The sequence below is a fragment of the Lepisma saccharinum genome, chromosome 18 (assembly GCF_977018435.1).
Source record: "Lepisma saccharinum chromosome 18, izLepSacc3.1, whole genome shotgun sequence".
Taxonomy (NCBI): Eukaryota; Metazoa; Arthropoda; class Insecta; order Zygentoma; family Lepismatidae; genus Lepisma; species Lepisma saccharinum.
The window spans coordinates 55,359,682-55,431,770 of record NC_139246.1 but is presented as its reverse complement, the minus strand read 5'-3'; the positions used below and the strand labels follow the sequence as shown (position 1 = coordinate 55,431,770).

General features: G+C 37.0%; 2 protein-coding genes across 2 annotated transcripts; one reads left to right on the top strand and one right to left on the bottom strand.

Annotated features, from left to right (window-relative positions):
• Window positions 1-20,664: 20,664 nt before the first annotated feature.
• On the top strand, window positions 20,665-43,514 carry LOC146002114 (cuticle protein 19-like). Its single transcript, XM_083139832.1, has 3 exons — window positions 20,665-20,724; window positions 34,311-34,382; window positions 43,108-43,514. The coding sequence occupies exons 1-3, from the start codon at window positions 20,710-20,712 to the stop codon at window positions 43,345-43,347; spliced, it is 327 nt and encodes a 108-aa protein (XP_082995958.1). The 5' UTR covers window positions 20,665-20,709; the 3' UTR covers window positions 43,348-43,514.
• Window positions 43,515-52,416: 8,902 nt separating this feature from the next.
• Window positions 52,417-53,298, bottom strand: LOC146002287 (thrombin-like enzyme bhalternin). Its single transcript, XM_083139996.1, has one exon. The coding sequence runs from the start codon at window positions 53,296-53,298 to the stop codon at window positions 52,417-52,419; it is 882 nt and encodes a 293-aa protein (XP_082996122.1).
• Window positions 53,299-72,089: the final 18,791 nt, after the last annotated feature.

The window sequence follows — 72,089 nt, the reverse complement described above, 5'->3', positions numbered from 1 at the left end:
AGCCATATAATTCTTTTCCGTAATCCATTGTAAATTACCAACGAGAGAAGAAAGACCAAGTATGTACTTCAGACTGTTACTGCTTAGCAGTTCGGTCTTAAATGAATGAACAATTGTTTAGATGGAAAGGAGCGCGCACATTTGAAGGATTTATATATTTTTTTATGTTGGTTTGTTATGAGAAGGATGAATTGATTTTACAATGCATTTAAATAATATGTTATATATGTGTATTAAAGAAACTTTGAATACGTACACAATTTAGTGTTAGCATGTTGCATATGTACATATTTTCTTATTTTTAACGTCGCTCCATGTTGCATATGTGTAAAACATATATTGTAGGTACATGAAAGTTATACATGTCATATGTACAAAAAAAAATATATTCGTCATGCAATGACGTGTTCAATAATTAATTAAAATCGTTTGTCCAACACAAATGCTTTAGCACCGACTTCTCTCCTTTTGGTATGATTTACGAGAATAATAACGTCGTTGATACTACTACAATTACTAATAAAAATATTATTATTACTATTATAATTATTATTTGCACGTTTATCCTAGTACTTGCCTCCCCACGCAAAAATTCGTGGTTGCGCCTGTGATTAAACATGCATGAATATTTCATGCTTATTTTTATTTTCAACATCGCATCCTCTAACTTTTATTCCGCACCCCCTCAGCACCCCCAAATGATTTGTCCTGGCGGCGCCACTGCTTCGGGATCTCCTCATTCATTCAACAAAACCCTAAAAAATCTTAGTGGCGAATATAAAACCACCTTTGAAAGTGACGTACATAATTAGAATAAAAGTTTATTCAAGTTGTCAGTGCAGTGTCTAGAGCAGGGTGGCTTAATTTTAATCAGGTTTGTTTTAAATCTTAATTTAAATCGCTATTTCAATTAGGTGATTTAAAAAAAACACTCGGTAAATTTCTCGTATCGGACAAACGGCTGAAATTTGCTAGTTCATTTAATTTGAATATTCGTACTTACGTATTCTGCATTGAGAAACATTGCTGAAAGTGGCATTTCGCTTATTTCACGGAAATAAGCTCTATTTGCGACATATCGAGTAAGTTTTCTTCGTTTCTTTTTGCCTTCAGTAATACGCAAAATGGCGGTCACAGTTTCACTACCGTACTCGGCATGCAGTGTTTCCACCCCCACTGCACCTACGTAGCCCCACAAACCATTTGCGGAAACGTACCTTCTTCAGTTACAAAAACACGTGTTTGGAAACACTGACCGGGATTACGTCATCAGACACAGGCTACATCCACCTGGAAGTAAATGGATGCAAGAGCTTTCGTGCATCGCTCACACATTTATATCGAAAAATAGATGATTTACCGGCAAAATTCAATGAACGATGCGAGAAAACACTTCCCCGAACTTCCACAAGTCTAAAGAAACTGCATTCGGTAAGTAATTTCTCCTGTACATTTGAAGAAATCCGTTTGTCCGATACGAGAAATTTACCAAAACGCTAATTTAAATCACTCTAAATTAATAATTTATAGAATAATGTACATATGGATTTTGTAGATATCAAAAACACTTTTGTTGAAAGTACATTAATCTCATTGTCATTTAATGGTGATTATTAGGTTCTAAGATAGGAAAATAAAATAAAGAAAATATATGTACTTCTGGTGTGAAGCTCATACGAAACGAAATGTAAACGCAGGATTTCTTTTGATATATAATTCAATAATTTTATGTGTAAAAATATTAAACATTTTGTGTAGAAAAATATACAAAATACTAATCATGTTAAACCATATATAGTGTCAATATCATTAAACTGTACATAATCATGGCAGCTGATATTCAAACTATTATTAACAAAATCTCCAAAATTCAGCTACAAAGACTATTAAAATATTTAAGTTGATATTTCAAGTTACAATTATAGAGTACATCCAGAAAGTTTTATTTTCACTGGAAGAAAAGGTACTGCAATTATTATTAGTTTCATTAATACACTCAACAAACATTTCCATAGTAGTTATAGTATCAGAAACAGAAAAATCTATGTTTACGTATATTTTTTATTTGCTTTAATCGAACTGTTCAAATATTTTACAGGGCCGTGTACTAGAAAAAAGCCTTTCTATAAAAAAACATATCTATGTGGATGGAGACAAAAACCATGCAAGCAATTTTAAGCATGTTTTTTTTTAAAAAGTAAAAAATCGATTTAAATATAAAAATACGATTTAAATAAAAAATTCAACAAAAATGATTTTTTATAAAAATTGTGATTTTTGCCCACCCTGGTCTGGAGCCTGGAGCAAATGAAATGGTTCAAGACCCGCTGGAAGCGAATATTAGTTCGAATCTCACTTTAAACTGAGGGAATGTGTCCAGTCACGATGAGACTCTCTGTGCATAAAGTTGATTTAAAAATCTAACTAAACAAATTCAGTTGGTATTCATGTATAAATATATCTTCATTCAAGGCGAAATATTCAAATTTAATTTAATTTTTTTCCTTGTAAACCTCTATGCTATACTGTAGGCCTATATACGCATATAACATGTTTGAATATGTGTTTAATATTTGACGGTCCTGGGAAAGGCATTCCATTCTATGAATTGCCCTGTTCTCACGAAAGATATAGTTGCGTTCCTGTTAGGTTGAGTGTTAAATTTTCGCGGTATAATATTGAAAGTTTTACTCTAAATTATAACTGTAGAGCTTGCTGGTATTATAGAGTAAGAACACTCCTATTCCCACTGTGCGAATTAAGCTTTTTTGCTTTAGGAGTTTGGTCTTTTTGGGTATGCAAATTTGTATCGCCAATCACTAAAGTAAACTATTAGCTTGCGGTTGTCAGTACCTCAGGACATTGGTTCTAACCTAGGCCATTACATCTTATGGTAACATTTACATGTAATTTGCAAACATTTACTAAATTCACATTCCAAGAAAACCCAAACTCATGCACAAAAGTAACATGACCAAATTTCTATTGCCAAGTGCAACTTAACGTCCACCTCACCTACCTACAAGTTTCTTGTGAACACTTTAATGCATGTAATGTATCAGCACTGTGCCATGAAAACATATGTGTAGAACAGACAATGCTGCCATTGCAGGTCGGTACAGTTGACAGTTGAGCAGTTGCAGAATGGTGTCCTTTAATCGACAAGGCTGCATACAATTCTGGAAGGAAATCTTGGTTGACTGGACCATTAATGGACAGAAATGATTTTTCAATTGTGTTAGATACATAGTTAAGAAAAGGTATACTCTGTATACTTTCAATTTCATTTTCTTCGAGCGGGATAAAAACATCCCTGGCGGGAAAAAAATTGTGGGGGATATTCCAACTGATTATTCCACAAGGTAAACAATTTGGCTTTCTACCACGACAAGTACAGTTAGGTTCTCACACAAAAGAGAAAAAAAATATAAACAATCTGGCAATCTGACAGTACTTTTGTTACACCAGCTGACATTCCTCAGTGGTATTGTTCGAGGAAATGCTGCAGGCCTTCTTTGGTCTTCTGCCTCCCAGCCAAGGATTACCTGAACATCGAAATGTCAGCTAGACCTTGAGCTTCCCGGGTCAGGATTATTCCCCCTCGTGTTCTTCCTTCCTCTTCTTCCTTTTATTGTGTCTTACCAGAGGCTGCAACATTCTGTGGACGAGGCCATGACACAGACTGACCTTAGCCTACACTCTTGAGGGACCAGGATGCGTTTGGATGCAAAATGACCTCTGGACGGAAGGTTTCACACATTTCGGGTGATCCTCTACATATTTTTCGACCTCTTGCTTTCTATTCTGTTTATAATTTGCACGTGTATGTCGTGATGTTACTTTGAAGTCTTCCGGTATAGTTACAGAGACCCACCCAAAGGGCGGTAGAACGCTACGTCACCCACGAAAACGTGAAACAATAGTGAAACTAAGTTGGTATTTTCCGCTTTTTCGAGACCTTGTTCCTTTAAACGTTTGCAATCAATAATTTCAATGTAATTGATAAGAAAGTTCCGTGGCCCTGATCGAAGTTATATCTAAAGTGAGCAGTTCATCATTTCACTTACCCTACTAAATATGTAAACAATTTAGGAAATTTATAATATGGAAATTAATCCTAGTTTACCTGAGGGGCGCTGTCAGGCACACAGTCTATAATTTTTTATATTCTGCAACTGTGAAAATTTTTATAAAATATTGAAAATAAATTATTACATTCTTCACTAGAGAGTTTCCAATATTTCTGTGTTGTAGTGTAATGTAATGTAATGTAAATAGAAGTCAAAAGGAATTTTGTGGATTTATCCGGCGGCTTCTTTGTTTGCGTGTAATTCGAGACACTCATACCAGTGACAGTGTGCAATTGGCTAGTAATGATGGTAAAGAAGAAGTAAAGTGTTCCCCTGTGCATAGCACCACGCCATGAAGGCGTATAGGGGGTGTGGGGGTAACGCCCCACACTTTCTTGATCCGGTCGTGAGTGGGGGTGATGTGATCAGCATCACGCCCCTGACCGCCTTTACCCCCCAGGGTTTCCCCCAGGTACCCATGTTATTCGACGCTGGGTAGGCGCCGGGGCCGCTTCCACCGTTAGAAAAGTTCCCGGATTTGAACCGTCCGGGGATCGAAGCCGGGACCTTGAGCATGGTAGTCAGACGCGTTACCGACTGAGCCACCGCGGCCACGTAATTATGATAATGATGGTAATTATTGCAATTATTAGAATTAATATTTCACTTATATAAACAAAAGAAGCACTAATGAAAAATTATCATGGTTTTTGTGAATACTGTGGAATAGTAATATATACGTATGTGTGACACTCTTTAATAATTGGTTCTTTAATGATGATAATTTTGTATTTATTATAATTAATAAATATCTGCACATACGTATATAATCAACGAAGGAAGCAGTGATTCAATAACAAATTGGGTCCTTCAATTTTAGTGATTATAGAAAATGTGAGCCAGCGGGCACCCCCTCCCCCTTTTCTCAGGTACGTATGATTCTCGGACGGCACAGATAATCTAGGCTTAATATATTAGAAATTAATAAGTATAATATTTTATCATAAAATATAGTGTACATAAATTAAGGTACTGTATGTAAAAGTATGGTACCATCTGAAACACCGGCAATGTGGGTTCAACTTTATTTTGTAGCATATAAGTAACTTGACACGGGCACTTACCCCCCCCCCCACCCCCTCTTGTTAAACTCCTGGAACCTCAGGAAGCAAGTAACGAGTATTCTTTTATGATTTTGAAAATGTAACAATTATTTATCAAAATCTTTTTATGTGCTTGAAAACCTTTTGATTATGCCCCTTCCCCAAAGTTAAGCTCCAGGTTCGATTATGCCCCCACAAAGTGAAACATGGCGATCTTAAATCCACTCCGCATTACTTATTACTGTCTCTCTCTAATGTCATCGTGAATGTCACCTATAGCTTAGTGACGCCGAAAAATATGGATTCGACACTAATGTAGGTCATTTTTGACATTTTATTTTTCACCCCCTCTCATCCGCCACGCTGATAGAGATGAACTTGGATTTGAACGGCATTCGTAGTGTCACTATTCATCTTAGCGACCCCGAAAACTATAGATTCCACACTAATATCGGTCGCTTTCTATTATATTCACATGTCACCCCCTTCCCACCCCATCCCTTGGGGTGTCATGGGTTTGAACGACATTCGTAGTGTCACTAATCATCTTAGCGACCCCTAAAAGTATGGATTCCACACTATTATCGGTTGTTTTCCATTATTTTTACATGTCATCCCTTCCCACTCCCACTACTAGGGTGCCAGGGGTTTGAGCGGCATTCGTAGTGTCAATATTCATCTTCTCGACACCGAAAACTATGGATTCCACACTAATATCGTACTTCTCGATTATTATTTACATGTCATCCCTTCCCAGCCCCAGCTGTAGGGGTGCCTTACCCCCACAGTATTTCTTTTCATATTGCAGGTGATACGTGTAGCAAGTTTTGTTGAAATTGCTCCAGGCGTGCGAGAGTTATGCCGGAACAAACATACACACATATATACACGCATACATCCATGTTTATATATATACGCGTAGATCCAACAAAAGCTAAACAAAAATATCATTATGTGCTTATTGTGCCTATCTATCCGTGTTAACTATCACGGACTCAGAAACTCCAAGAGCGATGTAAACAGGTAAACAAGTAAAAGGTCAGCCCTGAAGGAACTGTGAATTCTCTACATGATGCGATCTCCAACTTATTGTTTGACTATCAATTTGTGAGTTCTCGTCAACAAACTATCGATTTCTCAGAAACTACTAAACTACACATTTTGTAATATCAACCTAACTCGATATAAATTAGCTTGATCAGATTGTCTGCCTATGGCAGTCAAACAATAGAAAATTAACAATTGAAATATGTTTAACCTTCAATATCTCAGAACCAAATAAAGTTACAAACATATAATTTGATGTACTTAAAGATATATTACGTTACAGATTACTTGTGTAAACATTTCTCTATTCGGGCCATCCATTTATTCGTTCAAGACAACAATAAAAAGTATTATTTATTTATTTATTTCGACTTCTTTTACATGGCGAAGTTAAGGCTGTGGAGCCTTTTCTTCCACTTGACCATCTTTACAAAAAAAAATTGAATATGAAATAATTAAAATATTGAAAAAGAAAAGGAAGAAAAAATATATAAAAATTACAGAAATAAAAAATACAAAGAAAAATTACATATAAGAAAGGTAATCTAACCTATAGATACGGGCACACACACTCACACATACATATTTTTGCCCTTACACACGTACAAGCAAATACATAACACTACACTTACTTAAGCACAGTCCAATATTATACATACTTAAAACACAGTCCAAAACGGTATACGTTGACGATAATTCATCTTAACTATTACGCTAAATCATTTTTGTGCCTTACGTCCTTCTATCATTCTCTGCACCCACCACATTATTAGGGAAATCAAACATTTAATTTTCATTGTATAATATGTGTAACTTTAACAATTTTTTTAACGTCACAATTGAGGAAGAGACATGAATTTCATGTGGCAACTTGTTCCAAAGGCCTGCTGAGGTAACAGTAAAAGAATTTGCATAAAAGTTGGATTTGTGGAGTGGAATGGAGAGCAGAGACCTTTCGCGCAATCTGGTGTTGCGTCTGTGAAAGTCGGAAAGATGTTGAAATCGGTTAGAGAGATATTGCGGGTCTTTTATTTGGAGGATTTTGTACAGTAAAATTAACTTATGAAAATTACGTTCATCGCTTAATTTAAGCCACTCGACCTTCGCAAAGTACGATGTCAAATGCTCTGAATATTTTAGATCGATAACGAAACGAATGCAGGCATTTTGAATTCGCTGCAGTCGTTTAGCTTGTTCGTAATTGACATCCAAGAAAGCAATGTCGCAATAGTCAACAATGGGAAATACAAGAGACTTTACCAGTTTAATTTTTATGCGTTCAGGGAGGAAGTTTTTGAGCCGATAGAGTGAATGCAATGCACCGAAAGCTCTTCTAGATAGCGAGTTAACTTGCTCTGCCCAGGTGAGATGGTTGAGTATCACACCCAGATTCTTAACAGTAGTGAAGAAGGGCAGATGAATATCATTTACGTTGAGTCTAGGGAGGCTAGATTTATCTATTTTGCTCAAAATTCTAGGGGAACCTACAAGAATACACTGGGTTTTAGTCGGGTTTAGATGTAAGCCATGGTGTGCAGACCAAGTACTTATTTGTTTAAGGTCATTGTTCACAATTTCTATTGCATGCAGTATTTCTTGCGGGGGGAAAGAGAAATATAACTGAAAATCGTCGGCATTGATATGGTATTTACAGCAGTTAAGCACCGTCGGGAGGTCGTTTATATACAGAGCAAATAAGAGAGGGCCGAGTACAGTGCCTTGAGGGACACCACATGGAATGTTTTTCCACGACGATTTTTCATATAGGTCAACCACACATTGTCGACGTTCTTGTAGATATGAGCAGATCCAATTAACCGCGGAGTCGTAAAAATTGAAAATCGATGATAATTTAGCGAGTAGAATTTCATGATCAATTGTCTGAAAAGCTTTTGTAAAGTCTAGAAGTACCAGAATCGTAAGTTGTTTATTGTCCATGGCTAGCCTCATGTCATCGGTTACGTTGACAAGAGCCGTGCAAGTGCTGTGGTTACTTCGAAAACCAGACTGAAGAGGATCTATTAAATTAGTTAGAAAGTCCCGGGTTTGATCGCTAACGAGATGTTCTAGGGCTTTAGACAAGGCTGGGAGGATGCTGATTGGTCGGTAATCGTTGACGTTTATTATGTTGTTTGTTTTAGGTATAGGACGTACCAGGGCGAGTTTCCAAGACGAGGGAAATGCGCCGGTAATTAAAGAAAAATTAAAAATATGAGTGATAGGAAATATCTAATTAACATTAGATATCTGTTAATTGCTCAGAAAGTAATCTTACACAATACAAAGGTGTACGTTAGTGAACTGAAATAACGCTAGTTGCTGGTGTAGTGTTAAAATAGTACTTTGTCTACAAAATTGATACTGAATAAATACTGTTTATTTCTCTTCATGTAAAAATTTCACACACACAGTATCTCTTTTATAGTGCAGTCAATTCAGACGATTTTATTTCGAAATAAACGAACTAAATAAGGACTAAAAGTGGTAAACGTTGTAAGTGCCAAAAGCGAAAGTGGTGGGAAATCGCATCGTTCCGCACATCAGCCCATAAGAACGTGCACACTAGTGACCTCTTTACACGCCCTTTGAACTACTTAGAGGGCTACCAGCCACATTTCACGATTACCACATTATAAAGCATGGCACATTTCACAGTTTAACGTGGAAATTTTGTGTTTGAATTATTGTGGCACTTACATCGTTTACCAATTTTAGTCTTCAATTCAAAACAAGCTGACATTTGGTATATAACAACTTTGTAACATTAATAACAACATACAAAAGTCTCCAGCGACCACAAATGGCGGACAATGAAGGTTTCCACGAAATAAGGAAACTATCTGAAATTTGATATATAGCTTGTAATGATGCAATCAATACTTGATCCTTTTTATTTTACATGCTTAATTAATTAATTTAATTAGATCGGTCTGGTTTTAATGTCATGTGTTCTGGCAATGTTGTGTATGTCTATGTATTCCTGTACGTATTTATTCTTGGCCGTTGGGGTAGATTGCCTTGTAATCAAGGGGTCCCGGGTTCGATACCCGGTGGAGGCACAAGTGGTTCGGATCCCACTTTAAACTGTAGGTCCAGTCCCGATTAGCCTTACTGTGCATAAAGTGGACTTAAAACACCAACCAACCAACCAACCCGTTGGGGTAGCTAGGTGTGTCGCTGGACAGCCGACCAGCGGAAAGTTTCCAGTAACGGTTAGAGTGCGCGTCAAATCTCCTGCATATGGCCTTGAACGATTGAACAGCACCAGCGAATCACAGACGTGCGGTGTTGCCGTGCTCTTCTTGACAAAGCGTTTCGCTCAACCACGCTGTCTCTTTTCCGTGTGAGATTTCAACATGGCACCGCTGCAGTGAGCTGCTATTGGCTATCGGCGTATGCAGGAGAATTGACTCGCACTCTAGGTGATTAGCGGGGCCTATATAAAGGAAGGGAAGGGAGCAGTCGGCCTCAGATGTTTTGGTACAATACGGCGAGGTAAAGAGGTGTCTTTTCTCTATGGGTCGAAAGGGAGAATTTTCTTGATCCTATGAATCCGTGGGAACTCTAACTTCCTTTCTTTCATTTAAAACACACTACACTGGATTCTTTTCACATTAATTCAATAGTACATCTCATGTGGGAAACCGGGGTACACACGTACACATACCTTCAGCCACCTTTTTTGGTACTGAAGGTTATATATTTTTTTACTCGTGAAATCAGTGGGTACACGAGTCTACACACACTCTCTTCGGAAAAGGGGGGACAGGGAACACTGAAATGGGGATTTTGTTAATAATGGCCAAGTCTTAACTTCTGTAAATAAGATACGAATAAACCTACATATATCAAAAGCGAAATGGGTGTTATGTAATGATTCAAGGAATACCTGTCTATTGCCAATAGTTATATCCATACAACTTCAGATACTGTATGTTTTGAACCTAGGGACAAGGTTATAAAAGGTATGGGTGTGTAAGTTTAAGGCGCGAGCTGTGAACCGCTTAAAAAACACAAATTTATACCTTTACAAGCTTCTATATAACATTAATAATAACATATCAAAAGTCCCTTTCTATCACCTGTACGCTAAGTCCGCCATATTGAAAAATGGCGGACAATGAAAGTTTCCACGAAATAAGGAAACTATCATTCATAACAAGCTGAAATTTGGTGCACAGCTTCACATACAGCACACAAATGTCCAAAAGACATCCATTGAATATCCCTTGGATATTCGGGTCGGACGTTCTGGATATTCAATAGATATACACTTTTGGGCATGTTTTGGACATCAAGTGGGACGTTATCCGGATATTATATGTTTTGATTTAGACATTTTTTGGATATTGTATGGATACGAAAAATACCTTTTTTTTAGACTACATTTGGATATTATCTGGACATGATTTTGATATGAAAAGAACATTTTTTTAGACTAAGTTTTAGAAGTTTCTGGACATTTTTCTAGCATTGTGTGGACATAACAGGGATTTTTTTAAAAAAAATATTATATAACCTTGTTAGGGCACCATTTAGACATCAAATAGACGTCTCCTGGACTGAATTGTATCTAAATACTTAAGAAATTGAATGTATTCGAGAAAATACTCTGCATTAGTAAAAACAAAATTCTAAAGCTAAGGGGATTTCATCTGGACTATATTAGATAGATTTGTACGCATATGTTTATAACATGTACTCCTCTCCCTCCCCCCCTCTCTCTCCCTCTCTCCCTCGCACACACACAACCCAAACGCACACATTCGCACGTCTAGACATCCAAAAAAAATATCTTATATTCACACACATTTCCATGATAAGCTGAGTATATACACCTTGCTCTTCACTGCCACGTGTACGTATCGGAACTTCCTGAATTCAAACTGGCGACAACCAGCGAGAAACGAGCTAACTTTCACCTGGACTTGCGCGCGCATGCGTAACTCGCTAGGACCCAGACAGTGGCCTCTTAATATCCACTCTGGCGGCTCATATGGACGTAAAATGTATATCGCTAATACTATACATGGATCTTATAATATCCTATGAATATCCCTTGGAGATTTGTGATGCTGTAAGCGAACATTGACCCGATTCTTGTTTGCAGTGTATTGTAGCGTTTTGATTCTAAGATTTTTAAAATCGCTAATAATAATCAATAACAAGACGCTCACCAACAAGGAAAAACAGTTACAAGCTTCTGATTCACTCAAGCCTCAGGCGTAAAACACACGAACTGAAAATTATGAGCATAGAAATCGTCTATGCTAAATATAAGGAACAGGTTTTCCCGCTTGACGCTAAGCAGGATTGACTTGATTTGAGTATCGATTGTATTGTAGAGTTGAATAAGACTAAATCGAAATTTTCTGATTCTAAGGGGAAAAAAATCACTAAGTAACATGTAAATAAGTTTATAAACGCTAATGCTTCAATGCATTGTTTCAATTCGACGATAAAGTATTAAAAGTATACAAAGACGAGGGTCACTATTTATATTTTGAGCCTTGGCAAAACTGATTGAAGTTAGGCGCGATTTGACGTTTCCACGGAATCGTCTGGCATTATTGACCATAACGTACTTCAAATGTTTTGTCAATAGCTTGATTTGTGTTGTTTATGTTGCCTTCGAGATTGCGCGACAACAATAAAATGGAACTAACTCGTGAACATTTTCGTGCGATGATTTTTTACGATTTTCGACGTGGATTATCAAGACAAGAGTGCATCGATCAACTTACTTCCACATTTGGCGATGAAGCCCCATCCTTTGCCACTGTGAAACGCTGGTATAACGAATTTAATCGTGGCCGCCATTCGTTCACCGACGAGATTCGCGAAGGTCGTCCAAAAGCAGTTGTTGTTCAAGAAAACATTGATGCTGTGCAAAACCTAATACTGCAAGATCGTCATGTGACATACTGTGAGATTGAGGCAACCATAGGCATTAGTTCCACCAGCATATATAAAATATTACATGATCATTTAGCTGTGAGAAAGGTATGTTCTCGTTGGATCCCACACAATTTGACAAAAACTCAAAAAGACACTCGCGTCAATTGGTGCAAACAAATGCTCAATAAATACAATCGTGGTGCTTCAAAAGACGTATATAAGATTGTAACAGGTGACGAATCTTGGATATATATGCATATGAGCCGGAACGTAAACAGCAGTCGACTGTATGGGTGTTTCAAGATGAACCCAATCCAACAAAAGTTGTTCGGGAAAACTGGTCATGTGGCAACTGTGCCTTTAGAGGAACGTAGAACGGTCAACTCTGAATGGTACACAACAATTTGTTTGCCAGAGGTCTTCGGTCAAATACGGAAAACAAACAAACGCCGTCGGATCAATCTTCATCAAGACAATGCCAGCTGTCACACATCTCGTCTAACAACCGACTTTATGAACAGTCAAAAAATCGAATTGATGGGTCATCCGCCGTACAGTCCTGATTTGGCACCCAATGACTTCTTCTTGTTCCCGAATGTCAAGAATAAATTGCGTGGACAACGATTTTCGTCGGCGGAAGACGCCGTTGATGCGTTCAAAAACCATATTATGGAGGTGTCTCAAGAAGATTGGAAAAACTGCTTTGACAAATGGTTCGAACGATTGCAAAAGTGTATTGACCATAAAGGAGAATACTTCTAAAAACAATAAAGCAGTTTTCAATTCCAAATTCCTGTTTTTTTATTGTTAGGCTCAAAATATAAATAGTGACCCTGGTACTATGATCATTTTCTAATATCTGAAAGACATCCTATTTATGTTCATTGTTGGATTACCAGTTTTGGATCAGTTCTAGCTTATGTTGGATATCTAGAATTGGATGTAGTTTGGATATCTAGTTTTGGACAAGATCTAGCTATGTTTTGGATATTTCGAATTGGATGTGTTTTGGATATCCAATTTTGGACAAGATCTAAATATGTTTTGGATATCCAATTTTGGGGTAGATAAATACATGTTTTGGATATCCAATTTTGGACAAGATCTAAATATGTTTTGGATTTCCAATTTTGGACAAGATCTAAATATGTTTTATTATCCAGAATTTGATGTTTTTTGGATATCCCTTTTTGCCTTATGACTCGAAAATGCCCGATGTCAGTCGAAGAGAATTCAAGTGATCGGTGATTCGTTCTTTCCCAGCCGCCAGATGGAAATGCGATCACTATAACAAGAGAAATATGTTACAAGGATAGAGGTGGGGAAAGGCAAAACTGGAATAAGCCTATGGTAGAAATGTAAATATGAGAAAATATTAGATGGTATGAAAATGAGTATGTGGCGGAAAATGGAAGTTATGGGCGGTATTTAGCTAAGGATAGAAAGTGTACGGGAAGTAAACATGAAGTTCATTTACTTGGAAGCAGCAAGGGCAAGAAGGTTAAGCATCCCTGACACATGTACTTGCAGTAAGATAATCTTCTTACAGCAATTGCACTCTGTGATTAATAGCGTACGCCTGGCGGCTGCTACAGAAAGGTTAACGAGACTTCTCAGGAGGTGGCAGGCAACATTTCCACTTGGAACAATTCCGATAGCAAGGTCTTTGGTAAAGATTGCGTGTTGCGAGGACGCAAGAAGATAAAACAAGGGAAGCGGGTCGTCGTTGCCAATTCAGACGCCATATTGGTGCTTCCTTGCAAGGACTTGGGAAGATGTTGCCTTTAACCCACTCAAAAGTCGGTATTTTTTTTGTTTGTTGTTGTAAATGCAAGGTTAGAGATAAGATATTTAGGGCGTAATGACGGCTCGGAAGTCCATTTAGTTTTTCTGCCGATAAATTAGGTTTCAGAAAATATAGATTTTTCAAGAACAAGGACATCAAAGAAGAAGAAATGCTGTTGTCTCTTAAATTTATTGTTTTTATCTAAGTTTACGTGTTTCTTGAGTAAGGCAATCAGATGTTCCAATTCTTGGCAATATCTACGTTACCTTATCTTATCTGATATCATTGTCATGACTTTAAGTAATTTGTAAGTAGATAATATAATATTTTACTCACAAACTGTACTAGAATTTGGTATTGATAAAGAGAGATTTTTTTAGTATTTAATAAACTACTGTTTTTATATTGCACGTTATAAATTTAACCATCTGATCGTAATTAGCCCTATGTACTATTTTTTCCATAAAGGTTATTCATTTAATTAACCTTAGAAACTTATGCCAAGTCAAATTATCTTGAAATATTAATAGTGACTACATATTATGCCTTTGATTTCAAGTAATTGCTTTAAACCTTAGATTACTTTTAATCATTAATTTTCCGAATCGTTTACTGTAAAGTATGCGCGTGAATGTAAAATAAGTATAAGTGTTCCTTTTCATGCAGTTTTAAAATCTCTTTCAAAACACGAAATGGTATACATTTGCGAGACCAAAAATGAACTACACTTCCTCAGTAGACTTTGTTGGATGAAAGTCATTATACAAGTAATTAGAAGCTACAACAGAGGCAGAGGCACCTTAAACATGTCTAAACCTCTGCATAAAGCTACAATACTTATAACAGAGAAAAAAAAGGACTTAAGTTAAATATTTGAAATAACAAGATGAAACCTAGAGGAATATATTGCCAAATGATTCATTATTAAGCGCTAGATAATTGGAAACAGTCCTGTGATATGTTTCTTGATATTTAGGAAATAAACGTTTTCTATATTTAATTTTATTGTCAATTTAGTTTCTTGAACACATCTCCCGAACAAATCAACATAGTGTTTTGATTTATTTTAAATGAAAAAAATATTCCATACGTTGTGACATTGAGGATTTCTTGAGCTTTGAAATACGGTATGCGCCAAAATATACAGTACTGAAACTCGCGCACCTCGAACGCGCATGTGCCTTTGTCGATGGGGCATAGCTCCAGCCGCACGTGTTCTCAGTAGTGAAAAGGAAGTTATAACTCGCTAATAATGTGTATATAGTGTTTCTTTCAGGATAAATAAACTCACAGATGACAACAATGAAATGTTCGTCTTTTAATTTCAGTACTGTATATTTTGGCACATACTGTATCATATATCGCTTTGAAAAGAAGACGTTATTACTAAAATAAGCTACACCAAATGCCATTGTTTAACAACCAATTAGGGGTCAAAGATTACTAAGCGCCTTTTTTTAGTGACTGGTTGCTAGAGCATTGAGTCCCATTGCTGCTGTTTTTTCTTATTCTGCAGTGAACAACGCTACTTCCTGTTTTCATCTGCTCTCCAACTATCCTCTATCCTCACCACAACTAGTTATTTAAGATCGCCACAAAAGCAAACAAACAAATAAATACGGAGGTTCGCTTGTAAAGTCAACGGCAAATATAATGTTAGGCAAATTCTCCACACCATTTACATTACATTATTTTTTTCAATTCATTGTCAACACATTGTGTAATTCAGACCGAATGCAAATGGTTGTGGCCAATTCGCCTACTATTTATTTTGCCGTTGGGTGTACTAATGGCAAATGAGTTTAAACTCTGGCACAGGTTAGGTTTTAACAAGGAAGTTACTAGATTTGGAAACAGTTTCACATTCTAAGTTCTCGATTAGCCGACTTAAGATTCACATATTCGTCCAGCTACTGGAAAGATGAGGTAGGGGTACCGCCCTAGAAAACCAGAAGAAAGTGGCGATGGGTGTGCACCAACTGACCACTCATCAACCGACTGAAAGTTGCTTGGCTGTCACACCACAGGTGATTGATTTCGGTGCCTTGCAATTCCAGGCTTCTGTTCAAGGTGAACCTAGTCTTCATCTGACTCTGCTTCCATGAGCTTTCTTCTACTAAAGAGCTGGAAACTGTGATCTGGCTAGTGTTGAGAGAAGTGTGACTACATTGTGGCTGTGGATCCCTTTCATTCAGTTTTGTTTTCATAAATATCTCATCTTTCAGGACTTTTCGCTCCGAAATAGATAACATAGATAAATGAATGAAAAAGAAAATTCAGATCAATTGATATGAGTTTGATGTGTGGGGAAGACTGTCGTTTAGGGGTCTTCCTTCAATAATAATAATAATAATAATAATATTTGGCAGAGTATCTGTTTACCAAGCGGAAGACCCTTGCTCGATTCCCGGCCAGGTGATCTGGACCAGGATTTTCCCCAGTCATTTCCTTGTTTGTGCGAGGCTCTGAGGCCCACCCAGCCTCGTATCTGTGGGTACCTGTGGCAACCCTGCGGGGTAAAGGCGATAGGGGCGTGATACTGATCACATCATCCCAACTATGGCCGAGATCAAGAATATGTGTAACTGTGAATATGTGGCACTCACAGATACTATAGGTCTCTTCAGTTCTTACGGCGGGAGCTCTAGAAGCTAGCAAGGGAAGTGGGGAGTGAAGAAATCGCAGCAGACCAACCAGACAACAGCGGTGGCGCCGAGAGATACGCCGTGGCGGAAATAAGTACTACGTGAACCTCGTTGTACAGGCTCTAATGGCGCTGGATTGGTCGCTTCTCCACTCCTCACTTCCCTTGTCAGTTTCTAGAGCGCCCGCCGTAAGAACTGAAAACACCTATAGGTGAAAAGATATGGTAACGTAAGGTAAGGAGGAGCAGAGGGGCGTTAACCCCAATTTATCAAATCTAAAGGAGAGAGGAAATAATGTATTCTTAGGAATATGTCTATCTCTTAAAAAGACTCAGTAATTTGGAGATACGTGGCTCCACTTTACTGCTAAGGATTGCAAGTGGTGAACCTAATCTAACCTAACCTGACTCCAAATGAAGCTCCTCGGAGGAATTTATTTAGACACAAATGAAAACCGTCTCACACAACGCCCCCTTTCATAACAACTGACTGTACTATTTTGTTGAGGGCCTGCCTTATGGCGTTGTGGTAATGTTGCCGCCTTGTAATCAAGGGGTCCCAGATTCGATACCCGGTGCAGGCACATAGTGGTTCGGATCCCACTTTAAACTGTAGGTCTAGTCCCGATTAGCCTATCTGTGCGTAAAGTGGGCGATAAGCACCAAATCAATCAATCAATCCACTCTAAATTGTAGGTCCAGTCCCGATTGATTGATTGATTTGGTTTATTTTACTTCGCTTTTCTGCCACATTTGGCTAATTTCAAGATAGGGAAGAGATATGATATTATTAAATTGAGGAAGAAACGGACACCCACGAAGAACACCCATGTCCATGCCGGGATTCGAACCCGGAACCCCTGCATTCGTAGCGCGCTGTGATAACCACTCCGCCACGGAGGTCGGCTTAGATATATCCAGTCCAGATTAGCCTTCTGTGCATTAAGTAACCTTAAAACACAAAGAAAACACACAAACTTGTTTGTGTTGGAGATTAAACGAAGTCAAAATGTTGAACCGAAATTAAACATTAGAGATATCTTACTATAGGTATTTCTACTCTTACGGTGGGCGTTCTACAAGCTGGCAAGGGAAGATGGAGCGGGGAATACGCAGCAGACCAACCTGACAACATCGGTGGCGCCGAAAGTTACGACATGGCGTGAGGAAGTACTACGCGCACCTCCTTCTACAAGCTGCCGCGTTTATTGTCGCGGGCGTTAACAGTCGTTAGGGCGTCTGCATACCATGCGAGAGACCAGGGTTCGATCCCCGACGGTGGAGAACAGGGACTTTTTCAACCTGTTCAAGCGGTTCCGGCGCTCACCCAGCACCGTATAAAGTGGGTACCTGGAGGAAACTCCGAGAGGTAAAGGTGGCCAGGAGCGTGGTGCTGATCACATCACCACCAGCTTGGCCGAGATCAAGAAAGTGTGGGGCTCGAACCCCACACCCCCTATACGCCTAAATGGTTTGGTGCAAAGCACAGGGGAGCACTTTACATTACTTTACTTCAATAGGGTGTATGTATTTGGTGCAAAATGATACAAAGAAATTCGGAAATATATTTTTTATGGAGGCATTTTATTGTGTATCTAAAAATTTTAATTTTTAATTTTAAAGAAAAGATTGTCGGCGTTGAATTTTTAGTCTAGCAGCATTTTTGTTGCATGACCATTCAACATTTTGTGCAAAGGTTTTCAACTTCAGCAATGGAGGATTTGTCATCCACGTACAGGCCGAAACAACTAATTGTGTTTGTATTTTTTTTTAACACCAACCGACCTCATGTGCCTATGCTCTGTCCCTGGAATATTTGGAGCAACAGAGCGGAAACAAGTATCTGCGCAAGTAGTGATTCGATCAATGAACATTTGAGACGAGAAGTGAGTGCATGGAGGGGAAAAGGCGCACTGGTTTGTTTCGCCCACTCGCTTTCTCTCGTTCTCTACCGTTACGCGAAGCGTTGCTCCACAGATTTCCGATACAACTTATAGTTAGCGGGCCTAGTATCTTTGTACCATCTGAACAAAAAGGCTAGCTATAGGTGCTGGCTGAGATGACGTAAGCAATTCACAATGCTACTCATTCAATGGTTGGATGTTTCTGTAGCCATAACTTGCTCTCGAGCTATAGCTCTTTTCAGTTGTTACGGCGTGCGCTCTAGAAGCTGGCAGGGGAAGTGGAGAGCGGGGAAACGACCTATCCAGCGCAACGAGACAACACGGTTAGAGAGAGAGACTGCAGCGTTGCCAGAGTAGCGGGAAAGAGGAGTTGAAATCGAGAGAACCATGAAATATAGACGTCCCATTGTTCGCGTATGGCCTGAGAATGTGTGTTATCCCCATCTTGTGGTCAGTAGAATACCGATAAGTGTATGATATCAAGTGTATACGTTGTAGGAATTCTTTCCAACTTTACCGAATGGTAGCTAGCATTGTCCATTACAATCACTGCGTCTTTTGATGTTCCTTTCGTCAAGCGTATCTAAAAACTGCAAAAACCACTGAAAACTAATTTACATTACTGTAGAAAACTAGTGTGACTAGAACCTACGTGACAAACAATAATGCGCCCACCTTTACCCACGGGCACTTTTAAACCCCATGTACCCTCTTTATTTTGCCAGATTTTCGTTGGAGCGTAATTCTGATGTATGTACGTTTCATCTAAATGAAATACCTATATAGGGCAAAGGTTCCTTATTTTTTAGAAGATGCATTTTTCGCAAAACCGTTACTCTGGCTGTAACTATATCGGCTCTCTCCATCAGAAATCGTCTACCGTCATTGCTCTTTTTGTACTTTAACCCCATATACTTCAGTATCCTCCACAACGACGAAACTCCCCACTGAAAGCTTATTTGTGTTTGCAAATCAACGCGTAACTTGTTCAGTGTTGGATATTCACCCTTTACATAATACCCGAGGATAATTTTTCTTATTATATCTTTATCGCAACCGTCGATTGCCTTTGTGATACTGTTCCTTTTGATTCGTTTGCGCGGTGATTTAAATGACATGGAACCCGACGCCTCAAGACTGTCTTTGCCTTCCCTAACAATACGCTGCACAGTTCGCGTACTCACTCCACAAGCTTCCAACACTCCCTATGGAACAACGAGAATACAAATAAACGTCACATCACATGCCACATACACGTTTATCGAAGAAACAATGCAGTTAGGCAATACACGACGCGACAACAATTACTCCCACGTATGTTATTCCTTCATTCCGCTCATAACAAACAGGAATCAACACTGGGGCAAAACACCATCAGCAACGCTGTGAATTGGCAACACAGCATCGTGCAGAACGAAGTTAGCGCTGCAGCTTCCTCCCGCAACTGCGTAACTCTCGGCTCCACCGCTAGGTGGTCTGTTCTCTGGTTGGTCAGCGGCATGTTCCCCGCTCCCCACTTCCCCTGCCAGCTTCTAGAGCGCACGACGTAAGAACTGAAAAGAGCTATACAAATGTAGAACAGTCGGAAACGTGAGAAAACGGTGAGGATAAGAGAGTGAAGAAAGTGAAGAAATGTGAGAAAGTGAAGGTGAATGTGAGTAGGAATTTGTAAGAAAGGAAATACAAGGAAATAAAGATAAGGATATATGAGAATAAATACATTTCCATTGAAGGACTAGACAGAGTGAGAGTTCAACAGCGGAACAGTATGAGATTTGATGTATCAGATTGTGAGGATTAGATCTACTTCACTATACGCGGATGACATAAATAACTGAAAACTATGCGCAACTGTGCCCCGCGTAGGAAAAGTGACACGTGCTCTATAAAGTGTGGACTTGACAAGACTTTTACTTCAATAAATAAGACTCAAGTACAATAAACGATGTGAACCTAAAGGGTTGTCTTGCACACGCTTCTTAACATATTTCAAGACCTGTATTAACTTCCTCTTTCCTTTCTCAAGGGGTCACTCAGGGATGAAGGCTGCTACCCTTTTTCTACAATGTTATGGAGTCATCCTCGCTTTATGCAACAATTTGCCTTCGTCAAACATCTCCTTAATCACCATAATGAATTCCACCTTCAATCGTGGGAATCGTGTTACTTACATATATAACACAATCGCGTGGATGTTCACTTACAATTTGCTCTACATATAAGGAAGATCTTAGCTTGTTCATCATCTTTTCCAGCCATGCATCTATACGCAGTAAGTACCGCTAGTGCTCCATAGATGTCACGTTTAGAGTAGGACACGGAAAGTGCCGATCTATCGGTATCGGCCGATACCAGTGGTATTGGTATCGAGAATTATCGGTTGGTATCCGGCCATTTGGTATTTCGTAGGGTCAGCTAGATTGCCTTGCGACAATCTCGCAAGCCTAATTATCTTTGAAATTAATACAAAGTTCGAAGTTTCTATATATTTTGCACCAATTTTGCGCACCCTGACACAGTTGAAAGTACACGATAATAGAAGCAAAAAAAGGTCTCAGTAAACCTGGGACTGCAAATTAGCTGTTTTCGAGATAATTGCGAATGTGTGGTTACAAGCCGCCACTGACTTCATTGTTTGTAAACGTCGTCCTTGTTGGTAAAATGCTAATAATGTGTGCGAATGTGTGGTCAGATATCGTCGCTGATCGTATTTTGTAAACACCAAGTGTTTTACCCCTTGCGCATCACGAGGTTCGTTCTTTGTTTACGTTGAATTGCATTGAATTAAATTGTTGTTTTAAGTCCACTTTATGCACAGAAAGCCTAATCGGGACTGGACCTACAGTTTAAAGTGGGATCCGAACCACTATCTGCCTCCACCTTGTGTCGAACCCGACTCTATGTTTACAAAACAGAACATATCCGAGAGGTGGCGTTGTAATCAAACAGGATGGATACAATCAGTGCAGAGAATTGTACATGCTTTTGATCAATTCCGAAATGAACCGGAAGTGTTAAAAATAATCCAAAACTCCATGCGGAATTGAGTACAGTATTGCATTCAGATGCATGGACGACATTTTGAACACCTCCCTTATCAGGTACGAGTGTACTGTACAGTAATTCTAACATGTAGCATTTTTTGCTTCTATTATCGCATACTTTCAACTGTATCAGTTTGCGCGATTACTTATGATACACCCTGTATATTTATAGCGGGATACTTATACACAAATATTGTCCTCCTCGATGGCGCAGTGGTAGCGTCGTTACCTTGTAAACAAGGGGTCCCGGGTTCGATACCCCGTGGAGGCACATAGTGGTTCGGATTCCACTTTAAACTGTAGGTCCGGTCCCGATTAGCCTCACTGTGAACAAAGTGGACTTAAATAACAGTTCAATTTTTCAATTGTTGAAATATCGGTATCGGTATGGGTGGGAGTGGGTTCGAGTATCGGCAATAGTATCGGTTCAAAATAGTATCGGCTCAGCTCTAGCTTAGAGAGTGCTCATCTTAAGAATAATATACCCGTACTAAATGTATTAATGAAGATCTCATTGCCCGTACATATGAAATTATCTTCTGTGACAATTATTACATCATCTGCATATAGTCTCTGCTTTTGATCTAAATATTTTCTATTTGAGAGCTGGCTTGAAGTTTAGATTCCACACTTCGGGTCCTAGAATGGATATCTGTGAATATCTTTGCGTTGTTGATTTTGAGGCTGCGAAGTTATGATATCTCATATGCTTTCCTGTTGGTACAATAGCCCTTCATAATCCTATAGTTGGTTCCCGGGCAATCTAGGTCTCTTAAGGTCCTGCAAAGATGCGGCCAACTAGCTTTGGTACAGGTAAATGGCAGTTCAAACCTTACAACGCCGTCAACGTCTCTAACATCTGTGAGGGCCTCTTTTTTCAGTTGGAAGAGGGACGCAAGAAGGGTTGTTGAAGTTCCAGGAATCCATATATTCCAATAGGTTCTATTGGGTTCCGCTCCAGGACCGGAACCTTTTTTCTCTCACAATTTCAATTCGGTCCAAGTTGCGTTTTGTTTCATTGAAAAGTAGGTTCCTGGACCGTATTTAAATTGATCCGAAAAAAAGGTTCCTGGACCTAATTGAAATACTTTACAGATAAAAAGGTTCTTTACGGTCCAGAACGCATTTACGCTTGCTGATTTTCTCTCCTGGACCGGAATTGAATTTATTTAAAAGTCCTGGACCTTTAACAACCCTGGACGCAAGGCCATTTGCGTCAGAGAACCAACTGCAATCGACTTGATATATCGATTGCAAATGCATTCGATATGAATGTCGATTACATCTTGTATAACAAGATCTCGCTTTCATGCACACAGCGATATCTTGTAATGCAACAATCTTCATTTTGAGTCTGGAAGTACTGACATGTAAGGCAATAAAAATTACATAAAGCGCTTGAAACACCTAAAGCTAACCTACGAGCTTCTCAGACCCAAAAGGAAGAACCGTTACTGTTCTTAAATTACATACCTACTATCTGCATACATACATTCTGGCTATCAAGACTTACTCCATTCCATACCTACTTGCCTGAAGTGAGAAGGGAAAACTATCAGGGATTGTTGTTATTACTGTAATTGTACTGTGGCAAACTGGCCAAGTTCACCCCAGTATAACAACAGTGGTGGACGCTGAGCAAACATAGAACCTTCCCGACCCAGCAATATTCCAGAGCTGATGAACTCGTACAGCTCCGACGCACGCTTTTAGAAGCGATATCGGGCGGGGCCACGCAGAGGGTGTGCGTGGCGATCAGCCAATGGCAGGAGTGCAACGTTGTACAGTTAGGAGACTGCGGCGCGGAAGTTAAAAGCCGTGTTCTGTATTTTCCTTGCGCGCAAGAAGTTTTCATAAAACTCGCCACTTTAAGGTTCATCATAAGATGGGGAAAGACATTTTGAACCTGACTGTCCAAGTCCCATGAATTTCCGTCGCCTACAGCCGGAGTTATCGTTCCTTGAAGAAACAAGGGAAACAACACCTTTCATTTCCTTCCGCCTGTTTTTTTCGTTGCCACCGTGTTGACGCAGCTGAGTTGTTGTGTCTAGGGAAAACTGTGGGTGTTAAATTCGCCTCGATATAAACAATGACCCTTCATTGTTCTAGGCGTTCTCGAACATTGAAAGTCTGGGTCAGTTTGAGTTCAGCGTTTTCGTAGCAAGGCCGGTGTAAAATTATTCGCTTATCGTTCACTCGTGCGCCACAAAGAACAGTTTGTGAAAAGATTAAATACAGCCCTTTCGTGCGATAGTGTGTGTTCCACGTGTTCTTTTATTTTAAATAATGTCACTCTCGAAACCTAGCACCAGTAGTACAGGCACCAAGGGTGCAAAATCTAATCATTAACCTTCAGGAGAGTGACTCGGAAATGAGTGAACTCAGTGACACGGAGACCGAGGAAGACGACGAGAGCGGTGATGAATAAATACCTTCAAGCTTCTTTCATGTATGGGTTTCTCGTATATGCTACAGTGATATGATATTATAATCCAGTGTAGAAATATTCACTATATTATTTCACTGTACTCATATATACTGTGCATGCATTATCAATATAATGGCGAATTTTCTGTCCTTGCCTTGCGCTAGCAGTTAGTTTGGCAACAGCGCAGTAGCACTGGCTGGGTATTGGCCGAACTCATGTTCCTTCTAAAAGCGTGCGTCGAGGGCAGCATCGCAGATGGAGGTCTGTTGTCCTAGGTGAAACTTCCACGACGTCTACCACACAGGTAGGAAAAAATCTTATCGGGATAGCTCCAACAGTTTTAATTGCCATTCGAATAACAAGAACCCATGAGATATTAATTTTTAATAAAACTGCCTTGATCAGGCAAATGTAGCGTATTTAACGTGCAAACAAGGCTTAATCGAAGTTACTTAAGGCAAATCCTGTGTTATCTTTTGTACGCTATACAAAAACTACTGTCAACAATGAAACTAGCAGATAAAGAGAATATCTAGAATTCATCATGTAATTTAATCTAGCAAACTAGACAGCGGCGATAGGACTCTATGAGTTCACTAGGCGCAATCTCTGGTTGGCAGGCCTTGGCACTCTAAGACCTATTGGCCTAGGGTTTAACTATTTTACAGACAAACACATGTGAACATATATAGCATTAATAAGGGTCGGTTTGAATGCTGACCTGGGAATCGGTATTCCTTGTGAGTGTCCCGTCATCATCATCTTTGCTTGTACCCAAAGTAGCAGAAAAGCGAACTAAAAGAAGCCAAATCAATAAATCAATGTAGCATTAATGATATAAACACGCCGGCTCGGTGGCCGAGTGTGTTAAGTGGTAGGCTTTCGATCTTGCCTCCGAAGTTCCCGGGTTCGAATCTCGATCTGGGCATGAATGTCCTTGTATGTCCTGTAATCACATCATCACTCATCCGCATCATCGCTATTAGCCAGAAATTGCAGAAAAGCGACTCACAATAATAAAATTAAAAAACTTATGTAGTATCCTGTAGTTGCCAGCATCTCTCAACTTTTGAATGGAAATTCGGCCCTAAAGCAATTAAAAATTCTTGCTTTAAGTAAAAGTAGAATATAATTCTTATATGTGTCGGGCCATCGTTTGGTTTCATTGATAACAGAAGGAGCTTCAACAATGAAGAAATACGGTTGAATTTTAAACATTGTTGTGCTTTTGTGTGATAGGTAACGTTCACTTACAAAATAATCTAGTATGTAAAAGAAGATGTTACGAACGTAAAGGAAGTAAGTATTGAAACTAAACGTGAACTTGGTAAATCGCTGGACTTGACTCATTTTACTTTTTGTTTTTATTGCAACCATTTTGACTTTGTTGCTCATTACATGTATCAGTTCATTTTGCATTTCAGAACGTGGATAATAATTGTGAATCTCATTTTATTGCAAACGTCTGGAATGTATTGTGGTAATTGGTCATATTTCGAAAGCAATTTCACCAAATTTGTGAAGTTTACTGAATTTTCTGTTGTTCCTCCTGTGGATAATGTTTATTTATGTTCTCGAACCACTAAGTTATGAGAAGCCAAAGATGGTGTTACGCTTATCAATCTACAGTTCTAAGAGAACGATTCATTGTTGTTGTTTTGCTTCCTGAATATTCTAAAATCAGACGCCTACCAACGGGCTTATTTAAAACACTAAATATTTTACGTATAATGTTGCACTAAAATTAAAACCGGTTAAAAACATAATGTTGTAGTTCTATCGACCACAAAAATTAGCCCTTTCCATTTATTTTTCTCACTTATACCAGGTGGCCCACATAAAAGTTGCCCGACCGGGTAATACCAGAGACGAGGTAATAATTGTATGTGTAACTCTCTGTTATGTAAGTAGACATAGAAATCTCTGCACAAGCAATACGCGTACTCATTCATGTTTTAATTTAATTGTTCCTAAACATTGTTAGTTGCTCATGGATCTGTCAAATACCTAGCAGTTCTGGTAAACAAGTCGCGTCGAGAAGATGGTGTTTTCCGTGCAGCAGTGGATTGTGATAGTGGAAGAAAATGTCAGGACGGTACCCAGGAACAAAACTACGAATTAATGCTGTTGTTACGCTTCCTGCCTACGAATGTGTATAATGTCGTACACAGTCATTTCTATTTTTATAATGATAAGTCTTAGTTGAGTATGATGTACTGGTCTGCTGACAATCCACATATTCATGCACGCTGAGCAGTAAGACATCACTCCATGATCAAAAAATTGGTGTTTGATATGCAGTTTCAGGAACACGTATAGTGGGTCCAGTGTTCTTTGAATCAACAGTGAATAGTGCAGTTTATCTTGGCTTCTTGCAAACGTTTTACGACGAACTGACCCCAGAAGAAAGACTATACTCCTACTTCCAACAAGATGGAGCCACATGAAACACTTCGAACGAATCCCTGGTGTTGGTGCATGAACTTTTTACACAAAAGCGCACAGTAAGAAAGGGGTTGTGGCCCCCTCGTTCCCCGGAATTGTCCTCCCGTGATTTTTATATCTCTGGGGATGCTTAAAGCAGAAGGTGTATGCAAGTAACCCCCATACTGAACTGCAGCAAGACACTACCAACACCATCTGGAGCATCACCCGTGAAGAGCTACAGGCTGTCACCCAATATGTTCCAACGTGCACAGAAGTGTCTTAACGTTAACGGGCCCCACTTTCAACATCTCATGTAACATGCAAGTAAGCCAGTCTTCACATTTTCCCACTCTTTCGTACCTTTCTTTCGGCCGGTATCCGGTATTACCACACCGGGTTACTTTTATGTGGGCCACTCTGTATTTATTATATTAAAAAAAAAATAAGCCCCATGAGACGCGAGTCCTCTTCAGGTGCGAGGCCCCGGACGCTAACCCACTTTGCCCACTCTTTGCTACGCCTCTGCCATTATAAATACGAAGAAACCGATTTTAATTTGTATTTGGAACATTTCCTTGTGTTCGCTCTTTTATCTAATTAATCACTTCACTACTCATCGTTACGATTAACCTCGAGAGGTAGAAATGCTTGTAAATTGGCCAAATAATACAAGCGAAAGCACTGTGATAGCAGGCAAAACAATTCATGTTTCGAAACAACTGGCAGCACTATCGCAGTGTAAATTCTAGCTCCAATATGCTAGTCTGCCATCTATCGGCGAACCTTGGAACTCTTTCAAGAGAGTTGAGGTTTGACGGTGGCAGCTTATCTCTGCCGTACGAGAAACTTGCTTACCTGAATTGGGGGGGGGGGGGGGTCACAGAATTCAAGAAACCATTTTGTTGATTACATATGTTCCGTTATGTATTAATTATAATAATTATAAAAAATATATTCCATTAATAAGAAAGAATAACCAATTATTGCATGAGTGCCAAACTCATATTTTACCATTAGCTAAAACCAGTGATGTGCGTCTACATGCGTTGTCTACACGTAATCTACGCGTAGATTACATTGGGTTGTAGTTTACATAGACTACGTAGACAATCTAAAGTGCAATAAAATTAATTTTCAAGGGTTTCATGAAATGAAAGTGACATTTTCAACTATATTGGTTCCTAACGAAATGAAAAGAACCCTATTTACAACAATATTTCTATCTTCTATTATCAACTATGGAAGAGGATAAATACTATGCAAAAAACAACAACAGATGGCAGTCGTGAGGCAAGAGTGGTTAAGTTATCACTTTTCGCCATGTTGTTTACATAGATTACGTAATCTACGTGTATAACATAGTCTACGTGTTGAATGTAGACTATCGTTGTTTACGAGTAGACGCACATCACTTGCTAAAACTCACAAAGGACATAATATTTTTTTTCATTAATGCCTGTTTGTTGATAGAGATGCAGTTGTTTATTAATTACAATAATTACAAAAATTACCATCATTGCCAGCCAATTGTACACTTTTACTGGCACGAGTGTCTCGAATGGCACACATTCAATGATGGCGCCTGATTGGCTCACTTAGTGCATTTTGCCGTCTATTTACATTACATATATGTGTTTATGAAAGAAGTAATAACGAAATATCGGGAACACCCTAGGGGACAAAGTAATGTATTTTAATTTTTTTATAAAAATTCTCACAGTCAAAAATTGAAAAATGAATAAAGGCGGTTGGTCTGACAGGCCCAGTCCTCGGGTAAGCTAGGGTTAAAGTGGACTAGAGACGCGAGGCACAAGAACTATTATTACACAATTTCAACAACATCATGATATTTCGCATTCTTCTCACATACCTCGACCCCTTAAGTGCGTACACTAAAATATAGATATTGTGGAAGATATTGATTCAGTGTTCAGAAAATAATTCAAAGAATGCACGCAATATATACTAAAGATCAATTTTTAATTGCATTTTTGAGTCATTTTCCGTTGTCCCAGTGGATTCAGTAAACACAATTCACTTTGCACTTAGCTTCACCAATGCACCTCCACATCCTGAATTCAAAGTTTCAAATATGAAGACTGATGTGTACAATGAAGAATACTTATGAGTTTCAACAAACTCATTGCGGTCATTATAACCAAGAAGTGTATGTGACATGGTTATCTTCTCATTTCTAAATTTACTTTCCAATTTTCGCTTTTTTTCGCTAAAGGGGCGGCCGCTCCGGGCGCTGAAGTAAATTCACATAGCGATGTCCTGTGAACATATTGGTTCAATATAAATGTTACTGTCATATGTTGAAGAAATACATGAAATGAATATTGGCTAAATGAAACTACTGCTGCATAAATAACAAAAAAAATACTTATTACTTAACAAGGCTATTGTGTGCAAATTGTTCGTGAAAAGGTGATGTAGCTATTAATTAGGGCATTTTGAGACTAAACAGTCGAAATCGAGAAATTGTTTAAATGAGATGCCCATGGTGGTATACAGGGTGTATCATAAGTAATCGTGCAAACTGACACAGGTGAAAGTACACGATAATAGAAGCAAAAAAGTCTCAGTAAACATGGGTCTGCAAACGAGCCGTTTTCGAGATAATTGCGAATGTGTGGTTACAAGCCGCCACTGCATTCTTTGTTTGTAAACGTCGTCCTAGTTGGTAAAATGCTAATAATGTGTGCGAATGTGTGGTGAGAAGTCGTCACAGATTGTATTTTGAAAACACCGAATGCTTTACTCCTTGCGCGTTCCGAGGATTTGCTCTTTGTTTACAAAACAGAACATTTCCGAGAGGTGGCGTTGTAATCAAACAGTATGGATATAGTCAGTACAGAGAATTGTACATGCTTCTTACCCATTCCGAAATGAACCGGGAATGTTCGAAAGAATTCGAAACTAATGGCGGAATCGCGTACAGTAATGCATCCAGATGCAAGGACGACACATTGAACATTTCCTTTAACATGTACGAGTGTACAGTAATTGTAACATGCAACATACTAACGTTTGTTAAAATAAGTAAATGTTCAATAAAAGCAATGAGATCTCCAATGAATTTTCTTGCGGTGTCTTCCCGTTCCATCGCTTCCCGATCCATCGCTTCTCGAAAAGTGGGCGTGGTTGGTCCATCGCCTCAGATGCGTCAGGTGTATGTAGGTGAGAGAGTGGTCTGGAGTTTGTCACCAGCATGCCGTCTCTATCAGGCTTGAATTCGAGCATGTACAGAGCTCAATATCCCTAGGAGTTCCGTTGATAGTGAATTTAGTGAGAGACATCAGGTTTCCGGGAAACATCTTGAAGACATCAGATGGAGAACAGTTTTTTCAGTTTGATGAGTATTCTTAAAGAGATGCCAGAATTATTGGGTTAGGTTAGGTTAGGTTAGGTTAGCAAAAATAGCAAAAACATTTTTTACATTTATTGTGTACCTACTGTTCATTTATTTATTTATTTATTTGCTTATTGTTTGTTTATTATTTGCATTTATTAGTGCGAAATGCTCAGTGGTTTATTTACTTCTTTTACATATTTATGTGTGTAACAACGTTTGTTAGTTTTGTTTGTGCGTGTGGCCAGTGGCGGCTCGTGGTCTGGTTCTATGGGTGTGCACTTCAGTCTATCGTCCAGAAGTGTTATACCAACCCTGTGAAATACTCACACCCGTTTTTACGTACATAACGAGCTTAATATATTGGCAACCCAAGTTTTGATCACCTTTCATTGAAAATGGGACTATGACAGAGGTATACGTATTTCATGATTTTTTAAACACTAATTTGTTTTACAAATTTCAAATATTTCGTTCAATCACGAGAAGAGCGATGTTATTGTGCAATATGTAATTCAGCATTCGATAACCTGACAAAGTCACTCAAAACATAGAAATACCGATCTACAATATCAATACTATTGTCGATTTGCAAAATATTTCGTAAAAACTTCCTCCCCGGCTCCGCTGATATTAATGAACAAGGAGAAAAATAACATTGGCATACACCAAAGAAGCCGATCCAACTATTACATGGAGGAAATCAGATGTTTATTTCTAATGACAAACTGATCAAACCAAGCAAATCAAGCGAAATCAAGACAATAATAAATGTTAAAGCAAATAACAGTACTCATTAAGTTCACACTGCCCTGCTTCGTAATCGTACTTCAGAATTTTCCTTCTCTTCCGCCGTATCCATATATTACTGCAGTTGCTACATGCTTTGTAGCTAACTTCCCTCCAAAAATTCAATACCGTTAAGTCTGCTTTCCCTATGTGCAGTTTCCCTATTCATCATGAAATCAAACACTTTTCACTGAAACAGGAACGACCTTTTGACAGCGTTAAATAATTTTGAAAGGCAATAACAGCCACACAATGCAAAACAGCTGACTATTTGATGCACGCTCCCTCCCCGCGGGTTGATAATTGGGCTACTGCACTACATAGGCCGTTTATTTTGACCAATATGCAGGAAGCAAAGGCATTCTTAAAACACCAGTTTTGGTTTCAGTTGCCCTCCCCCCCCCCTCCTTTTCTTCCCCTGTTATGCTCGGGACAATATACCATCGAAATTTCCCTTTCATAAAAAAACAAAATCCATGAATTTGCGATGATGTATCGGTTGCATCGACTGCGTCACACGATCTCCAATGGAATGGATTTCCATACTACATTTGCTCGCACACAGATTGCTGCGTTCACAGCCTTCCTAAATGATGCAACCTCCGCTCACACGGCGCTCAAGCCAAAATACCCAATCAGCGTCCTCTACGCGACTGCTGCAACAGAATCATAGCGAGCGAAACTACCATTGTGTTCCAGCCCCGATCGCGATCTGGTCCACGCAGGTTGATATTACGGATCGCAGACTTCTCCAACATCTCTCTTGGTGGAGCGGCGTGGGAACACTTGATGTTTCGAAGGAGATAGAGTTCAATAAATAAGTATAATAATAATGATTTGCATTACAGATTTGTTTGGGTGTGCACGTGCGATTAGGCAGAAGCCGCTACTGCGTGTGGCACAGATTTTTATATACATTCTGTGAGTGTTCATTTCCTTATTTTCGGAAGCGATGGATCGGGAACACCTGACCCGAAAAAAAAAACACTTTCGTTATCAGGAGCGATGGATCTGGATAAACCACGCCCACTTTTCGAGAAGCGATGGAACGCGAGTAAATCTTTCTTACTGTATTATTAGCATTTTACCAACTAGAACGACGTTTACAAACAATGAAGTCCACACATTCGCAATTATGTCGAAAACGGCTCGTTTGCGGACCCATGCTTACTGAGACATTTTTTGCTTCTATTATCGTGTACTTTCAGCTGTGTCAGTTTTCGCTATTACTTATGATACAACCTGTATACCTAAGCATTGCGAAATATTAAAAGTACGTATTTTCCGCATTGATTGATAATATCAATTACAAAATGTTATTTTGGTGTTATTTTACTTATATTTAATACACATGCATATCATTTTTACAATTTGTTCTCTTAGAAACATACAAGATGTTATGTCGATGCATAGGTGTGTTTCACCTACGTCACAAACTGTTGCATTGTCGCTTCGAGCAGCCATGATTGAGTCCAGTTTTTGTCGGCATATGGAATTGAAGCTGGCGGGCGGGAGATACTAACAATATTCGCTATTTAAAAGAAACGTGCAGTTGGTGCAGATGGAACGAACCTTAGGTGGTAGATATTTCGTTGCAAACGAGAAATAAAATCGGGCCCAACATGGCGACTGCGTGCATCCTGACGTCACATGAAACCCACTTATGGAAACATTTCGTTCACATGGATAGAATGGAAAATGTGATGGAGTTATTTCTGTAGGATTTTGTCATGAGTATGCATATTCACAGAGTATATAGAATGAAAGCAAAAGTATGCAAATATATGCTTATAGTTTTTGCATTGAATTAAAAAGAAAATTTTATCAGAGGATGTTGTATATTACTTCTGTTAAAGTCCTTTATGTCACAATGGTAGGATAAAACAAGTCGATTTAACATCTGCCTGCCACACAAGAAACCCGGGTTCGATTCATGAGGTAGATGGGAAACGCTTCGTGCAGAAATCAGCTTTGGGGTTCACACTGTCTCTAATGAAATGGATACCTGGTGGGTAAAGGCGGCTGAACAGTGGTGTTTATCACATCACCTCGACAATGGCAGAGATCGAGAATGTGTGGGTTTGCTACCCCCACATCCCCTTATGTACTTTCATAGCACGTTCCAATAGGCAGTGAAGGTTTATTTATTCATTTGCTTATTGCATAGCAGTTTATATATATGACCAGAAGTTTGACAAAAAAATCTCCGGCATTACTCCCTGAAGACGAACCTTTATATACTTTGTTACGGCTCTGTAACAAGTTTGACTTTGATAAGTTCATGTGTTCTACGAATCAGCGCTAAATTGAAATGAAGTAACTAACCTGAATGTAACTGACTTCTGGCTGCAAATTATAAATTAAGATTTATTTTCTATGGATAAGCTAAAAGAATGAAATGTATAATATCTCACCTTCTAAAATTTGTAACATACATTGAACATTATTTAATGTAATTTACTATGAAGCGAAAATTTTGTAACAAACTGTACAAGGGGAACGTAGCAACTTGTTATACTTCACACGTCTGCAGCAAAATGATGCGAGAATTGACAGACAGACGTCTGGATACTGATCAACATCTTCTGGAGCACTCAAAGCTGAGAAAAATGATCTTTTTGAGAGTTATTTGGGATAGGATTGCTGTCATTCTTGAGAACTACTTGACCTAAGGCACGACTTTCAAAAGTGCTTCCCGTAGTACTTTGGCCGGCCCCCGTGGCGGAGTGGTTAGCTCATCGCGCTACGACGCGAGGGGTCCCGGGTTCGAATCCTGGCCTAGGCAAGGATGTTTGTCCATTCATCAATTTCATCATATCATCTTCGCAAATTAGCCAAAAGTGGCACAAGAAACAAAGTAAAATAAAAAAATGTCAAAAGGTATTAATTATTATAACCTCAGTATGACTTTCATATCGTTTCTCGTCCTTTCTGATCAGCCTATATGCTGAAGTTGAATAATGCCAGAAATATTTAGCAGGAGAACCAATCTTCTTGAGAGCAGCTTTGTTCTTCGTCAATCGTTCATAAATCTCCACAAAAACTTACCCCACATATCAGACACACAACTCCACATTTTTCTCTTGAGCTTGTGAAAACGTAGGAAATTTAAATTCTTGTTTGAATCCATAAAGAAACTACATGCTTATTCACTGCTCTTCAAATAACGGAACACATACAAAGCATTACATGTTTTTTGTATGTTTTTTTTCATGAAATGTCTCTTAAATTTAGGCTTGGTTTTCAAGATGACTCCTAGACTTTTATAAAACGGGACAAATATTGGCTTTTTAATAATATTGACAAGCCCCTGAAACGGGACTGTCCCGGTCAAAACACGGTGTATGGTTATCCTACTATTCATATACCGCTGCCGCGACTGTTGAGACTTACGAATGGAACATATATCACATCCTCCCTTCCTTTCTGGACTTAGCCCTTAACGACTATTCGGATCTTTTTTTTAAGTAGCTCTTTCTAGGAGTGCAATTGCAGTGCATTTGATTTGCTGGTAATATGTTGGCAGAAATGCACTATTAGACTAATAGCCTAATATGTTTATATTTATGTTTATATTTTGTTTATTTTATTTTATTTTATCTTGTTTCATGTGTTCTTTTTAACACTAGGGTACTGTTTTATGGTTTTGTCTTTCCGGTTTAAAATGGCTTCTGCTGTATTGGAAATTGCAATAAATAAATAAATAAATAAATAAATGAATATTATCCATTTGAGGTAGTTGCAAAGAAAATAGCACATTAAGTGGGACACTATATATAATAAGGAAAACAACTTACTATTGCTTCATTTTGCAGGTACTCGTTTGCTTGTTTGCAGTGGGGGCACTTTCATTGCCCGTCGCACCAGTGGGCTACGTAGACTATTTTGTAAGTAATTTTAAACTATCTGTTGACTATTATCTTAATGCACGCTCGAATAACTTGCATGTTATTTCGAGATAAAATAAAAAATAGGTGCTTGTTTCATTAGCACTAAACCATGTTATAGCGCATCCCACAACGTCTCGCTTATTTACGCACATATCATTACCATGTAGACAATTATATTTACAGTACTAACCTGTGTTATAAGAGTTGTTCAAAGTTTTTCACGCGCTATCTCGGCCCAGAGCCAAAACGAACGCATTTTATAATACATACAAGTTTTTTTAATCACCATACATGCTTTTCGTTAAGCTTTTGCCAGATTTCAGCCGTTTTGCTCTATCTCTTACCATTTTCGAGATATGGACCACGAAAATTAATTTATGGCAGGTGGGGCAAAGTGTCTACATCACTTAAATTTGGTGAGTTGAGCAAATCTAAAAAAAAAAAAAAAAAAAAAAAATGTTTCTATCTCATTTTCATCAAATAAATACTTAAATATTTTACACAATACCTCATCAGGCATATCTGTTAACATGTTATAGTTAAGTAAAAACTACTAATACCAAATATATTACTTATTATAGACTCTTATTTAAGAGTTCAATTTTATAAAATTTGTTCTACTGGGTGAAAATTATATTTATATTGCATAACGAGTATTAACCTGGGTTATAAGAGTTGTTCAAAGTTGTTCACGCGCTATCTCGGTCCGAGAGCCAAAACGAACGCATTGTATAATATAAACAGTTTTTTTTTTAAATTTTATATTCTTCTCAGATTTTGTATTTTTAAATCATTTCGAACTGCACTTTATTTTATTTCACTCTCAGGTATCAGTGCAAAAATGAGAATCGTACTTTTCTGCTTCAAGGTATATTTATGGTAACAAGTGCACACACTTACAAACATCATGATGATCTCATTGTAATGCACATAAAATACCTACAGTATATTCGCTCACGGGTATACCCACGTCTTCCGTGAAAAAGCACAAAATACCTTCCTTCTATGTGATACTTTTATTCAAAACATATTACAAACAAGTTGTATTTGCATATGTATTCACATATTTCAGCAAGCATAGTAGAAAGCATATCCTTCATGAAGTGCTCTCCACGCTTCATTTTCTAAAAACCCTCTTCCCCTACTTTCTGACTTCTACCAGGCCTTCACAATGGGGTTCAATCTTCGATAGAGGCACAATTCAGATCCGAATCCAAACTGTAGGCCCAGTCCGGATTAGCCCGTTTGAGGACAACGTGGACTTCAATCAAAGAAGCTAAACAAACAAAAACAAAAATCATTTCCTGCCTCTATTCATCTTCTCATGGCCTTCCTTCTAAGTCTTCTACCTCCTATTGTACAATATGCTACTTCTTTCTTTCCATCCTGTGTATATAGCTTGTGTACTCTGTATTTTTAATTTGATGAAATTTCAGATGCATAGTTCTTTTTTAAAAAAGAGGTTCATAATTGTAGTCTTCTCTTACCAGTCCCCACATTATTCTTAAAATTATTTTAAAATAATAAAATGTATTATTAGAAGTCTAATTTTAACTTCTGTAATATATGATTGGTCTCATTGTTGTTTTATATAACTTTGTTGTAGTTGTTCTCTGTACATTTCTATGCTCAAGTTTTTGAATGCAATTCTATTCTAAATTCTGGACAAATTACTGTGTTTTGGCAATGTAATCACTAAATAGCTTATTTAATTCTAATCTGTTTAACAGGTCATTATATGCACCATTTCCACTCAGAATTGCACATGTATAAAAGTAGTTTCGATTTATGCAAATATCCTAATTAATGTTGCTTGTATTTATTTATTTATCGTATCGTACCCAAGGTATTGGGCAAGAAGTATAAAGTCTTAGCATAGCAGGTATCAGAGAAAGGAATGCTGAATAAGTAATCAGGCAAAGGTCGGGTGATTGACTTGGAAGGCGTATGTGGCATGAGGGTTGGAATTGTCAGGAGGTGTGATCAGTTGGCGAGAATAGGAGAGAGAGTAAGGTCTGCGGATTGTGAGAGGAAAAGCAAAGTGGAGAACGATTATTGGACGATGGTGTGTGATAGATTCGATGTCTGACAGGGAGGTCAGACAAGTGATAGTTGAGAGGACAAGCGTAGGAACAATCTTCATATATTTGTAAGGCAAGTAATATCCTTTTCTTAACCAATCCATATCGGTTCAGTCATGGAGAGTATAAAAAGGATATTACTTGCCTTACAAATATATGAAGATTGTTCCTACGCTTGTCCTCTCAACTAGTTTATTTAAAAAAACTATCGGAGAAGTGTGGAATCCAACTTAAATTCGCTCCAGCAGCTAATCACAATTTAATTGGATTATTGGAACGATCACATGCTATTTTACAGGGACTTATGAAAAACTTCGTGAACTCAAAACACACAGATTGGCTTTTATACTTGCAATCGGCCGTGTGGTCGTACAATGTTAATTACCAGGAGAATTTGAAGAACAGTCCATTTTTTCTTCTTCATGGATTTACGCCTAGATTAGTCTGGGAGAGCGGACTACATTTAACGCCCAGTGTGAATGTAAACAACGAGATGAGATTCAAGATTCTCGAAAAAGCACGAGCAGCAGCTTATGAGAGTCTACAGAAACGCCACCGACAAGCAAAAAAGTACTACGATAAACGTCACCAGTCCATTGAATTTACGCCAGGAGAATGGGTTCTAGTATACGATGGCAGTCATCGTGTACACACCGCTAAATGCTTTTCGGGAGTATATAAAGGACCTTGTAAAATTATAGCAAAAGAAAATCCCAATGTTTACAAATATAAGACAAAACGGGGACAGACAGTCGTGGACTCAATTTCGGTCCAGAGATTGAAGAAATACTATGCTTCGGAACACTTTAGCGGCGATGAGAATGTAAATGGTGATGATGAGACTGAAGAACAGGAACAGTCAGGAGTGAATGAGTGAGAACATACCTTTTACCCTGTACGTAACTTCCTTTTCAGTACTCTGATGCACTAAATACACTAAAATCATTAGTTATAATTCGTAGACATCGAGGTTTCATAATAATGAACAACAAGTACAGGAACGCGCGAAAATAATAATAATAATTAATATTATTGTATTCACAAATAGTGAACAAAGGGAATGAATGTAAACAGCGCGCAAGAAATTTTCCTCGGGTTTCTGAATGCATGCAGAGAACCGATGGAAATAATATTTTGTGAACTACAAAAGATAAATAGTGTAAGACTTTAGTATTTTTTATGAATAAAATGTGTTAAACACATTCGGTAAGGAAAATGAGAATTAAAATTCTCTATGATTTAGCGTGGTTAGTCAAAATAGGGTTGAAACAAGTACACATTTTAATATTTCAATTGTTAAATTTAAGTTAATTACATTTATAATTTTAATAACTAAATAAATGACAGAAATATGAGATTATCAGTTTTATAAGATTTAAATAATGTTAAAATAAAGAGAACAGTTATAATAGAAGCTGAATATGCATACAGCCAGTTAATTAGTCAATTCAACGAGCTACAGATCAATAATAACTAAATAAGTATTGTGATAATAAGAATTATAATATAGATAATAATAATACGAAGAGAATAGTGAATATTTTGGTTCTTGGATAATTATAAAGCTCAAATAAAATGTATCACATGGAAATAATATAAATATTAAGATTACTTTTATAATTTTATGCATTCTATGTTAAGAGTTAATTATTTTTTATATCTTTCTTACATAACTTTACATAAAAGCTAGATTTGAAATCTAATATGAAGATTAATAAGTCAATTAAGAGCATAGGAGAAATGAGTAGTATTTTAAACATACAGCTACGATCATGTGTTATCAGCAGCCGTGTCAGATTTTATTAACAATTTAACGACACAGTCATGAGATGAATTACGACAGTTTTGAAGAAGTAAAGTATCTTTCATTAAACATGTAGACATTACATTGATCCATCTAATTTAGGATACTTCATTCCAAATACGACTCAATCAGTTTATTGAATGTTATAATGAAGTTACTTAGAGTACTTCCTATTTTTTTTTCTTCCACATGGTAGAAATTTCCCATCTTGTAAAATTCCCACTTAAAATTTCCCTCACATGTATTTCATACTTCTCGAAGCGATATCCAAAGTCAATTTCAACTGCCTTCATGGTAAAATGTCTTTCGTCAGCAAAAGGATAAAGTTCAACTTGAAAGAACCGGGAAAATGCCTTTCTCTTTAAGCAATGGGGAAACTTGAGTTACATTCAGAGAGACCGAACAACTGAAGAAATATGCAAGTTAAGCATTCTATTCGTTTCTTGCGGCAACGATATCTCCCTACATCGGCAGGAGCAAAATTCTCTTTGACATGATGTAACCAACACGTTGCAAATTAAACAGCAGATATCTCACATTCCACATTAGCCGGGGAACTGAATAAACTGCCGATAGAGCATTCTTTCAACTCAGGCTAGCGACTTCAAGGATACAAAAGAACATGCAACCTTATGTCCGTTCAGAACGATATTTCTTCATCTGGCAACATTTTGGAATATAAATTGCAAATAAGTTTTCATTTTTATATCATTTAATTTTAGGTGATTTTATATATATACTTAATTAAACACTACCAATTGTCAACTTTCATTTTTTTTGTCTCCATATTTTTTTCTATACAAAATTGTATATATATTTTTAATATTCTTTGATAACAATATCATTAGGGGGGAAAGAGTCAATAATGGACAACGAGATTTCGAATTCTTAGAATATTATTTTACGTATTTCAATTTATGTGGACAATATTAGCAAGTGCACAGGATATTTTACAATTAATCTTTATTAATGACGTTATTTTTAACAATATTATACTAACAGAAGGACGATCGTTCGACACATTATTTTTTTAGGTAATATTTGAAGTATTTCATTTCATTCAATTGTTATTTATAAATATTTTCAGTCACTTTAAGCATTCATATATTTTCAGAAATCAATTATAATTTAAAATTTTGCAGTAATATACAGTATACACTCATAACATCTTCAAGAGTATTTACAGCATTACATTCTATTCATATGTAAAGTTCAATTTGTTTTCAGTAATTATTAGTAGTTATATTTTTTTCTCTTTTCAAGATTCTAATTATATTTGGTGTGTAAAGGATGGCATTAATTAGAATTTGGGTAATTTATAGTAAGAGTAAATGTTATGACTGAATCGGTACTCCTTTTCAAATTCCATTTCCTCAAATATAACAACCCTCAACTACAAGATTTTTCATACTTGTAATAATTACAAGTACTACTTTCTTAAAATAAGGGTGACTTAGAGGCGCCCTTGTCTCAACAAAACCTCTACACATACCGACATATTAAGTTATCTCACACACACAACATTACACCAACGATCAGGAGGAAATGCCTTTTTGGTATATGATGCAAATTTCCTTTCCAAAACCTACGTGAATTGCCTCACAGATAATTCAAATTTTAACGGTGAAATGAACATTTTAACAATATTATGAAACCATGTTAACAATCCTCAGTTCAGCTTTTTCACAGATGTCAACGTCTAGAGATGGTCACCAGCTAAAACCTTGGAGAAATAAGAAATCAACACGATTTACACCTGAAGGACGCAGATAAATTATTTTGATCTACGATTTTTTTGAGAATTTCTCAAGATTTTTATTTCTGAGATTTTTCTTTTATTTTTTCGACACGTGGAAACAGGAATTACAATTATACCTTTCATCAATTTTAATTACGCAGTTCAGCGAAATCAGTTGATAAGCACCAAATCGTTTAACACGGATCTCCTTCATTCTATTCTAATTAACTCCTACTGACGTCAAGTAGTAGTGAGACCCGATATTCAACGCTGATAATACATACATCGATTTGAAGGAATATTTACATACAACTAAATACTTCACATTCACAATTCGACGATATGCAGTTCTCTACTATACGTTTTTCATCAATGAAAATATTTGTAGCTGCAAAGTTAATGCATCAAAGTGAAAAACATTTTTCACGGCCACAAGGAACTACTATATACATATATACGTGGTTTGGTTCAAGAAGAAACTTCATTGCTATACGCAGAGACGATTAAGTGATGTTAACAAGAGTAAAATTATGGTATTTTACTTGAACTCTTTGTGAGAATCAGAATCACTCAAGCATTAATTTTATGGACAAATGTTAGTGCTGTGATTTTATCTATCGAACACTATTATATTCTTATTTTCAAATACATAAATTCATGTACATATATTATTACTCAAGGACAGTTATTGATACAGTGTATATATTTTGATTAACTTCAAGTTTTCTAAGTAAATATTTACTGTGATACTTGACATATATTATAAATAAAAACAACAGCGATAATTACATGATACACTAAAGTAAGAGACGATGAAATTTACATCGATAATATGACATATGTGTGCAAGTGTAACTCGGATGAGTATCACAAACGTTGCTGATTTTGTAAATATTAACTTCAAAATATTTAATAGTGTTGTGCAGTGTCAGTGTTTACAGGATCAATTACATACTACTTCGCTAGTGTCTCATTGAGACATCAATTTTGACAAGATCCATTCTTGTGGAACAATGCTTTTATAATTTTCTCACGTGGTGTCAGTGTGTTGCATGCTTATGCACGGCCTACGTTACGTCATCATGTAGTATTGGAACTTAGGTGTGGAGCGTAAGACTCTCAATGAATACGCGCACGAGCAGATTGACGAGTTAGCATAACAAACTCACATGTCAGTGTTTACCTTTCATATGCTGACAAGTTTTGTTTATTTATTTTGTTTGTTTATTGGTTATTTTTCTCCATTCCTTTTTTTCTTTTTAAAGAACTGTATTAATCAAATTACATATTTTTGGTTATGGTATGTTAATCCAATAATTTTGGGACTATATTTTATAATAAAAAAAATCTCTCCATAGAAAGGATCGATATGGAATGCAACTTTAAATCTTTCATATTTAAGTGAAAATCAAAAGATTTTCTTTAGGGGGTAGAGGAGCGTATCGTACCCAAGGTATTGGGCAAGAAGTATAAAGTCTTAGCATAGCAGGTATCAGAGAAAGGAATGCTGAATAAGTAATCAGGCAAAGGTCGGGTGATTGACTTGGAAGGCGTATGTGGCATGAGGGTTGGAATTGTCAGGAGGTGTGATCAGTTGGCGAGAATAGGAGAGAGAGTAAGGTCTGCGGATTGTGAGAGGAAAAGCAAAGTGGAGAACGATTATTGGACGATGGTGTGTGATAGATTCGATGTCTGACAGGGAGGTCAGACAAGTGATAGTTGAGAGGACAAGCGTAGGAACAATCTTCATATATTTGTAAGGCAAGTAATATCCTTTTCTTAACCAATCCATATCGGTTCAGTCATGGAGAGTATAAAACCCATATCCAATCTAAGCTAATTTCTATCGCCATTCCTTTAAAAGGTAACCTCTTGCATTTATCACATTTAGGCCAAGCGAGTGATAACCATCTGAGAGATGAATGAGAAATAACTACATCACCCGATTCAATCTAGAGGTTCTAGGTTCGATCCCAAACGCAGCATGGAAGTTGCGTTACGTTATGCGCATCTGTATAACTATAATTTGTGTATTGTAGATCCATGTTGTGTGGATTATTAGAAACATCTTGAAATAGATGGTATATCAACTAGAAATAAATAAGGTACCTGAACCGAATATGGCATATTTGCTGTTTCCAAGTAGTTATATGGGTAATTCAACAAATGGCGTTAGTAGGCCATTTAGACTGTGAGAATGAAGTGATAGAACCTGCTGGTTGTACCTATACGACAGTAACTTAATGACAAAGAAGCGAAATAGATGGACCTCGTGATTGTGTTTTACGTGATCTAGTATTGTATATGTAAGGATTACTTTACTACATCTTCAAAGTGATAAGTGTTTATATCTCTAGTACATATTATGATAGCTCATAATTTGTACTTTACAACAATGTACTTAGTTTAGACTTTAATCTAAAGCCCTGTTTATATCGAAGGTAAAACGTATATAAGGTAGACTCAATGTGGCCTACATAGGAATATATCGTGAAGATCATGCGCAAATGTGAGATTTGTAATGTTTATGCTCACATAGAGTATGTGGGACTCACTAAGGGTGATAAAGTGCCTTCCGTTAGCCCAGGATGTGATCTCCAATCAATGGTCTTCTGGGAGCAAATTGTGACATGTCACTCCCTTGTTTACTGGTATGTAAATCTCTGTGCAAATCTCATGTCATTATGTAAATAAAATGTAAGTATATAAATATACTTGTCCACCTGTAAAAACAACATAACAATTTATGTTGCATATTTTGATGTGAAAGAACAAAATATATGACTAGGCCGTATTGGGTACATATGCACCCAATATGACCTAAACGTAACTTTTTAATGAAATCTTCCCTGCAGCCATGTTATTATTTGGAATTGGCTCCATTTTTCAGTAAACGTCCAGAAATGTTTCCTATTTTGTGTCTTACGATTAGTTTTACCTTTCTGGTTTTGTACACCATTATAAACAATCGAGAACCATAGGTAGGCCATATTGGATTCAGGTATACCTTACATAAATAAAGTTCATTTGAAAGTCTGGAACGAAACCTTGTCAACGCTTTAAAATATGTCAATGCAAGTTTATGATTGAATCTTCCAGGCGTATCCCAAGTACCAGTTCGGGTACTCAGTGAGCGATCACCTGACCGGGGACAACAAGAAGCAAGTCGAAATCAGAGACGGACACGTTGTCAAGGGACAATACAGCTTGCTGGAGCCTGATGGAAGTGTGAGGATTGTCACGTACGCGTCTGATGACATCAATGGCTTCAATGCAGTCGTGAAGAGGATTGGACCCAATCTTCACGTGGCGCCTCAACTGGGAAAGGCCCTTGGTTGATTTGATACACGCTGACGACACTTGGATACATCGATAATGCATTTGTTCATTCGGTTCTCAATCTGGTTATAATTTCTTGTTAAGTCTGTAATCAAGTATGTCTTGATCAATCGTAAATATTGTAATTTGTTTTGGCAATAAAACAATTACCTTGAGTCAGTTCTTAATGAATTATTTTCGTTTATACTGTTTATACTTCAGAAATAATAATTTACACTTAACAAAATTCCAAATAAAAGACAATACTTAAAATACAAATTTCAACTGAAATTACCGTGTTCCAAGGGATTTTCGTGTAACTTAGGTTGTAAGAAGTCTCAAATTTCAGCAAAAAACCTTTCTAGCGTGAATATTATCCAATTAAGGTAGCTCCAGGATAATTCTACGTACCTTTATACATTATGTTGTAACTGACTCCATAAATCTGTTAAGGTGAGGAGTGACAATGTTGCACCAGTTGCACTGATACTAAGAAAAACAAATAGTGTGAGAGAGTGTGAATTGCAAGTTGACGACTTTTTAAGTAGATTTTTAAGCCAGATACAATCTGTAAAAAATATGATAAATACGTGTTCAGAGAATCTCATGTATTCCTTATGGAGAATCAACTTCAAGTTCCAGTTACGGCGAATCAAATGGAAGTTCCGACTTTTCCAACTACAAAAAATTGTTTAAGGTATCCTCTTTCCGCCAATGTACTTTTCTGCGCTATTGGATGTTTGGCATTGCGGAGAGAACAAATAAAAATAAAGCTCTCATAAGCGTAACAGATTTCTTCAGCGCACAACTTCTCTCCGCAGCAGTGTTGCCAAACCTGATGCCCATGAAAATGCTAAATTTTACCTTAAATCTGGCTTTAATGGAGCTACTAGATCCTTGAAGGTTCGATAAAGTGTCAAGGGGTGGAAGAGAGAGGCGTTGCTATTACCGTTATCTTTGAAATTATGACAATTTATTCTTCGTTTTCACCGCCTACATCTCGCGGCATCACCCATCTCAATAATCCACCAATGGCCGTATGAATTCGAAAATAAAATATTCCCGGATAACGATATTATGTCATCTTCACGTCTTCAGTGCAAAGTTAAGCTTGGTTGGCCCACGTTGCCTAGCACACGACCCCCTCGAAAGACCAAGACCGGGCTTCGCTGCCTACTAATTATCTTTCTGTTATTATATATGCCACGACTAATTCTCAGTTCCTGCGGGGCATGCGAGTCCGCATCTCAAGGTTCGGGTAAGGGTCTGCTTTTGAATAATAATATAATAAAAAAAATTATTTATGTTTACTTAACCAAGAACCTTAACTCTAAAGTAGATAACCTTCCTTGCGCTTAAACTTCCATCGTGATCGCACCCACATCCCACTGACCAGTGAGGATACGCATGCGAGTCGCGAGCGAAATCAGCAGAATCTAAACTGACTTCTTATGGGCTGATAAAGCCTCCGCCTCACTGACCAGTGACGGCGGGACATCTCATCAAACCAAAAGGAGGCCAGTTAATTTGTACTTATGAACCAAATTTACTATAAGGAAATACCCATTAACGATTACAAATTTATTTACATCTCAAATTTCCAATAAACTTTCCAAAATTAACATGAGAGAAGGTTCTCCGTTTAAACCTTAATCAACTTATTCACAAATTCAAACAAAGTTAAGTTAATAGAAAAATATACAAACTTCTGATCAAAAGGAAAACTACAACAATGCCAAGATAAAATTTAGATCAATAACAACTTCCGTAACATAGACTGAAACTTGCTATAGAGTAAACATAAAACCCAGAGAGTACTCTCTTATATAACATGTCCATATCGCATCATTGTACTTACACAGCTTTAACTTGGTTTCAAATAACGGGTGACAAATTATTAACTAAAGGTCGACAAATTACTATTAAGCAAAACCAAAGAAAAATTTGCATAACATCTTTCCTTAAATTTCTATTCGTGCTTCTGTCATATTCTCACATCTATATTATGTTCTCTAGAACTCATGAGGTAAACTACCATCTTCAGGGTCAATCTCCAAAAACATTCATAACAAAATATAAGGGGAGCCTTTCTCTACCCAATATCAAAGCCATATCTCGGCCACAAATTACAAATGTCCACGTGGAATTCCATAACATAATAGGGGACTCTATTTCTACCCTTTTTGGCTACTCACATTGCAAAAGCAAAACAATAGACTTTTACATTAAATGAATTTCTATAAAAACATATACTCGACCGGTGACCTATTATAGCTGTTTCAAAATTACATCTAATATAAACCTAAATAAGAGAAACCAATAAACTTTCCTTAACGTTCCGGATACTCAGACTTTAAAACGGACATGAAAACTATATAAGCTGTGAGATTTAAAAGGCACTCTCTGACCAGAGGTATGCTCTCGGATTAAAGCAACAAGAAATAAACTTTTAATTAATTGAACCTCCTGACCAGGAGAATTCAGAATGATTTAGCATAAAAAAAATACTCGACGAGAAGGATTATCTTTGGTGAGCCTAAATTATTTAACTTGAATTTATATCGGAGCCACACTGACCAGTGCCAACTTCGACAGGATTTAAAATTTATGAATAATTTCAAAGTTTAAATTATTAAGTTTAAATATTTATATATGAATTAATTATTTATAAGCCTGCCAAAATCCCCTTGAAGGATCATGCTGACCAGCACAAATCCTGAACGGAAAACCTCGGACATTGTGGAAGGGAGAGCTGACCAGCCACTCCCCACACAACGCCCGTATTCTCCCAGCCCTGGACCTCGACAAGCGATTTAATCACATAAAGATTCCGGAATATACTGGTTATTTTGAATCGAAACGGCTGGTATTTATACTCGCGGGATTGCGCAATTCTATTCCCTGAACAAAAGATTTGGACATATGTAAAGTTATTTTTAGCTTTCAACCATTACCCCTTCGAAAAGACATATCGAGAAACACAATGCAGCAAAACTTATTTACCAAACCGCGCAGCGCCGAACGAAAAAGAACCCATTGTTGTTAAGAAAGACAAAAAATGCAAGCTTCAACTTGCTTTGCGTTGTTTTCCGCTTGGCAGAAACTGCGTTACAATTTTAACAAGGACAAAATATACATTCAAAAAGATTAGCCTACAGAAGAATTTATACGAGGGCTATCGAAAAGTAATTTAAATAATAAAGAAATTTACCAAAATTTATCAATCGTTACAACAGGTGGTGGGGCGTCGCAGCCAATATAACAATATTACGAGCAAAATGTAGTGGCCGCGGTGGCTCAGTTGGTAACGCGTCTGACTACCATGCTCAAGGTCCCGGGTTCGATCCCCGGCCGGTTCAAATCCGGGAACTTTTCTAACGGTGGAAGCGGCCCCGGCGCCCACCCAGCGTCGAATAACATGGGTACCTGGGGGAAACCCTGGGGGGTAAAGGCGGTCAGGGGCGTGATGCTGATCACATCACCCCCACTCACGACCGGATCAAGAAAGTGTGGGGCGTTACCCCCTATACGCCTTCATGGCGTGGTGCTATGCACAGGGGAACACTTTACTTTTTTTTTTTTTTTTTTACGAGCAAAATGTATATTTATGGCCAAAGTTGGTCTATGTGAGCTGGAGCTATTGACGACACCATAGTGGTCCACGGGGGCGGGCGCCCCAGTTAACAGCCAAACGAGTTGCCGAGACAGCCAGATCTGGCACCAAAAGAGCTAAGTTGGCAACAATGCTAGCAGCCACCGAGGAAAGGAGAGCCTCACGGAAACCCTCCCTCAAGCCCATACTACTATTCTTCGTTTCTCTCTCAATGCGATGTCTTACAATCTTGCTCGTTGAATATTATCTAATATTACGTCTAATTATGTCTCGTATAAGTTTCAATGTTTCGCAGCCGGTAACTCTAGTTAAAGATTCGGTTAACATAGGAACTACACTGGTTGAAAATCATATTTTAATGGAGACTTTTGAGTGCTGGACTCACTACTGATTCTCCCGGGTTCGATTCAAAGGGTGTTCCTTGATTAATTTAATGAAATCTTCCTTCATTCTCATCGTCCCGAGTGATCTAAGAAGGAAATGAAAAACGTAAAAAAAATGAACGAGTGATTTTTTTTCGAATAATATTAGGATAACTTGTATTGATATTATATTACTATAATCAAGTGTGTGCCAGAATTTGACCGTTTTCTCGAAATAATACTAATAATACCTTTGTACAATGGGAAAATCCTTACCTTAATTCTTTCACGCAAGAATGTTGAAGAAATATTCTAATGTTGTCCATAAAATTTATTCATGTGAAACTGGTCCAATATACATAATTGAAAACATTTTGACAGATTTTTTAATTTATAGGGCCTACAAATTTTATAAAAGGTCACAACCTCATGGAGTTAAGGGAAGTCTCAGGGAACACTTAAAAGAGGGAGAAGTTTCTAATTGTCCAGCAAGTAGCCTATTGTAATTTTCTAAACATCCTGGACACAAGTGCACATAACAAGGTCCACACAACTATTTGGATGTTCTCACACATCTTTTGTCTATGCAGTCAAGGAGAATTTTCTATCGGGTTTGCTGACCTCCGTGATGTAGTGGAGTGCTACGATGACAGGGGTCACGGGTTAGAACTCTGTCCTGGGTATTGGCATTCTTTGTGAATTTCCATTCATCAATTTCATCATACCTATCTTCGCGAGCCGGCACGCGTAGCGGAGCGTTTAGCACAACGCGCTAAGACGCTAGGGGTCCAGGGTTCAAATCCCTGACCGGGAATGGGTGTTTGTGAGTGTTCATTCATCAATTTAATCATATCATCACTCATCCGCATGTTCGCAATTAGCCAAAAATGGCAGAAAAGCGAAGTAAAATATACTAAATCAACCAATCAATCAAATTTCCATCCTTTGTATGGCTAATGTAGTTCCCCATCATTGATTGATTGATTGATTTGGATTATTTTACTTCGTTTTTCTGCAACTTTTGCTAATTGCAAAGATGAGGATGAGAAAATATGAATTTAGTCACTGGGAAAAGTTTCTGAAAAAAAAAAAGAAGAAGTCCACAATGCATGCAGGCCTCATGTGAGTCTCATTGTCTCGCACGAAAATTTACAATACTTGCACACTAACTTCACTTGAGGCAACACATATTTTTTCATATATTGTTTCATTTATTTCAATTCTGGTGCAACATTTTACATCCATGTATAATAACACTTCGTGTCAAATCTGCATCATACGTCGGTTTATATTATATAAAATATTAATAACATATTATGGATATGCCAAGGTTCTGGTTAGTACCCATGAAGTAAATCAAGGTTACAGATTCAATGCATTGTTTCAAACATTAATCATAAATATATTGGGAGAGTTAAAATGAAAATCATTAGAGTGTACAGAAATGTATTTTGAATACATTAATTACATTCTTGGTATGCCACGTACTCGAGCCCTTTGTTGCAAATTACGGATGCCCATATATTTTATTCAAATCATGTGTCACTGATTTGTATACTAAGTTGTAATACATTTCAACAAGTAAGGTAGTAAAATGTAATTGTATAGGAGATTTAAGCGTACGTCGATATGTATTTGATCAATTTATGAGAGTACAAATTATCAGAGACGTTTCCCTGGTAATTTCTTTTTCCCTGACTAAAGAATTAGTACAGACCATTGTTATTTTACAATACATTCCTCCAAGGACGACATTTGTTCCGTATTAATAACATTGAATTCAAATTTGTAATGTAAAGATTCACATTATGTACAAGTACTTGTACATTTGTATTAAAGTTTCAATTGACACAGCAAACAAGTTCCCATGCTTTAGAATGTACTTATACTAAGTTCGAAAGTTAACCAAAGTCTGACATCGCGACCTTAAAGTAAAAAGGTTCTATCTGCATTTTTGTGCGAAAATGAGTTTATGACCTTAAGCAGACCATTGGTTTACATTCTTTGTACTCCGTAAAGATCATGCTTCGAAGTATATTTGTTTCGAATAAATCAACGGGGTAAAAAAGTACTATCTGCAAATGAGGTTTTAAGTAGGGGTAAAAAAGTTCTATCTGCTTTGTTTCCGGTCTTTGTGACTACCAGGCAAATGGCACAACGTTCATCTCCTATGTATTCATCTATTGGAACCTCCAACGTAGAGAGGAAGCAATTAAGTAAAGAAAAAGTGTCAGATTTCACTTATATGATGAAGTGTATGCCGGCTGTGGACCAACGTTACTTTGCTACGGTTCTGAAGAGAAACATATAAGATACTTTTTTTTCACTTGTTTACAGTCGTCTTGTCAATAAGCGATATCTACTCTTAATGAGTACAAATACTTTTCATTTTCTTATCATAAGGATATGCAGTAGTATGTTATCTTAAAATGAACGTTTTTTGTTTCCACTGGGATTATACACTGCAACACTATTTACAACATGGTTACTTTTCAACTGCCTCACATGTCAATACTTTCTAAAGGGTGATCCATAAAGAACGCCGGATTTGAAGTTGCTATAAATGAAATTTATTTTTGGAAAAAAAGCACAAAACACATACCATTCTCTTCAGGAGATATTAAGGTTTAAACATGGAAAACAATATCAGGCATATGACCCCCTCCCCCGTACTAGCCCTACACGCAATCACTTGGTCCATGAAATTCACCATGAGCCGATCACACATTTCCCCATCAAGTGTGTTGAGGACACGTCGAATTTCTTGCTTAAGTTGCAACAAATTTCAGGGTTTGTTCTGGTAAACTTGTGACTTGGTGTACCCCCACAAGAAAAAAGTCACATGGTGTCAAGTCACAAGGTCAAGGTGGGAAGGTTTGGTCTCCTCGCAACGAGATTATTCCGTCCGGGAATTTCTCACAAATTTCTCGCTGTTTCTTACTGTACCTTTCCATGGCGTTAGCAACACACACAAACAGTAGAACAACTGAAACGCTTCTCAACACAAAACCTCAATGATAACTGATAACAACAATCGCACCAACAATGCTGCCAACCAAACAAAAAAAATATGGCGTCCTTTTCAAATCCGGCGTTCTTTATGGATCACCCTATATTAACATTATTTCAAAATCCAATCTTCACACTAGTAAGTAATTGGTTTATAGTATTGGATGAAGCAATTTGTATTATTTTGCACTCTGGACAACCTTTTACATCTTATTTACTTTAACATGTACATAGCTCATGCAGAATATAGAATAAGTAGAATATAACTAATTTCTCACCTTTCCTTTTTGCAAAAAGTTTGAATATTTAAGGGATAACCTTTTTACTCTCATCTGAAACGTTATTTTTGGAGTAAAAAGGTTCTAACTGCAAGTTCGTCGTTGTATACATAAGAGAGGGAGGGTTCACTATACAAATGCCAGAGGGACAACTTGGAATAATTAGTTTTCCCTGTGCACAAAGTCAAATCTTTAACTAGCTCTCCTGAGAATATTACGACTTAACAGATAGAACCTTTTACTTTAAGGTCGCGTATTGTCAAATATCTTATCTCGTTGTAATGAAATACCACACCATTCTCTTTGGTAAAGAATAACAAAATAACAAACTCAATGAAATTCATAAATGAAAAATCTAGTGCACTGTACAGATAACGTTAGATATGTCATCCATATTGAACTCTTGCATCTTAAAGCACTCTAAGTTCTAACATAGAGAAAGAAACGTAAGCACATAGGTAAATATAACTGTTTAAAATTGCAGATAGTGATTGTACTTGTAATTTTATGGGAGAAAGATTTGTAAGACAAATTTATTTTGTAATATGCACGTATACTGTTAATATTGTTTTAACTTATTCGTGCATACATTTTATTATTATTAATATTATTAATCTATATTGTATTAATTTATTCCCAGGCAAATAGGGACTATATCCGTTCTCATTGCACGTCAATCCAGAAATAAATGATATTGTTACCTTTCCTCTTCAAGCGTTAAATTTAATTCATCTACTTGGAATTGATAATGTTCAAAATGTAAGTTAATATTTTTGCTTTCTGCTTTACGAATAGTCAAAATTATTAATCACCTATGCATGTTATGTACCGCTACCAGAAAAGTGAACATAGAGTATGAATAAACCACCTATTATAACACTGATATTCAGGTAATCCAAAATTTAACTATATGACACAATATGTAACATGCAAGGAGTTGTGTTGATGATTTGGATTACAAAACTATCATTTTTTTCGTGTTTTCTTTAAATATTTAATAATTTAATGGACAATATTAATAATAGGGTAAAGGAATGTCAGAGAGAGAGAGAGAGAGAGAGAGAGAGAGAGAGAGAGAGAGAGAGAGAGAGAGAGAGAGAGAGAGAAGAGAGAGAGAAAGAGCAAAGGAAGTAATTTATATTGTGATATAATGCTAGGTAAATGCTGTCAAAGTAATAATTTTGTAGTTTCCCGGGCTTATTTTTTCATGATATTATTATTCAGTAATTTGGTGTACGATTTGTGTTGCATCGCTGTAGGTATCTTGTGTCTGATTCATAATTCAAACTCACCTGTCCTTATAGTTATTAATTTCATTTTATTAACCGTATTTTGTACTATTGTAAACAAACGTCATCACGTGGCTTTTTATGGAGATGGAAACGCAAGGAGGAGGAGATATTGAGTATTTATATATATATTTATCTTAATAACATTTATATCTTTTTAATCAGATATTTAATACAAATCTTTCACCTGTATGGGGAAAGTGGATAACTGGTAAGGTAATGACCTAAACTGTTCGTTGAATTGTAACAAATTGTGCATCTGCTTTTCTAGCAGCGTACTGCTAATTTCCAAATTAAGAAATAAAACTATACAAGCAGTTTCAAAATATTCCATTTATATTTTCGTAATTACAAATTTGATGAACCTTGCAAAGTAAGTATGCCTCACTTAAATTAGGGCATTAGACAATGATGTAGAAATGTCATTAATGATTTGATTTTAAATATTGTGCTCAGTGTATACAATTAATGGAAATTATTTGAGCTCTTCCAAACCATCGCCACGAGTAAACCAAGAAGCCAATCATATGTGCCCGCTGCTAAAATATTCGGTATGCGCAAGAGAGAAAGGTTGATGTAACTACAACGGAAACTTTGCTCCTCAGCGATGACGACAGACTTTCAAGCACACTTTGTATCCATGGGTAATAATAACCTAGTGTCATGACTATCCGTCCCTGGTGATGAAGATCGCACTTACACAGTCCTCCAGTTAGTCCTACCATCATGCCATCACAGACCACAGGACCTCCGTCGTCACCCTTGCACAAGAAGGGGTGGCCAGATTGTGAAACGTATTGTAAATCAAGGCAAAACGTTCGTCCTTCTATTGCCTCTCCTCCGGTAAGGAAATGGCACCACGATGCGTTCAGGAGAGTAATGTTTGCGTTCAGAAGTTTGCTGGCCGATCTCACGTTGGTGAAATCCCAACCAAAGATCTTGCACTGCTTTGTTTTATTGTAATGCGTTATGTAGCTGGCGTCTTGAGAAATGCTTGCCACAACGACACCTGGCAGTTTATTCGGTTCAATCAACAGAAGAGCGATGTCATCGTGTCCGAATTTGCAGGCTGCAGTGTAGTTGAGATTGACGAAAATGTTCACAACGGGAAGTCCTATAGTCTTGTTTTTGTGGCCTTTGAGAACCTCAATTTTTCCAGGAAATACCCTGAAGAAGGCAGGGGGATATGCTACGTTATTCTTTTTCACAACGCAGCTAGCACTTGTACCTACCCACCGCTCACCAACAAGTGCACCACCACACAATTTCTTATCTCTCACCCTTAAAATCATGACAACGCTGCTTGCTTGTGGTACTTCTGGCACAAAAGAGCCGTTCTTTTGAAGACTCCCAATGATGTTGTCGGCCCATGTGCACGCGAGTTGAAAGATTAACACTGCAGCCACTTCTATAATTTGCATTTTAAAGGTTCACGAAAGCAACACGTATATACTTGTTGATGCGAATAGAAATAAAATTATTCTTGCAGTCACTCTAAAGACCTACAAAAATAGTTTTCAGTACACTTTTGTGAACTAAAACGCTTACAGCACAAGAAAACCTCGGAAACGTGTAAACAACAATCTAATAATTGGATAGTAGTCTTGAAGTGTATTGTATTGAAAAACGAGCCATCTAGCGGACGAGTTTAGATGGTAATACCAGCAAAATGGTTCATACTAGCTTAAACGAGGATAATTATTGAATATGAATTTTTAAGAAAGATAAACAACATTAAAGAAGAACTGAAAAATCTTAATTGTGCTACAAAGAGAACTTTTATACATCAGCACTGCAAAGGATAATTGAATCACAATCGAATTAACTTACTGTTCATCTTAATTTGAATAGTCAATGTAAAGTTAATTCATATGAACGCATTGCAGTTAAAAACAAAAAAAAATGCACATAAAGCTAACTATGTTTACGTTAATACTATATTTGATTTATATCTATGGGAAAACTCTATCTATTCGGAAGTGAAAATAATTTTACTTCAAGGATAAGTTACTACAATCAGGCTGATACCTAATCAAAGAATAGCTGATTCAAGCTTAAAAGTTAATATAGAGGTGGGCCCGCTATGTTAATTTTTGTGTTTTGGAATTTTCATGAGATGGAGGTTGGGCACGTTCAGGCATATGCAGGAAAATTAATTACATAAAACTGTTAAAATTGTAATAATAATAATAATAATAGTAATAATAATAATAACAATAATAATACTACTAATAGTAATAATAGTCTAATAATAACTTGTTTTGGTAACCTGCCTGCCCCCATCTAGTTTTGGAACCCGCCTCTGAACAAAACCTTCCAATTTGATCAAATAATACTACTTACACAAGGGTTTTCGCTCTTTGAAATTCAAAATATATTTTATACATCATATTTACTCGTGACATATAAACGCTTATATTGCAGTGATTTTTACTTCTAATCTGTTATCTACATATCTGTGCTGCATTACGTACTCATGTAAAATGGGTCAAAGGATGAATAAATATTATTATTATTATGTATTATTATATTTAAGCTTTCAAAGAAACATAATACTGAAAAGTTGTTTGGGAATTTTCATATTCAGGAATTTTCATATTGAGAAATTTTCATATTTCTGACGACGTCATAATCACACATCATAGATCCTAATGTATTCCCCTGCATTTCACTAATGAAAGTCTCGTAATAATATCGATAATATTTTCTTCTTACATAGAAATAAATAAAAATGAAACGAATATTGATGTGGTTCTATGAATTTGTCAAAATTACGCGTTGTATATTCGAATATTTTTAATGTATTAACTAAAAACATTATGCTATTATGATGAAATTTTGGGAGTATGGGATTCTATAATTCTACAATGTGTTTAATTATTTATAATAAATAATATTATAATTATTTTAGATTGAGATGGGCTGGGCTTAGCTTCATATTTCTTTATTCTTTATTATCAGAATGTTCGTTTAAATGCAGCAAATACGTTAACTATGTTATTGAATCGATTTGGGTATGTATTTATTTTTCTGCCTGTTGCTTAAATATTAAATTATGGTAGATTAAATTTCTGATTTTGATATAATATTAATTACCAATTTTGTTATTATTGCAGATACAACTAAAAGTTCACAGATTCCATTTCTTACTTTACCCATGAAATTTTAGTCTGATTTGATATATACGCTATCACATCAACCGCTCTCCATTAAATTTTTTTGACTGTTTCTATCATGATCAATTATACCCAGGGTAACTCCTTTACGTTTTTCAGGGGTGCTAATGGAATTTTGAATCGCCCAAATAAATTGTAATGAGGCTTTTATCAGTGACATAGTTTAACATATTGTTTTGTATCTTCGGATCCCATTGCAATCCTACTTTGATTTTACCGTATGTCTTAGAATATAGAATGGTGTTTCAAATATATCTTTTTTTAACGATTTTTGACGAGGACATGTTTTGAGAATTTAAAGGTCAAATGTGAAGGTCAAGTGACAATATTTTTTTTTAACCAAAGGTAGTCTTGTTAAATATAATTGGCAAGCTTGTTCAATTTCCTGTTCAGTAAACTTTATTCAGCTTCCTAGGACAAATAGGGGCAGAGTTGCAGATATTTAGGATTGCTAAATAGGCTCAGAAAGGGAAAATTTCAGTGATCTTTGACCTTGAATAATTTGACAAGACACACGAGACTTTCAGTTACAAAGTTCCATGCATAGTTTCAACTCCACAAATTTTATGAAAATATGAGATGGTCAGGATGTGGGCTGTGTTGATTTGTTACGAAATGATTCAGTGGCTGCTCCTACTCCTGGTTCTGTTTTGGTTCATTCTTCTATGCTGATTATTGCTGGCGTTTACTCAGTACCTCGTTAAGTTATATTTACTGTATCATTTAGAGTGTTATTATTGTTTTCTAGGTTAACAATGTCCGTGGCTGGAGTAGGGGCTAATTTTGAATAACATCGGAAGAGGAAGATTCCCCGATGGCGTAGTGGTAACGTCGTCACCTTGCAATCAAAGGGTCCCCTTTTCGATTGTGATTCAGTACACGGCACTCTTCGGTTCAGTAACGCGAAAGCGAGCTCTCTGAATCTGACTCGAATACAGTGGTTTTATGTTCGCTTTTTGAAAGTAAAGTGAGGGGTGAGTATGTGAATGTATCAGCCCAGATTCCCGGAACCCCTGGAACATTTTCGGTAAGTACTTTCAGATCCTCAGTGGAAACTGTTCACGATTCTCATCTCCAATAATATTTATGTGGACATGGACGTCCGCAGGATTTTTTCCAGGGGGGCAAACAACGCACATTTTCCCTCAAAAAACATTGCTTAAATTTGAATTTATCATGTTCGTGTAATAATTAAAACATATTATGGTGACTGAAATGTAATTACATGTGTGAAATATACAATCTCTATCTCACTATATATAAAAATGGATGTATGTGTGCATATGTGTGTATTTGTTTGTTCAGCAATAACTCTGGAACGCTTTGAGCGATTTCAACCAAACTTAGTACGCGTATCACTTGCAACCTGGATAGAAATACTGTGTGGGTAAGACACCCCTGGCACCCCTAGGGGTGGGAGTGGGAAGGGGGTGACATGTAAAAATAATCGAGAACCACCGATATTAAATTTCGCACAAACAAACATCCGTGACTCTATACAATCCGCACAACGATAGTGTTTCTCGCGTTGTCTGACATTCAGGCTGTGTTGCGAATGTAATCCAAAGTTTTCGTGACACTTCCAATGCGGTTCAACTCCAAGTTCATCACTTATCGGCATGGAGGGTGAGAGGGGGTAAATTAAACAACTAAAATTGTTCTGTGACTCTTTAATTCTTCACATCATAAACAAAAGTCTTCTCTGCAATAAGAATAACACTACATAAAGTGTTGTCAGGCAGAGGCTCATGGAATTCACATTCAATTTTGATATTAGTTCTCTCATTGACTACCACTTGTTTTCTTTTTGATGTGTTAATAACAAACATTGGTCTGTGTGCCTTGAATTCACTAGGAGTGTAGTATACATCTACGTTTCCATCAGTTACTCTCTTGTAAGCAGTGTAAGCCTCATATAATTTAAGAAAATCATCTTGTCCTATGTCCAGATTATAATTTTCACGGAGGAAAATCTCATTACGTCCATTTTTAAGATAAATATTTTTAATCTTGCAATCATCAAATTTGCTAGAATCTTTCTCTTGACTGTTCTCTCCCCAGTCTGAATCAATACAATTACAAAATCTGGCATATCATACTGTATACTACTGAATTGATTAGTGGCATCAAATTCATAATGTCCACCAGAGGCTGGTTTTGGACACACTGGTAAGTGTAAAATCCAATAGGAATTTGTGGATCTTGTAGAATATTTGCTTTGTATTTGAGGGTAAAATTAGTTTCATATTCTACTACTGGTATCCTCAGCTCAATGGTCTTGATAATGCACTTGGCTGTTTCAGGTAAGTTGTTGGGTTATGTTGTACCATCAGCATTCAAAGTACTATAACGCATTAGTGCATTATTGTTATTAGCTGCCCTGCGAAAAGTGACCCTCACCCATCCAGCCATAGACCGCAGGTGGGATCGACTTGAGGGGATAACAATTGGAGAAATTCATTGCCGAACAAAATCTAACAGTCTAAAACCTTCCAAACAATCCTCCAACTTATCGAGTCGCACCGGAGCATCAAGCAACATTGATATTACATTGACAAACCAGAAGGTAATCAGGTTAATTAAAAAATGGCAAGTATTAGACTTGCAAACTACCAGCGATCACAACATTATCTCCTTTAACATAGACTCCAATAACACTCCAGCTTCCTCACGAAACCAATACAATAACAGATATAATTGGAAACAAATAGACATCAAGAAATTAACAAAAAATTAACAACTCCAAACCGCATATATTGAAACAAAAGAATCGAAACACTCGCTATTGAAATTACAAATAACAAAAAAAATTGCACTTAAGGAATCATGTCCTTCATCAAACCAAAATTCAACACATCAGGTCAAACCAGGAAACTTTAAAAAAAAAAAAAAAAAAAAAAAAAAAAAAAAAAAAAAAAAAAAAAAAAAAAAGCTTCAGGCCGGAAAATATAAAGAAACAAATATCCACACCTACAGGACAGCATTAAATCAAAGTATGAAGAGGAGCTACACACAGCAAAATTACAGAATTGGTACAACTTTATTGGTATAAATATTTCAAGAAACAAATGGAGTTTTCCTAACAAAGTAACCAGCGAGAAAATCAAGAACCTCCAGACATTTTCAACCATTCTAAAGGATGACCAGACAATGACAACCGACTTAAACGACACTCTCAATTATATAATATACAAACTTCTTCCAGATGACGACGCAACAACCGATACAGATGAGAATAGAGAAACAAGAAATCTCAATAGAATGATCTACCCAAACTCCCCGATCCTTCCGTTTAGCAAAGAATAAATAGAAATAGAAATAGACAAAATTGAAAAGAACAAAGCTCCCGGCCCGGATTATATACCAGTCCAAGTTCTCCAGCTTGCCAAACAGAGTCTTTCCCAGTACTTAACTCTAAACTTTAATGAATGTCTGACCTTACAGACTTTTCCCACAACCTGGAAGGAATCTAATCTGATAATTATTAAAAAGAACCCTTCCAGGGATGACAGACAAATTAAATCACATAGACTAATAGATCGTACGTTCGCTGGGCAAATTGTTCGATAAACTCATGCGCAAAGAATCGAAGAATTTAGGACACTCAAGGAAATCTCGGGACTGTAATACGGATTTACTGCGGGAAGATCAACGGTGGACGCACTTTGTTTCCTGACTGACACCGTCAAGGCAACCGACGCCAGATATACCGTATCCTAAGAATAATGATAGATATAGAGGGAGCGTTTGACAACCTGTGGTAGCCACACCTTTTCTAAACCTTATGAGATCTAGGATTGTCTGGATCCATTTATAGACTACTCAAGTGTTACTGTCCAAACCGAAAAGTGAACATCAAATGTCCGGAATTTACTGTCTCAAAAATTGCAACCAACGGCTGTCCATAGGGGTATATTTTAGGCTCCGAATTGTGGAACATCAATCTGTAACCGTATGACCATAAGGTATGTAGTACCTGTAAATTCCGCCATTATGTGAGGGCAGCACTGCCAAATGGCAACGCTGACCGGCGGGGTCGAGTGATTCACGTCAGACACTTGCTGTACAGACTGTGAGCGGTGCACGATGTTTGTGTGCAATCCGTGTTTCGAAGTGGGCTGGCTGTTAGCACTCCGTAAAGCTGTAGTATTCGTGTACTATTTTTGCTTCTTATTTCATTTTGTGAAATAAATCTGTTGTTCAGCATATGGGCTTTTTGTGCAGTGTGGTGATAAGTGCCGCACGAACAACGGACCGAATATCAGACCGCACAACGAAACACCAAGTTTTTTACCGTTACGTTACGAATTGTGCTGCGAAGGGAGAAGTTGATTTCACTACGAAGGTAAGCAGCTGTTTTGTGCCATGTACTGTGATGGTCGCGAATGTTGAAGATGGTCTTTGACTACCAGCTACGTGCGTTTAGTGGAAAGGATAAGTAGGTCACTAGTTGCAGCAAAATGCCAGCCAAACCAGACATTGAACAGTCATTGAAGCAGTTGGAATCTCGACTAGGAGACGTATTGCAGCAGCAGCTATCTACCTTTGGATCCCAGATTACTAGCTTGCAAGAAAACGTCGCGGCGAGGGATGAAAAGATGGATTCTCAGCTGTCGTCGATGGATTCTCAGCTGTCGTCGTTGGGTTCGAAGTTTTCTGAGGTGGACAAAAGGGTGAGTGCGAAAGTGGGAAGTGTGGAGGAAAATGTTACAAGGAAATTAAGGTTAGTAGAAGACTGTGTTGCTAACGAGAAGGAGAAAATTGCCAATGTAGAAACTAGTATTTCGCATGTTGACGAAAACGTGTCTAGAAAACTAGATCAATTTGAATCTAACTTTAATGACGAATTTGTTCGCCTTGAAGCGAAGGTTGAGAAAAGAGTTACGGATTTGTGTGTTCAAACTCGTGAGTCTTTAACTGTGTAAAGAATAATTTTGAGTCATTTCGTAATCAGTTAGAAACTAAAATTGACGAGGTTGCAAAAAACTGCTCCGATCAAGGTAACAAGTTACAAGAAAGGTTGAATGAACACGTGAAACAGAATGATCTTGAACTTGGAGAAATAAAGTCCATTATCGGTACTGACCAATCTAGGTACGACACTGTTGTTAATAAAGTAGGTGAACAGAATGCTAGTATTGTTCAGTTACAAGAAGAATTCTCAGAACTTTCAACAAAGACAGGTCAAACAATACAGGACCTAAGTCAAAGCGTTCATTTAGTATCAAATAAAATTGCGGGATGTGAAATTACTTATAAGGGTTGTGTTCAACAAGTAACTGACATTGCGTCAAAAGTAGAAATAGTAGAAAATAAATTTGTTGACTTTGATTATCAGTTAAGAGTTATTTCGAAAGACTTAAGAGCATTGAAGGTCATTGCTCAGCAACAAACTAACAAAAGTCAAGTGCAAAGCACCAGTAAACTTAGTGATTTTAATAAAAATCCTAGTAGTATTGCTAGTCATGTACGTTTTTCAAGATCTAGTCAAATAGATGAGAGATATCCAGTAGAAAAATGTTCCAATGTTACATTTAGAAAGAAAACTACTAGTACAAAGTCTGATACTTCTAGTTCTGATACTGAAAGCTCAATAGAGTATAAGAAAAAACTATATAGACTTAGTCATTCTTTGAGAACAAGTGGAAATGGTGTTAACAAAAGAAAATCTAGTTTTAATAAAGATAGAAAAGGTTATGTAGCTAGTGAAACTGAATCTGAAATTAATAGAAGGTTCAAGAAAAAGCATGGTGTATTAAGATACTCTGATATTGGAAGGTTGCCAAATTTCAATGCTACAAGGACAGATTACTTAGCGTCTCAGTTTTTAAAAGAAATTGAAGATAGTTTTGTAATGTCAGACATTCCAATTAAACATTACATGAAGTACATACCTATGATTCTTAAGGGTGTTGCAAAACATTGGTTTGATCAAAACAAAGAGTTGATAGATGATTATGAAACTTTTAAAGCATTGTTTCTGAATGTGTTTGAAAGTCCATCATGGAAGAGTACTTGTTTAACAAATGTACTATGTAAGAAATTTTCCAAGGAGAGTAAACAAAGTTTGTTAGGTTATTTCTGGTCACAGGTAAATGTGTTAAATGTAGTTCAACCTGAAATGAGTGATCAGCAAAAACTTATTCTCATTGCTCATCAAATGCCAATGAAAGTGAAAGAGGCTATACTTAATCAGCCTAATATCTCATTGGGAATTGCAGCTGAATTAGTTTCAAGACATGAAGCTCTTTATAATTCCTATGATGTAGATTCAAAGCCATCCAGTAGGTTTGTTAGGCAAGTAAATGTAAGAAAGTTTGATGGTAATGTTGAACCAAATACATCCAGAAATGTAAATAATAGTGCAAGAAATGTTGGTAACTGCAATTGTAGTAGATTTAATTCCTATAGAAGGTATAACAACAATACAGATTATCAATCTGGAAATAATACTGTAAGTAATAGATCTCTGAATAATTTCAATGATTTCCAAGGAGGTTACAGAAATGTAAATTATAGTAGATTTAATGATAGAAATAGATATAATCCATATAATAGGTTTAATCAGAGGAAGCCTCTGATCCGAACAAGTAGTACTAATACTGAATTTGAAGAAAATACTGGTGTAGTACATGCAGTAAATTTTCCAAATAGGAATAATAGTAGTGGTGTAAGCGAAAATTCTTTTTTGAGAGCTGAAGCTTCTACATTTTTGCCTCATGAAAGTTTAAACTGAATTGTGAGCCTATTAGTATGGCGACACAGGGTACAATAGGCGAAGATAATGTTGTTCTGTCATACCAACATAAGATACAAGATTTTGACAGTAGTGATGAAACTTTATTGAAAACCACTAACATAAATTCAGAGTGTAGACATAAGCTTAACACTTATGTACATATTTGCCAAGTAGATGTTGACTTTTATAATGACTTGATGATAGAAGAAGAGAAATTCAGTACAGAAAACATGAATTTGCCTATTAATGTTAGACAAAAAATAAAAGGTACATGCTTTATTAATTGTGAAATTAATGGTTTAGATTATAAATGTCTCGTAGACTCGGGTAGTGAACTCTCGTTACTCTCTGCAGATAAATGGAAAGAGATTACTCAAGAAGTTACACGACCAATTTTACAACCAGTAACAGACATAATACTTGTAGATTATTGTGGCAAGAAACAACAAAAGGTATTAGGCAAGATCATTGTCAATCTAAGTTTTGATGGAGAAGATATTTTAATAGAATTTGTAGTGGTAAAAAACCTAAATGTTGGAATTTTATTAGGTTTAGACTTCTTATACAATATAGGAGCCAATGTTGATTTTTCATGTAATGAATTGTTATTCAAGACTGCTCAAGGTAATAAGTTGATTAAGCTTTTACCACGTGTATCTGAAGAAGTAGATGGTATATTTCAAGAATGTTTGAATGTTGAATTAAATAAAAATGTATCAGAAATGGTTGCCAATACTACAGATTTGAGAAACAAGGTAGATCAGGCAGAAATCTTGTCAATAGAAGAACAAGATCAATTGTTTAATTTGGTTGTAGAGTTTCAAAATTTATTTTATGAAAAGCCAGGTGTGTGTAATGTATATGAACATAACATTGAACTAGATACTCAAGAACCATTAGTAAGTAAGCCTTACTCTATTCCTTACCAATATAGAAAGGATGTGAGAGATTATATTGAAAAATTGTTAGAATGGGATATAATTGAAATTTGTGAATCTCCCTCCATATTTAAATCAATTAGTTGTAGTACCTAAATCTTCTGGAGGTATAAGAGTGTGTACAGACTTTAGGCTTATAAACTTACATAAAAAAACCAGCCAATTACGTCCAATAGATATTGAACTTGCTTTAAGAGGATTTAAGAATAAACCTTATGTTTCAGTCATACTTCTTACAGAAAAGTCTAGGCCTTACACGGCGTTTGCTTTTGAAGGAAAACAATTTAAATTCAAGAGATTGGTTTTTGGTACATGTAACGGTGTCCAAGCTTTTACAATGGCTATGTCTAAAGTTCTGGGTAACACTTTAAGTGACTCTGTTATCATATATGTAGATGATTTGTGTATACGTAGTGAAAGTTTTGAAAAACATTTGCAAGATCTGAGAGAAGTATTTGAAAAGCTTAGGCAGGCTGGAATGACCATAAAGTTGAAAAAGACATTTTTCTGCAAAGAAAAACTATTGTATTTAGGACATATCATAGATAAAGATGGTATCAGTATGAATCCTGATAGAGTTAAGACAATAGCGGAATTACAACCTCCTAAAGATGATAAAAGTCTTCAAGAAATTATTGGATGTTTTACTTGGTTAAGGAAGTTTATTCCAAATTTTTCGAATTTATGTTCACCCTTGTATGAGTTGCTGAAAAAAGGGAAAAAATGGCACTGGGGAGACAAAGAACAATCTAGTTTCGATTTGTTAAAAGAAGCAATTGTACAGGATGTCAAGCTTTATCATCCAGACTTTGAAAACAGATTTTACATTCAAACCGATTCATCTTCTGTTGCTCTTGGTGGTTTCTTATACCAAATTATTAATGGTGAAAAACATGTAATATCATACATGAGTGGAACTCTTAAGGATTATGAGTCACGCTATACAATTAGTGAATTAGAATGCCTTAGTATTCTTTTTTGTATTGATAAATTCAAGGAATATCTCATAGCTAACAGATTTACTATTGTATGTGATCATCGTTGCCTAATGTGGCTTCGACATGCAAAAAATTGGAATTCACATGTCTTGCGATGGTCTTTACAACTCCAAAATTATGACTTTCAAGTGGAGTACTGCAGAGGAATAGATAATTTGTTAGCTGATTTTCTTTCTAGAAATTTTCGAGATCAAAGTACTCAATACTTGCATGTAAATGTAGTAGATTTATTAAGGAATGATGTTATTAATATACCAAAAGAAGTTGTTATGCATGAACAAAAGAAAGATTTGATTTTTAAACCAATCATTGATTATTTATCTGGAAACATAACTATAGGTACTTTAGAGCCTAGATCAAGAAACTGGAAAAAGTATTTTAAGTTACAAGATGGAATTTTGTTGTATCGTGATTTTCATTTCATTAATCATTATAAGTTGTGTATACCTATATCTTTAGTTCCAATACTTTTAAGGTCATATCACGACAACATGGGTCATTTTGGAGCAGACAAAATGCTCAGAAGAATGAATAAAATATTTTATTGGTCTGCAATGAGAAAAGATGTGCAGAAATATGTTAAGAATTGTGAGGTATGTCAAAGAACCAAAGCTGACAGACATCCATCTAAAAATGTAGTTTCATTTCATGATTCTTCTTCGAATGGTGTTATTTTATTTTTTGACTTGCAAGGGCCACTTGTCAGAAGCAAGTGTGGCAAGAAATATTTGTTGACAATTCAAGATTTAAATCAAGATATCTTTTTGTTTATCCTATTCGTAATTGTAATACAGATAGTATTTTAAGATGTTTGAAAGAAGGATACATCAGACATATGGGTATTCCAGATGGTATTGTTTCTGATAATGCTACAACATTCCATTCAAAGAAATATGTGGATACATTAAGTTCTCTAGGTATTAAAGTAATGTATACTCCAAATTATCATGCAAGTTCTAATTTAGTACAAAGGGTACATGCAGAATTGAATAGAATGATGCGTATGTGTTGTTCAGAAAGTCAAGAAGACTGGCCAAAACATATAGATATTATTGTTCATTTAATCAATCATAGTATCCATTCCAATTTAGGATATGCACCAGTGGAATTAATGTTCAATCGTAAGTTAGATGCCAGTGTAGTAAATTATTTTAATATTCCCCAGACAGAAGAAAGGAATTGGGATGATAAACTTTTTCAGCCACTATGCAGGATATAAATAAGAGAAAAATGAGAAACTTGAGACATAATGTAACACAACAGAAAAAAGATGAGATCAAAATTCATGATTTGGTATTTCTCAAAACACATTATCTCAGTAGTCTTGTTGACAAGAGGATTAGAAAATATTGTAATGTATATGAAGGTCCCTATTATGTTTTTAAGGAACTCAGAAAAGGTGTATTTAGTTTAATTGAATTAAGTAAAGGAAAAGTAACAGAAAACCATCATGTAGAAAACTTGAAAAAATGGAATTGTAGTGTAGAAAAAATGAAATTTTATTTGGATGAATTTATGAACAAATATCCTGAAGTGTGGAACCGGATAAAAATTTAAGTTGATTTTTGTTTATTCAAATATTTATTTTGAACTTTGGACTAAACTTGTTATATTTTCTTGTATATTTTGTGTATTGTAAATAATTTTTTCCTATGTCAAAAATTATTCTCTCCAGGGAGGGAGAGATATGACCATAAGGTGTGTAGTACCTGTAAATTCCGCCATTATGTGTGGGCAGCACTGCCAAATGGCAACGCTGACCGGCGGGGTCGAGTGATTCACGTCAGACACTTGCTGTACAGACTGTGAGCTGTGCACGATGTTTGTGTGCAATCCGTGTTTCGAAGTGGGCTGGCTGTTAGCACTCCGTAAAGCTGTAGTATTCGTGTAGTATGTTTGCTTCTTATTTCATTTTGTGAAATAAATCTGTTGTTCAGCATATGGGCTTTCTGTGCAGTGTGGTGATAACCGGCAGTGACAACTTTACAGGAATCACCAGAAATCCTGAAAACCATCGCCTATGATGACAACATAATCATACAAGTTCAAGTACAAAATAGACAGACTCCACAGCCACAGTTACTTCGATTTGAAAGGATAAAACAAATCCCTACCCCCCTCCTCACGAAAATGCCCCGGTGAAAAGAAAAGATAGAACGACCTGAAGCGGAAGATCCGGAGCAATGAGCGGGGACTTCTGGAGGAGGGTCTCATACCATCTCAAATGGACGCCGGGAGAATCAAATAAATATTACATCCAAATGATTCGAACCCAAGACACTTAAGATTCGAACCCAGTAAGGAAAAGAAACACGACAGACGAATTTCACCAAAACGAAGACAGAATTGAAGACCCTGATGCAAAAACCAGACAGCTCCACTTTTTGGTCAAAATTGTTTTGTTTGCTGTAATCTATCATGAAAAAAATGCTCTATCTGCTGGTGCAAAAATCAGACAGCTTCACAGGTTTGTTGCGTAGTAGGAATGGAAAAGGCGTTATCTGGCGGGTTTCTGCCGGCGCATCATCGCAGACAGCTCCTGGAGCAGTCTGGTTCTTGCAGAGGCTATAGTTCAGTGTTCGGCCACTCGGCGGCGTGCAGCAGTTGCTATCGAGACTTCAATATGTATGTTACTGTTGCTTCTAGCTATTGCATGTGAATACCCCTTCGACATTTCATTCTTTCATTCAGTGTTTCGTATCTCGTGAAAACTTTTATAATTTGGACCTGTCTGGTTCTTGCACCGGGATCTTCAATTACACACACATCTAGAACTCTTAACTTACCCACTTCTATTAAATAATATTCTTCTATCACCTTCATCTTTCATAACCTTGCTATCCTGACGAAACACAGGATTAACCTCTCCTGGAGTTTGGTTTGAGTTGGTGTTTTAAGTCCACTTTATGCACAGTAAGGCTAATCGGGACTGGACCTACAGTTTAAAGTGGGATCCGAACCACTTGTGCCTCCACCGGGTATCGAACCCGGGACCCCTTGATTACAAGGCAATGACGCTACCACTGCGCCATGGGGGAGGCCCTAACCTCTCCTGGAGTCTCCAGAATAATTAATATTGACGCGCTCTCAATATACCATTCCACCTGCCTAAAGACACGCACACAACATATATCTCCTATATCACACTTCATACTTTAGCTAAAATCCAAAATGGTAACTTTCTCACTTGATAAACTCCTTCTCCCTGCCTAATTACCTTTAATCAAATAACTGTCACTCTCCCTTTAAACACTCACACCTAAACAAAAAATACAGACACGTAAACTCACCAAACAACAATATAACTTGTGTACATGTCTACGCAACGTCACATCTACTCACTCAACTCATATCACTGTTTCAGTCAAGTGACGTACTGAAACATACACTGCATACCTATAAAAAAATGACCACATATCATCAGTATCATATTAAAAACTTTGTAAACCGGGTTTGTTTTGGACTACCGATCAAGCCCGGTACCAGATCCTGCGGATTACATTGTAACTTGCAGGAATGTATTTATAAATGTATTATGTATTCTTTGAACCAAATAAAGTCACGAGGAAATGAAAACGGGGGAATCGATATTCCGTGGATAAGACGTTCTGGTCTCTTTAGGTACCAGAACATAAGTGGATACCCTCGAATGAATTCAGGTGGAGGCGGGCATCTTCTGAGGGTTCCCCCCTTTTTTGGTCCCCGTTTCGAATCACCGTGGAAGCACATAGTGGTTCGAATCCTTCTTAAGCTTAGGTCCAGTCCCGATTAGTCTATCTGCGCATAAAGAGGACTTTAAAAAATATAAACTGAAAAACGAAAAGATTAATTCGCGAGTAAGGAAAATAATGAGATTTCTGTCTCGGAATTCTGTCTAAATCAATTATCTTCATCGTTTTCAAAACTTTCCGTATCACTTATAGCTGTATATGAGCTTGTCTTAGGAGCCGAACCTAAGTGGAAAAAGTAAATATATACTCTATATCCTCTCCCATCTTTCTCTGGAGCATGGCCGCTCATAGCAGCAGAGAAGGGGAGGAAATCGAGTGAGCAGGACACGCTGCTGCGAAGGCTAATAACTGCAGTCGCTTTCCTCCCACCCCGCAACCCGAAAAGTTCCGAAAGATCAGTTTCCTCTCACAACCATGTGTCAAGTCAACGCGGAGCCCAGTATATACTCCCTTCAAACCTTTCCCACCAATAGCGTCCATTTTAGGAACTGACAGTACTTGTCAAGTCCACGTGGAGTAAACAAGATGTTGCCAATTCAGTTTCTTTAGAGATTTCAAAATGTGAGGTTGCGGTTACCTTTGCTAGGTAGTGTTATTCTGGTGTGTAACGTCTACGCAGTTCGTGTATGAATTTCTAAACACTGCAGGCAAAAGTGACAACAGCCCTTCTCAGAAAAACAAGTGCTGGCTCGAAACCTGATACGCGTCCGGTCGGCTTCCTCTCGAGCTATGTCAAAAATACCGAACTGGTGTTCGAAACAGAACTTCAACTGTACGCAAAAAAGAGTTTTATTCCTGGCGCCCAACGTTGGGGCTCGTGACAGTGAACATGTCAAAATGGAGCTCATCGTAGTGGCTAGACTGTGATACAAGAGTACATCATAATTGCTTACCCGTGGTACGAGACAACTCTGTAGTGTCATAGCGGCACTGTGAAATATATACTTGTTGACTCTGATGTGCACTGTCGTGCTAGCTTGACCATAAGTAAATTGAAGCATTCATTGAACATAAATATTTCGGTCAAGTTAGTGGGGTGTGTGGTAATGCCAAAGCGAGTTATTAGGAGCGATTGCAACAAAATAACCATGGCCTCTGTAAATTACTATCCGGGTTAGATAAACCAGCTAATGAAATATTTAATTGCACAGAATTCAGGAACATAAATTGAATAAGTCTTATCTCATATGTCAAACTTGTAACGGAAAGACTAAACTTTCTAGTTGTGTTATGCCTCACATGAAGATTAAAGGGGAAGAAATGGTTTAAGAGAAAAAATTGAGAAAGACTGGAATGCAAGATCGAAATGAAAGAGTAATGACTCAATGTATAAAAGATTATTATAATGAAGAGGTGGCACATGGATTATATAAATCATATTCTAACTGAATATTGAAATAATAATAGGGTAAGTTCCTCTAAAAGCGAGCGGCCCCTAAGAGTATGCAGCTTGATTTTTAAATGTTGGCAGCATTGCAGGACGCTGCCATATAGTCATCAGAAGGCTCCGCAAGTTGACTGTGTACACGTCGTACCTGGTGGATATTGTGGTGTTTGTCGTGAAGTTGTCAGTAAGTTTTTTTTTCTTTCTTACTGTTAATTGTAATATTGAACTCTCACACTTTAAGGATTATGATCTGGTAATGCTATAATTTGTTTTAAGTATGGTAATAAGTGTTAGTATATACCCCAGCTTCGAACATCAGACGTATGTGACAACGAACCCCCTGCATGCTGCTGCTACTGGCCGATTAATTCTAAACCTTGTATTATTCCTTTAAGAGTACGCAGTGCATGGAGAAGTCAGAAAAACAGAAGTTCACTCATCTTCAACGTACAAAAACTCACTTCTGGCTTCAACTTCCATGACTTTGCAAAAACAGACGACATAGTGACAACTAAATAAGTGCCTCCAAGGAAAATTGTGCAACCCCCTTCACCAATGTCCGAACAAGAAAGTTCTTCTGCCTGTGTGTGTGATGAACAGTGTGGAACACATAACTGAAGACTGGGTTCAGTGCGTAGGTTGTGTTCAATGGTGGCACGAACCATGCTACTGTTATGAGGACATGGGTATATATAAATGTAGCACCTGTTAATGCGTACTCTTGAAGGACCTTGTGGCCACTCTTACAGGAACTGAAGACTAAATCGGTAAACGCTGTAAGTGCCACAATAATTCAAGCACCGTTTTCCACTTTAAACTGTGAAATGTGCCATGCTTTATAATGTGGTAAACGTGAAATGTGGCTGGTAGCCCTCTAAGTAGTTCAAAGGGCGTGTAAAGAGGTCACTAGTGTGCACGTTCTTATGGGCTGATGTGCGGAACGATGCGATTTCCCAACACTTTCGCTTTTGGCATTTACAACGTTTACCACTTTTAGTCCTCAACTGTCCTCTAAAACTGCCCAATTACATTTTTTCATAAGTGTCTAAAAATAATAGAAGTATATTATTACTTGGAACTTTGTTATATTTATCTCGTGGAATATGAAAACATAAATTGTTATATTGCTTATCTTCATGTAGTGTATATTAAGTATCGAACAGTATTTGCAATTTATCTTAAACCAGAAACTTTACTAAATGTGTTGATTTTATATGAAGAAGAAAGCAGCTGACATCAAGGCTCATTTGTACTCGATTTCGTGTATACATTTGTCTGACATTGGTAGTGCAACACTAGGGTATAGATTTTGCATTCATTTCTTGGATAGAATCGCCCTTTTTACAGCCATCGCAAGAAAACAATGTATCTACTCAACCGCAATACTTGTAATAGCCCTAGTCATGACATTTAATCCCGTATTAAAAAAAAGTTTCTAAAGAAAGATGTTTAATTATGAAGTTTGTGCCAAGCATTGTGAATGCAAGACAAAAATCAATATTTGTATCATGAAATAAGAATTCTGGGATTAATTTTGGAACAAAACTTTATTTTCAAAACAAGAATTTCGAAACAACACTGAATAATAAACTTGTCCTATAGGACAGATAGGGGATTGGATTCCCTTCGTTTCCTTTGTAAATCCTCTAAAGAACTAAGGGGAAATTTTTCTGCAGTTCTTCTGTTCTCTGTATTTACACTACTTTTTACACGTTGTACAATATGTATGTATAATATGGGATGTACTTTTATTATTTATGCAATTGGAACGTCTTATGTGCAGAAAAAAAAATTTGTGCTTTTTTTAAAATATGGAATATATAATGATTAGATAACAAATAATTGCTCACGTTCTCTCTTGCTCTCTTTTAGTAGTGTTTTATTTAAATATACTAATCTCTTGGCCTCCAATTAAAAAATGGATAAGCTAAACAATCATAAATACGGAAGTATTTATTTGGGCAAGTGAATGCGCGTTCTAATTCTTGTTGTTGGTTTGATTTATTTTACTTCGCTTTTCTGCCACATTTGGTTATCGCGAAAATGAGGATGAGTGAAGATATGATGAAACTGATGAACAGACCTCACAAAGAACAATTCAGGCCGGAATTCGTGAGGAGCGTGCATTCTTGTTCTTGTGAATTGTACTCTGCCTGCAGTGAATAATGAAAAAAATAGAAATGAAAAATGTATCCCAGAACTCAAAAAGACAAATGAATATCATTGAAGAAAGTAGAAAAAAGGTTTGTTACCCATCGCTGTATAGATTTAATCGGAATAAGAGCTTGGAAAGTCGTGAGAGACATTCATAAACAGAGAATTCCAGGCTCCTGATTTCACAGTGCCCTGCAGATGCACTGGGATGAAATTATTGTATTTTCTTCTCTCTCCCATCGCTTTACCTACTTTCTGCCATGACGATGAACGTTGATTAAATTAAACGGGTGAAGAGTGGTTGCAAAGAAACACTCATGCAAAGGCCAGGGCTCGAGCCCGGATCCTTCAGTAACGAGATCATGAGATGGGGAAATTAAGGAAATCAAGCAATGCAAAATTTTTGAAAAAACGTTAATCATAAATAAAGATGGTATTTCAAAAATTCAATTGAAAATTACTACTCAGGAAAAATGCAGTTTGCTTTACCAATACCCCACGTATCCGAATGGTTAGCGCCTTCCTCACATGTTTGTTGTCGGCCGACTTCCGTGGGGGAGTGCAAGTGGTCCCGGATCTGTACCCGATGGAGGTATATAGTGGTTCGGATCCCACATTAAACTATAGGTCTAGTCCCGATTAGCCTTTCTGTGTATAAAATAGACTTAAAACGTCAACTCAACCAACCCGGGGGGGGGGGGGGGAGTTCATCCTTATTCGAAGCTCAATGTATCAATATGTGTTATAGTGCAAACTATTTGTCGTTATAATTATATCTTCAGATTCTGTGAAGTTGCAAAGTTAAGTACGTACTCTAGAGGATTTCCCCCAATTTTGATTTACATTTCATTCTGTAAGAAAGTTGTTTTTCGAAATCTCGTTTCAAACTTCCCTTTGATTGCCAATCATACATCTGCTTTTAAAGGTTGAATACATACAGGTGAATACTTTTTCGTATTCGGGAACTTTACGTGTGACAGGTTTGATTGAAGGTTACATAAAATGAATGTTCTTTACTGCCCTTTATCAATACGTTTTTTTCAAAGTCAATTCATGGTAACTTAAGGCATATGTGGAAACTTATTGCTT

Coding starts and splice junctions, on each gene's coding strand:
- LOC146002287 (XM_083139996.1), bottom strand. CDS start 53,298: ATGCAAATTATAGAAGTGGCTGCAGTGTTAATCTTTCAACTCGCGTGC.
- LOC146002114 (XM_083139832.1), top strand. Junction 34,383..43,107: donor TGGGCTACGTAGACTATTTT/GTAAGTAATTTT, acceptor TGAATCTTCCAG/GCGTATCCCAAGTACCAGTT.